General features: G+C 39.3%; 1 protein-coding gene across 1 annotated transcript; it reads right to left on the bottom strand.

The window, feature by feature from the left end:
* Nucleotides 1–40,137: 40,137 nt before the first annotated feature.
* Nucleotides 40,138–65,292, bottom strand: SLC5A7 (solute carrier family 5 member 7). Its single transcript, XM_066545265.1, has 9 exons — nt 65,173–65,292; nt 63,950–64,172; nt 56,786–56,899; nt 53,369–53,524; nt 50,645–50,793; nt 48,549–48,692; nt 46,575–46,728; nt 45,213–45,430; nt 40,138–44,479 (listed from the first exon to the last, which is right to left on the bottom strand). Exons 2-9 carry the CDS (start codon nt 64,125–64,127, stop codon nt 43,856–43,858), a joined length of 1,737 nt encoding a protein of 578 aa, XP_066401362.1. The 5' UTR covers nt 64,128–64,172; nt 65,173–65,292; the 3' UTR covers nt 40,138–43,855.
* Between the last annotated feature and the right edge of the window lie 6,797 nt (nt 65,293–72,089).

The raw sequence follows: 72,089 nt of genomic DNA, 5'->3' as shown, positions 1-72,089 counted from the left end.
AATATTCTGTCACAGGTTACCTTAGGCAATGAGGCTTTTATGATTTTAAATGCATATAGCCCTGTTCATAGCCTACATAATGCAGTGCTACCTTGACAATTATAATATTTTAACTAGTAAGTGTTGGGTTTTTTTTTTTTTAATGCTGTCTGAAAAGGCTTTGGAGATTTACTTGATTTAGAAATTAAACTGAAGCCCAGATTCTTATATATATTAAAGTCCAAGAACCTGATGAATTGCTGCTGTCAGCTACATGCAAATTAAGCCTTGAAACAGAGCTTTTGCCTTCACTTCCAAGACAGCATAAAGTTAATGAGCCAAACATATGAAATACTCTTACACAACCAAAATAGAAGGGAAAAGAAAATTATGGACTGGTAGTTGTTCAGAAATATTGAGTCTGCTTATAAATAGAACTCAAAAATGAACAAAAGCCATAGTCTATTGAAAAATGAGAATTTGTTTTCAGTGGGAGAACTTTATAGTGGTAACAAGTTAAGGGTAGCATTTGTGAAAGATGCTGTGTTTTTGATTTAATTTGCCATCCATCAGTTCACGTCACTAAAATTTCCTGTAGTGACTGAAACTACTTTGAAGGAAGCACAACTGAGAACTTGCTGGAGTTAGTTTAACTTGGCTAGAAATTTTCATGTTTCTTTGTATAATATGCTCTGTGACTGTGTCCTCTCAGATGTTCAAGAGCCCTACCTTGATCGCTCTGCAGAGTGAAAGCAGCATGTATTTCTCACTTATTTTGGCATCTTTGGGATACACTGGGGATATGTGGGAATAGAGCAGCAATTTACTTTTTTTTTCCTCAAGGGTTGTTTTGTTGAACAAAATAACTCTTTACAGGTCTACTCTCTCACTGTTTTCCTGATACAGAGCCTCCCAGCTACCACCTGCCCATGATCAGGACTTCTTACAAAGAAGAACATGAAAAGTGTCTATGGACGTGTTAAATAGTAAATAAAAACCACCAGTTCCATGAAGAATGTCATAAAGAAGGACATGGGAAGGACAAATTTTGGCTCATCTACTACAGTGGCAGCTCTAAGCAAAGGAGACCTCAAAGATGGGACAGCTATGGGATCTCCTAAAAGAAAAAGATACTCCTCCAGAAGGAGTATCTCTGCTTATGATACAGAAGGAGTGTTGGTATTTTTCCCTGCCAATGTTGAATTTTGCAAATGATGAATCCAAGCATAAGGACAGAAGAATAAGATAATTTAAGTCCAGATCTGGACTTTGATGGCAATGGAGAAAGAGTGGAGAGACTATAATTTTGAATTAGTAAGCTTGATCATCACTTGATAAGTGTCCAGAAAAGAAGAACCGTAGAGATAGAGTCATGTTATCTGTTTTCAAATGTGATCCTTTCACATTAGGGTTGTGGACAGCTCTTTTTAGAGTGGAAATGGTTTATTGTTGGTGGTGTTTCCTGTGCTATCCATAGTCCACAGGTAAATAACTCTGTTGCCAAGGCTGTCTATTTGTTACTTGTCATAAACAATAGATTATACTTGCTTGCTTGTTAATTCTATATAAGTCTAGTTTCTGAGGTCACCCTCTTAAAACATACACAGTCCCCAGGCTTTGTTGTGCTTATAAATGATACAGCTACAGCCTTGATGGTTTTTGCATCATTCTTTTCTAGCTTCTACTTGTCACATGGTATTTCTCCTGCTGAGTTTGGCAGTTCTAGTTATTGAATTAAAACTTTATATATTTATACTACCACCCCCTCAAAAAAAAAAAAATAAAAGAAAGCCCCTTCTTTGTTAATGTCTATCAAGATGAGGACCAATTTAAATCAGCCTGGAGCTTTTCTGCTTCAACATTAATCATGAACTGCAGAAAGCCTTGTGTATTAGCACTTTTTGCCATTTGTAAGCTTATGTTTTGATGGTGGTAAAATTCAGTGGTTTAGTAATTTATCCTGGAACTAAGCTGTGAGCACCAAAAATAATCAATCATGTGCCCTTTGCAACTTGCTGTTTTTTGCTTAAAGGATTAGAATTGAGTGCACAAGTACACATTTTCCAAACTGTGGCTATTGTTGACCAGACTTGTACTGCTCAGTATTCCTGTGTATCCTCATGATGTGGGGAAGGCAGGCACAATCTCTGAGGGCAAGGAGATGGCATCTAGCTCTCCTCCCAGAGTGATCTGAAAGCACTTCATCAAATAGGAAAATAACCATCCTGCATGCCTGATCTTGACTAAGAAAAAAATGGAGAATGAGCATTGCATGTAATCATGTCTCTATAATGCTTTGGTGGAACTCTCCCAAGATATACCAAGGATATAGAATGATCTTATGTTCATGTGGAAAAAACACACTTTTAATGGGTTTGAAAATGCATACTGAAGTCCTCAGCACTGTAGGTGGGATGCACTCTGACTTCAGACACAGGCAGCATAGAATCTGTATCCTAAAACCAGGATGTCACCTGGCAGCCAAAGGTCATCTGGACCCCAGATAGAAAGTCTACACTACATCTGCAAAGTAGCTTAGGTTAGTCTGCATTGTAGTGACCTTGTCAAATTAGGCTTTTCTAACTCTCCAAGCAGCTCTTAGGGAACTTGGCCCTCACTCTGCTTTAGCAACTCCTTCCAAGAGTGAAAATACAAGGGACTGGCCCAGGTTCACAGATGTCCTTCCCACTAACATCCAAGTTTCAGTGCACTCTGCTGCTCATTATCCCTGCATTATTTCCCTTTCTAAGGAAAAGAGGCCAAAACAAGGGGAAATGACCTGGATCTTGTAAGTTTTCTAGTCCCTGAGGCAACTTCACGATTACTTTTGTTTTGGTTAAAACAGGTGCATGTTTGATGACCTTGTCATGAAGACAACCTTTCCTGCCCACAGAGGAGGTAGCTTGTTGTCTGGGTCCATTTCTTTCAAATAGTGGAGGATTTCAGCCAAAAGCCTGCTATGAGACAATCTATACTGAGAAGCGTGGGAAGAGGCACCAGAGAAGGTCATGCTTTCAGTAAATGTAGCAGAACCTGAGCACTCCAAAGTTCTCTGCATCTGACTCAAAAGGGAAGAAGTTTCTGCGGGTATGAAGGCCTGGGTTAGATTCCCATCTTGGACCCCTGTGAAATCCTGTCTTTCAAAAAGCAACACTCACTTCATAGGCTCCCTAGAAATGGAACTCCTTTACTCTGGAGGAGCTTGCTGCTTCATTCCTGGCTCCCTGACTCCTGACTCCTCACCATGTTGGTCATTGCAGAGATGAGGGGACAAAAGAGGTGAAGTCACATGGGTCAGTGACAGAGCAGATTTCCATGGGAACATCCAGTTCAGTTGAATGTTTTGTCAACGTATTTCCTAGAACATTTCAGTTCCGATAAGTCTGGCATTTTCTGTCAGAGAAATACCAAGTCTAGAAAAACTTCTGCCATGTCAGCTGTATTTTCAAATACATGCCTATTTACATTAAAGCTTTGTCTTTGACACACTGTTGCTTTTCAGTTGGAATTTACTGAGATATTTGAAAAAGCTGCTTAGAGCAAGTAGCCTTGAAAGGCACACGTGTTCATGTCAACCATAACAAAAGGACTAGGGCTGGTGGGAGGGCAAGACTGTCATTAAATTGGTACTAAGCAGTGGCTGGGAGCACTTTTGAGTCCTGACAGCTGGGCACCATTTTGCAAGTGAACAGACTTACATGAGAAGAGGGGATTGGGAGGGTCCAGCAACTTAGCACTTCCCTGCTGAAGCTGCCAAGGCCTGAGGGGAGTGGGGCTGTCTGTGCCAGGACCCTCACCTTGGGCATGGTGAGTTGTGCCACTTCAGCAGGCCTAAAGTGAGCAAAATTGCACTGGAGGGATGGTGTGTGAGTAGTACAACAGCTGGCATGTATGGATCATTTAAATTGGTTTACTGCTGTGTAAAAATGCTGTGTACGATGACTGATGTGAAAACAGAAGAGGAGACTTAGGTATGAGCTATGATACTTGGGTTTCTCCAGAGAAAATTGGTTTATCTTCCACTGGTCCATAAATTCAATTTGCCTCTTTGACTTCCTGTATTGATACAAATGGAGTAAATCGGATGACGGCTTAAGCAGACATGTTGAGGTAAGCATTTTTCATTCCCTTTTTTCAATTAAATGAGCTGCAATTGCATTACGGGCAACTCTGCTCATCCAACTCATAAATATTCTTAATGCATTCTGTCTAGTGCAACCTATGGTGACGCAAACAACTGGCCCTCTGACCTGTCCTCTCCATTCTTTGGCATATGCTTGGAGAGCTACGTTTTGAATTGGAGCTTTTTCTAGCTGAGATATAGAAATACTGAGAGTTCTTTGTATATCTGCTTCTTTTCTTATGTGGTTATAGAGTGTCTAATTGCCAGATGGCCATTAGACCTCAGCAAATTGTAGCTGGAAGCAGGATTTTATAGTAAAGGCTTGCTTTTAAGAGCCATTCTGGTACTGGTTCAAAATTAACTTTCAAAACATTTTATAGGACATTTTCTTGCCTTAGAGAATAATGCACTGGAATGAAGAGGAGATCTAAGGAGCGCTGTTGCTTTTGTAAAGCCAGACAGGAAAAGATAAAAGAGCGTCCTGCATGATGCTGCTAATATGCACATCAAAAATCAATGATAGTTGCAGAGAAAACGAAAGCAATACTCATCATTATTTTTGTGGTTCTGAATTAATGCAAATTTACTTACACTGAAAAATTCTGCTTTATTATCCTCTGTAGAGGTAATTTAAAACATGTTCTACAGCCTATACAGGAAGCAGTTATTCATTGCAGTTGCAAACAAAGAGAACATTGGGTCTTTCAACAGTATAGTGCTTGTTTTTTTGTTTCTTTGTTTTTAATTTTTTAAGTGCTTTGGCTGAAAGCTTATCAAATGAGGAGGTTATAATTTAAACAGAACAGTCCTGCAATCTTGCTTACCAAAAGAATGCAACAGATTTAATCAAGGACTAATTTAACTGAAGAGTTTTGGAGCTTCTGTGAAAACCAGTTATTGCTTTCTAATTTTAGGTTTTCTTACTTGGCAGTATAATAAATTACCACTGTTCAAATATCCATCTTTCTCCTTACATCTGATAAGTGTGAGAGTAATATAGATATTTAATTTTTTTTACGTAATATTTCAAGCAAGTATTTAAGTTTTTAAAGCCTATTGCAGCACTGCTTTGGTAAAGAGATGTAGAGGAAAGATTTTTATGCAGCCTTAGCAACACACCATAATATTTGCACCATAATGATGAAGTTTACTTTTCCACAGTGGGATATCATTGAATTCTAAGGTATTTTCAGAGCACTGAGTGTTGCTTAGAGTTGCAGAAAACTTTCCTGCTGGTGTTGTGAAGATTCACAGAACACTTCTTTTTAATTTACTCTGTCCTACAAGATGTGTATAGTCCAGGCACTCTGAGATTACTTGGCAAGACCAGTAGGAATTAGTCACCCTGCAAACCAGAGCCCAAGCCTTCCATCCTTCAGGTTAATGTTATAATCTGCAGGCTACAAAGTAGGATATTGACATTTTTCTTCTCAGTCTTGAAAACTCTGATCTTGGCTGCTGAGCTGCAGGGAATTATTGGGTGTTTTTCTTATTCAGAACATTGTATAGTTATAGGGGGAGGACCTACTCCTGAAAAACATGTATTTTTAACACAGTTCAGGACCTAAATCTTCTTCCTGAGAGCATCTCAAGTTACTTTCTGCTAGGAGAGGGTACCTCATACAAGACTGAAAGGGCCCATGCCTAATCTCTAGGATGGAGGTTAAACTTTTAATTAACTAAAATTTCTTGGCTGCTTTCTGTATTGGGCATGTGATATTTTCATATTGCCCTTTGGAATTGTGCCTAATTCTCTCCATTAGTTATCTAAAGATGCCAGGATGTCTGACCTTGTTCTTCTGAGTTGCACTGCACAAGTTAGAAGTGCTTAAACGTGTACTGTGGATCTAACCTTCAACTTGTAACACAGAGTTTGTTGAAAATGTTGAAAGCCATCTTTTAAAATCAAACATAAATGAGGCTGACTTCAAGGCAAGTCCCACAGTGAGCTTTGTGCGCTATGTCCTCACTTCAAGAAATTCTTATTCAGATTGACATGACATCAACAAAATGTAGAGTAGCTGAAGAGTACAGAAAATGAAATACTGACACTGGAGAAGGCAAAGTCAAGTTTGGAGACACAGAGCAATCCACCTTCTAAAGAGAGGGCACTTCTGGAAACTTCTCATTGTATGGTACCACTGGGACAAGACCTTTGCTGCCTCTCAGGCTTCTGTAGCCCCTATCCCTGCTGAGAGGAGCTTGGCATGTTGAACTTTCCTGAGACTGCTCATCTGTGTTGGGAGATTCCAGTGGGTGGTCGAGCAGAAAGCTGCTGATATGACAGGATGATTTGCTGGAGCTGGACATAGAAGTGGCCTAGATGAGAAAAGCTTTATATCTGAGCTGAAGGTGTTGGTCCAGGATAATGGAAAGGAAATGCAGTCCACTCAAAATTGATTGCAGCAGTCTTGGCTAGTGTTTCTGCCACTTAGTGTTTTCTGAGGGAGTTTTTCTACTTTAAAAGGAATAAGGTGAGTGGTTTGGTTCCATCATTCCTATATAAAGATCACAAGAAAGTTTGCATTTACCAAATAATGCAGCTACCAACAGTAGCTGTTTAGTTGCAAATGGGACATGCAGTGGACAATGTACACAGTGTGCTGTGGGAATACTGAGCAGAGATTAATTGTCATTGCATTTCACTAAGATGCAGCCCAGGCTGTGAAGGAGAAAGTACATCCTGCAACTGTGAAGTTCTAGAAATCATCTGCTGAGTTGGATTAACAAATTATTTCTTTCTTCCAAAGACTGCAGATTCTAACAGTTCTTATAATGCTTTAACTCTGAAGAACTGTTTCAAAAATTTAAAATAACTTCACAGCTACTATTGAATACTTTTAATGTAAGTCATGACTGTAATAATAAACAGTTACTGTCTTGTTTTCTAGATAAAATATTAATGCATAATATTCAGCTAATCCATTTCAGCTCACTATAGTAAAAAAACCCACAAATCTTAGGACGTTTGACCAATAGTAAAAGTAAAGTTCCCAGAAAGCAATACCTAAATCACACTTGAAATTCCAGTTAGTCTCAGATTATTCACAGCCTGTAAGATTATGGCATGAGCTGCTTAAGAACACAGCTTGAGTTATGCTGCTGTGAGAAGAAGCACAGAGCAGCATGTGGTTTCCTTGGACTCTGTCCCCACACAGGGTGCAAGGAAAGCATTTACTGGTTTAAAGCATCCAAAGTAAACAAGTGTATTTTTAATAATGGTATGGGGCTGTATGATCTCCTTGCAAGGGGCAGGAGTGGCACTTGCAACCTCTGTGCTCAAAAGCCACATCCTTCTCAGATTTCAGCAGATAGCAAATGCTCTTTGCAGTTAAAAGCAAAGCTCATGGTCACACTGGCAGTGAGAATTCAGGGACTTTTCAGTGTGTTTCTGAAAAGCAACACAGCAGGATTTTTTTCTATAGCTTGAATATGAACACTGTCATTAGCAGCCATCTTGCACTTATGTCAAGTAGCTCAGTCCTTTATGGCTTCAACTAGCCAAGCTTTTGTCTGAAAAGAAAAGCTGAAATACATTGCCTTCCATTAGAATCAGAGCATGCCTTGGAACTTGACCAGAACCTAATTCAAGGTTCATCAAGAGTGTATTCTGGGAAGCTTGTATAGGAAGAAATCCAAGGTGTCTCCTTGGTTCCTACTTGAAATTCATCAGTGCAATAAGGGAGACACTCAGAGTTGTGTCTTTCATGTTCTGTACACTTTTTTTATTATTATGTTTGTCTGCCTAATCTCTTTATGATATGTTAATGGTCTAACATCAACCATATTTTTATTTGCTTCTATGTTTTTCTTCAGTCAGAGGCATTCTAATACCCTGTAGCATAGAGGAGTCCTTATGTATTCTTTGGATTAAAAGCAGGGGTAAATCCAGTTCATCAATGGCCAGATACTATATACTACATACAGAACATCCATCATACACTGAGACAAAGTTTTATTGCTATATTTTGATAGAATGTACTATTTTTCTTAATATCAGTCTGTAAAAAGCATTCACTGGATCATTGCAATATTTACTTCTTCATATACACGGGTATTAATTCCTTCTTTGTTGTACAGTATCTGGACATTGCTGTGAACATGCTGATGAGGTTTGCTAAGGCATCACACAGCACTCAACCAAAGACAACGAAAACTTCTTTTACACTTAAGGTGACATAAGGTAGCAGATGCCTTGATTTATATTCCACTCTCTGCTGGCTTGTTTAGAAGATTAATTATTCTTCCTAGGTGCATCCAATAGCTTTACCCACAATATTGCTGTGTATCTGACTGAAAAAGACATTAATAAATATACTTAACAAGTTAGGCTCATTTAGGATCACACATGTCAGACGTTCTGTGGATTTGCTAATTAGCAGTGCTGCACACTCCAAATAGGAACCTCCAGAACCTGTTACAGGCAGTCTGGTATTCAGGAAGATTAATCACCAGGCTGCAGAGCTCAGATGCTGAATGAGAATGTTCAGTGGAGAAATTAAATCCCTCCAGGCAAACTGTAACTTGCATACCCTTTTTCCACAGTCATCACTCAGCTACATGTTTATTTAAGATAGCAAATTACCACTCATGCCTCATCGTAAATGACTTACTGAGAGATGAAAGAGCCCCATCCAGCTCTATCCACAGGTGCTGAGCTTGGGTCCTAATAAAATGTATGCACGAGAAACCACTTATTTGGTGTTTTTTCCATAGTGAAGGGAATGAAAAATGTGTATGACTTAAAGCACCTACTAGATTTGTGAATATTATCAGAATCCTATGCCTTCTGTGTCAATTTTTCTCTTGTTTCTGTGTTGGTTTTCATGCATGTGTGGAGACAGAAGGTGCACAGTAGACAGTCATGTACATTTGCCTAAAATACCAGTTTTGCAGAGGAGGACCTGGAACTCCTGCACAGCAGAGAAGTTGGTTTTGATCCAGCAATGTACCCTTGTGGCAATGAAAGTTGATGGTACCCTGGGCTGCTTTAGGAAGAACATGGCCAGCAGGTGGGAGAGAGCATCTTTAGCATTAGCGAGAGCACACCTGGAGTGCTGTCTCCAGTATGAGAGAGACATGAACGTACTGAAATTAGTCCACCAAAGAGTCAAAAAGTGGTTTAAAGGATTGTGGCCTCATTTCCATGATAAGAGACTGAGAGACCTGGGAAAGTTCATCCTGGAGAAGACAAGGCAGAAGAGAGGGGAAAAAACCTTATTAGAGGAAGCAGCCTTTTCTGGTCTTCTGATAAGATTTACAGATTCAGGATGCAAGACAGTATCTCCTGTCAGCTTGTGTTATGCAGCAGAAAATATGTATACTTTATGATTTTGTTGGACAACTCTATAACTGATCTTTTGCCCTTTCCAGAAAGAAATACATCAGTGACTAATGACTTCAGTCACATTATATGGTAAAATTAAATACACAATAGTATTAGGAAAAGCTATTTTTCTTCTCTTCTTCTGTTGTTTATGACAAATGTTTCTGTGTCGAGCTGTAAATAGTTAATGAATAATTCACTAAATTAATGGTAGCAATTTAAGATGAACTAGAGCAATACCAAACGAGCAAAAGATACGCTTAAAAAAGAATTACAGCCGGTTCATCCCTCCTCTGTATTTTAAGGTTTTACCTAGGATCATATGTCTTTAGGATTTCCTTTAACAGCCTCATGTCCTTAAGCTTCTATATGCAAGAGCTATTGTGGAAAAAGGCAAGGCATCTGGACTCTGTCTGACATAATGCAATTTTGTTTTTCTTTTAAGGTCAGCCAAGTTCATTGCTGAAGGCCAGCCCAGCTGGGAAGATTATTCTGTGACTCTTATTCTTTCAGGAAAGCATGAAACCCGATTTCAGTTTCTGGAAATGTAATGGGTTAAAATACAGTAATAGCCTTTTTTCCCCTGATACTTTTTATAAAATAATAGAGCTTATAAGAAAAAAAAAAATCTACATTCTCAGAAAGGGCAGCAGCACTGTCAGATTTATCATGTCAGTTTTCTCTGAGATGTGTGGCTTCCAATAAATTTAATGTGCTGTCAGTGTGGAGGAAAATATGTCCCTGAAAGAATAGGTATTGTAGATAGAGCTGAAGAGATTCTCCTCCAAGAAGCATAAAAATCACACTGAGTTCAAGCTAATATGAAGTTTTTAAATGTACAAGTTTTCTGGAGGGAATTATTAGGCAGAAAAATAAAAAGGCCTCTAGTAATACCTTTTAAGTTACAAAACTTATTGAAATACAGAATTCTCTAGGCATAGAAAGTTAAGTTGTGGCTTGGGCAAAGTCAGCTTTAGAAGTAACACTGAACAGGCATTAAAGAGAGAGCTGGCAAAGAAAAATACACCTAATTTCACTCTAAGGCTTTAGATAAGTTTCTAACTCTGAACAGTAATACCTGGAAGAGATCTACTCGTTTCATCCCCAAAGGGAGTAAGTACAAAACTAGAATTTTCATGTTGTTTTTGGAGTAAAACCAAAGCACTACTCCAGCCAACCCAAAAGATCCCTTTTGCAATGATGGGACTAGATTCAACCTGATGAGATGGGAGTGGGCAAGAAAAGGGTGCATTTGATCATGAACCTTTGTGGCTGATTCCAAAAATCAGGGACAACTGAGATGCCTTCATCATGTCCTAATTCCTGCCATCCCCAAATTAAGGTGTTGACTCTTGCTTGTGCCTATTTGCAAGCTTTATGTTCCAACCATGTGTTTTTTCTTGTAGTCTTGCTGGTATGTGCCAGACCTCTGTGCCTGTGTTCTTATCACAAATTATTTGAACCAGCAAATAATTTTTTTATTCATGCCTTTGAAGGCCATGTGTTGATATTTAATAAACTGTATGAGACATTGTCAGGCAGTCTGCAACCTGACTGAACCAATAAAATTTTCTACATGTTTCCATACATGGGCTCTTATCTGTAAGTAAGCTAGCAACTGTAGGCAACCTATGACCTTTCAAATGTAAATCTGATTTGCATTTGGTGTAAATAAAAGCTACAGAGACAGCAAGGCATAAGATGGCCTGTGCAATTTTCATAAAGATCTGTCATCCTTCTAATTAAAAGAGATTAAAAGAGATTGAGAAGCACAGTGCTAGGTGATACTTAGGCAATCAGAATGAATAAATCAGTTCTCTCAATGTAATTTATATTTTCAGTTAATGTGATTGTCTGTGAACTGCCTGCAGTGTGTTTTTAAGGCATGATATTTGCATAGGCTCTTGCTGAAAAAAATATGCGGCCATTACTGCTGTGAGTAGAATCTGAAGTAGTGGGAACATGCTGAGCAGCAGGATGAGAAGACTGCAGATTTGAGACTTTTGGAGATCCTAGCTTCAGAGAAAAAAATTGCTGCACTTTGTTCATTATGAATAGTGTACAAAAATCAGAAACAAAGCAGTTGCCTCCTGTACTGGAAGGGAAGAGTGTCCCTGGAGAAGTCTAAGGAGGCTGTATTTTCAGTGTGTGCTGGTTTGGCTCAGGGTTTTTTGTGTTCAGTATGAATGACCTTTCCATGAAGCACACATTTCCAGACCAAAAAGTCATCATAAACCTTGCAAAACACTTGTGGCTCACTGATGGGCCACAAGTTGCTGACAAGTTGCTGCACCACACTACTCAGTACACCTGGTTAGTAGTCCTTGGACTACCAATCATCTGACCAGAGAACAGCCACTACTGTTCATCACTTTCAAGAGGCTTGAGAAAATTTTAGGTTAAATGGATGTTTTGGATGTTTCCACACATGCAAGGGTGAAAGGAACAATGATATCAACAGGTGTTGATGTTTGTTCTGTAATGTGCAAACTCAGAATGCATGGACTGTGTTTATGGGCTTATAACTATGTGATGGTAGTCATGAAATGCTACAGTTAGAGGTGATCAGTGTGTGCAGACAGGGTGAGAACATGCTTTTCCTTTTATATGCTTTCTATTTTAAGTAAACAGGTATTTATTTAAGTGAGAATAACTTTAGGATTTTTTTTATTCTTAGCAAAACCCACAAGAATTAAGAAGTTAATAATAGATTTTCTTATAGGAAGCTTAGCAATCAAAAAAATAACATTCCGTATACAGAGCACTTGTTCACATCATCAACCACGTAATTCTCTCCCAAAAGTCTGAACTGGAGTGGGTATAAATAATGGGTTGCAGCAGATAACTTGATGAACAATCAATAGCAATTTTTTGCAGGAAGCGAAATCTTAACAGCACAAAAAAATCACCACATTCAACTCTGCTGTTGTTACCATCATTATCTTCAAAAGCCCTGTTTCAGCTGAAGAAGTGGATAGCAAAAGGAATAAACAGAGGACAAGAAAATAAAAAACAGTCCCTAAGGATGATCAGAAAGAAGAAACAGAGGAAAACAGACAGCTCACACAGACACAAAGTATTTGCAGAAACTGTCTGAATCCTTTTGTAAGAATTTGTTTTGTTTGCTGGAAGAGGCACAAGTTGTCACAGTGACACCTGCACTTGGCTGGTTGCAGGGCCTGTTTGCTTATCGAGGTGGCTTTGCTTAAATACAGAATATTTAAGAATCAGACATTCTAGTGCTAACCAAAATCACTTGAATGTCTTTTACTTTGGTAACTGAGTTTGTCACAGTTTCCTCTGTGGGATACTTTCAGGAAAGGAATTTCAAAAAATACCTGCTTGGTATGGAGATTGTGTTAAATTTCCCTTGAGGATGATGAGAATTTTATTTTTTTTTTAATATAATCTGTATCTTATCAATTTCTTTACTTTTCATTTGGTTGTTTCAAATACAGCCCTGATTAAGAGGCAAATGAGGTCGTGGGATGGCAACAGAGAGATTTTATTCAACAACACGGATTTGATTGCACAAGGAGTGTGAGGTAGGGTGAGAGAAAGAAAGAGGAAACACCTGTCAGAGAGAGGGAGACACAGAGCAGGAGATCATCAGCTGGACTACATGAGCTGCAAGGTGCCTGCCAACCCCAACCATTCTGTTGGGTAGAAGTTGTATGGACTCCAGAAGTGACTCCACAGCTGCTTTCTCCTGAGCAGGCCCTGGGCAAGAGTAGGGGAGGAGAGAGTGCAAGGCTTTAGCCACAGGGTCAGCTGCAAGTTCCTTCTGGTGGATGTTTTGTGTATGAAATAGAAGTGAAAATGGGCAGTGTGGTGTTACATTTTAGTTAAATGGTATGCTCTATCTCACCCCTCGAAAATGTACGGTTTATTCCAAGCCTGTGATCCTCCCCTGAAGTACCATGTATCTGTAATCCATTGGCCCAAAGCTTATTCCATGCCCACTTTGAATCTCCCTGTCAAGCTGTGGGGGGACACCACAGATTCTCTCCTGGCCCATTCCTCCCTAGGCTCTCCCTCTCTCTCCCTTCCCCCTCAGAAACCATGCTGCTCCAGGGGGTGGGATCCCCAATAAACCCTCATCTAATTTCCACCCTCAGAAGCCATGTGGAGTCTCCTTGCCTGCCTGCTGCTACCAGTGAGCACACAGCATAGGGGGCCCCCTGGGACTCACCAGGGATCCCCCAAACAAACTGCTACAGGGGAGAAGAGCTTTGCAGCACATTTACCACCACAGCTGCCCAGGGAAGGGGCAGCTGTTGCTCCTTGCCCACACCAAACTCACGCTGCCTTTCTAACCCAGCTCGGCTCCCTGGCCTTGGGCAGTGTCACAGCAGGGCTGTGGTGGCTTCGCTGTCCAGGCTGCACAGCCCTGGTGCAGGGGGGGTTCCCAGCACAGTTCTCTCTCAGCTGGGCTCAATGTGTGCGCTTGGGAGATCAGGGACAGCCCTGCCCTGCAGGCCCGGCTGGGAACTCTCCCACTGGTGGTGCTGGGGGCTGAGCAGTCACTGCTCACAGGGGACTCATTGGCACTGAGTGTGAAAATACATCAGCTTGTGAGAAACAGCTGCTCACTTTGAAAATTTAAAGGGTTTATTAAACCTTAACAAAAATACAACAAAGGACTACATAAGGAAGAAGTTGCAGGGCTGGGAACTGCCCATGTGCATACTACATGGGCAGTTCATTTCTAGGATGGATGCTCAGTCTTGTACCCCTGGGGGTTGCATCAGCCAGCCCTGGCGCCTCCCAAAGTCTGTCAGTCAGCTCTTCTTTGCCATTTATCAGTGGAGACTGCTTTCTTGTACTGGAGGTCAGGTGTTGTCATGCCACACCCCCTAAGCACCAAGATTTTCCATTCCCAACTGCCCCAGGTAAGGGACACATGTGCAGCCTTCTCTCTACCAGTCCCAGACAACCCCAGCTGTCTGATGGTCACAATACAGGGGGGGGAAAGGGAACTATGGGGAGAACAGAGGACATCTAAACTGCAATAACATAACTATACATCACTAAAGCTTTTCTTAATATTCACACAATAGTTATCCCTTAATTGCGCCAGCCAATCATCTCTGCGCCATGACTACTGATTCTACACACGCCCCTGCTGTGCCCAGAGTCCTGAGAGGCTTTTGGCCATGCTCCCACATTGCAGAGCCCTGGGTTTGCAGGCTACCCTGCCCAGGGCACAAGGAATTGGCTGCATGGATGTGCCAGGGACTTGTGGGCAGTGGCTCCAGGTTCTGCAGGAGGCCAGGGACCAGGGGTGTCCCTCAGAGCTCTGCCTGAGCACCGGCGCTCGTCACTGCCTTTAGCAATGGCACCCAAGGGCATTGAGCACACCCTGGACACCTTTGCTGGGGACGGGAAGCTGAGTGGGGCAGGGGCACCACGCAAGGATGGGCCATCCACAGGCGCCTGGACAAGCTCTGCACGGTGGGGTTTTGCTGGGCTTGTTTGGCTTTGTTTGCCCATCAAAAAGCTTTTCCCTTCCCTGGCTTGGAGGAGCTGTAGCCCCAAGCCTCAGGGAGCCAAGCTGGGCAGAGAAAGCACAGCAAGAGACTCCAGCTGAACCAGAACTGGATATGAACTAGACATTGCCATAAAGAAAGCAGAAGGAAAATAAAAGCAAATCTCATAGTTACGCATAAATACATGTATATAGACCAAACATGTCTGTGAACACTCTCCAATGCAATGAAACCAGATCAGATAAATAACTAGCTGTTATCACAAACCACATAACACATGTACACATACATGTATATGTGTCTACATATCCATATAAATACAGAGTTTAGTTTGGAACCACATAACCTCAAATTAGATATGAAATAGCATGAGATAAAACATGCAGCTCCACACAAAAAATCAGCCCAGTGTAGACTTACTAAGGCATTCCTAGAAATAGGCAATGACTGATTGTCCTAGTTTTGGCCAGGACAGAGTTAATTTTTTACAGAGGTGGAGGAAAGCATGGCCAAGTGCTAATTTTATTCAATACCATGCCATGGCACTTGCCAGGGACAGGAGGAAAGGAGCCAGGAGTGGGAGTAAGGGACCCTCTCCTTTCCAGTCGAGGGAAAAAACCATGGTGGGTGAAATGGTCCAGTACTGCTTTACTTTTTATGTAAATTATTTCTTTGTCATATACCTTTTTTTAATAATCCTGTTGCTGTTTCTGCTCATTTTTCTTCCGTCATTGCTGTTTCCAGTGAATTATTTTTATCTCAACATGTCATTTTAAACTTTTTGTGGCTCCAGTTCTCAACTCTATCCCTGTAGTAGGAAGGGGAAAGCTCCTGTTATCATCTGTTAAAAAGTAGAATAGTACCTCTTTTATTTTGCTTGTCCATCTATATAATCCTTAGGTTTTTGCTGCTGTGGATTTGTAGAACAGGGCCAGCTGTTGGCTGTGCTCCATGCCTGGTGACAGCAGAGAGGTTGCCATGTGACACTGCCCTGTTCTCCTTGCTGTGGTGCCTGCACCTTGCACAGCTCTGTGCTCTCCCAGGCAGTGGAATCCCCAGCTAGTGCCCTAATTAAGCCAGAACTTGATCTACAGTGCAACTCCTTGTAACTTCAGGTGCCATGCAGGTAACAGCAGACCACTCCCTGTGCTGAAGTTTTTAAGCGAGAGCCTGAAATGTCAAAAGCAGGGAGCATCCAGCTAAATTTGCTCTTCAGGCATCAGCCCATCTGCTGACAGAGTCCCTCTGCTTGTTCTCACAGGACAGGGCCTTCACCATCTGAGAGGGATTAGTTTTGCTCCTCATCTTCACTGGAGTCACACTGTAAATACGGAACTGTGTAATGTGCATGTGTTGTACAAACAAGAGACAATAGCTGTAATGACAGACATGAATCCATGATTTAAGTACAGAATAAAGCCTCGTAGAAGCACAGGGCTTCTGTTCAAGACCATTAACTCTTACAAAAATGAACATTTTTCATTAGGCTCTATTAGCCTGCTGCAAAGTAGGGCAACTGCTGTGCAGTGTTTGTAGAAACAAATTGCTAATCAGTCAATAAGGATCTTTACTGTGCACTCTGCTACAGCCAGCTTTTACCCATTTTCTATGACACTGTATTATTTTAACTCCTTGAATTGTTACTTAGTGAAAAAGAAAATATGTTTTATTTATACAGCATTCACTGTGGCCATGCATAGTGAGTTTTGTGTCTTGAGTCCATTTTGTTAACATTTATACGGGTGATTTATTATCACTTGGATTTGCCTCATGACTTTTTTTTTTCTAAGGTTCAGAAAATTTTTATTGTATACTGAAAGCCGGTAATGAATTGAATCAATCATTCTTTTAGAAATAGATTTTATAATTCCATTACAAGTGCCCCATGCAACTTAAATCTTAATGACAGGAGCTGTTGCTACTGGAGCACAAAAGCCTGCTGATCAGTGTGGAGTGTATTATTCACACAGAGGAAAATTACAGGCCATATAACATATGTGTGTGTGTGCGTGTATATATATATGTATATATAAAATATATATGAAACCATAGAATTGATTTTTTTTACTGTTAAGAAATCAGCTTTAATAATTTGTTTTCTATATATGATGAAATTTATTCATGTTAATGGTACTAGGCATAAAACCCAGAAGTTTATTGTCCTTCTTGCAATCTAGAATATGCAAGAGTTGCCACATTCTTATAGCAATAAAATAGAGCAACTATAGTGGTCCTGGCTAGGTATGAATTGATGAAGTCCTGTGGTTTTATGACAAGTGAGAATATGATATAATATGAAATTGCATCTTGATTATGAATGGAATCTGAATAAATTCCTTATTTCTATAACTAGTGATAACATTAACATTTTGGATTGAAATGCTGAAAGTATTTTAGCAGAATTGAAGTTTTTAGTTGTGGACAGGAAGTACTGATTTTAAGGGAAAGCCAGAGAGTTAAACATTGGTAGCTTGGAAAATAGTGCTGGGACTTGGAGAAATGTAATAATTATCTGCAAATATTTAAATGTTATCAGGATTAAATATTAGTTTTATTTGTAATGTTTGACCTTCAGATAAGCTGACATGAGAGACAGATTGATAGTTGGAAATGGGGTAAATCACTAAATATGAAAAATAGCCCTGTAAGATGAATGCAAGAAATCTTAAGACATCTTTATTTTCAAGGAAAATCCCAGTTGGATCTCTGACATGTATTTGATCTGAAGGATGAAAGATTGCCTCACAAATATTTGGGAGATTTGTTTATGAAATAATTTCACTATTGCAACTGAACAGAAACCTGAATTTTAGCAGGATAAGCTTGAGAAGTATTGTATTCTCCATATTATGATAACGTTGGGTGTTGGATTGGGTTATTTATTGCGAAGATACATGTACATAGTTCTCTATAAACAAGGGTAGAAACCTTAGTGTAAAGGAGATGAAAAGTGGACTGCAAGAGCTAAAGGTAAAATACTTTTATGCATTTTCTCCTTGTGAGTTGTGACTGTATTCTGAAGTAATTTGGGAGGTTTGTACCACAGCATTATAAATGGCATTATTATACTGGCTGTGTGGATGTTATCAAATAAGTGTATCAAATCCCTTCTGCTCAGTCTGACAGAGCTACAAGACGCACATATATGCTGTTTCAGTAAGGTGGCTCAGTGAGGTTTTTGGAAAAGCATTTTGCTTTTGTACACTGACAATGAAGTTAATCCTAGTATTCTGAGAAGCACATATGCCAAAAGGAGCTGTGAAATACCTTGCTTGTTTTGAAGTGAGTGGTTGAAGTCAATGCAGGATACTTAATGTTTCAGGAGCTTAAGCCTGGGGGGTAACAAGATAGGATAATGTGAAAGCCTGGTAGTTGATGCCTCATTATATTAAGGAGTCTGGAAACGAGTTACTAACACAGTCTTTATAAACTAATCCCTTTTCCTTTCATTCATCCTCTCATACATTCAAGAGTGGACCCAGTAATAGAAAACCCATCCAAGGAGCAACAAATCTAAGATTACTCAGACACTTGTTGTGCCCCATTTGTGGTGTTTCAGAAGAGTGTCTGTCTGAAGCACATATTGGACCCTCTCAGGGATGTATTCCTTTCACTCAGCTGCGTGTGTCCATAGCAATGGTGCTATCCGTTAGGTCTGTAAATGAATTTAGTGTGATGAACTGCAGATACCGTGTGAGCGTGGTAGCAGCCATAGTCCGTTGAAGCATAAATATTCCCACTGATTGAATGATCATAATTGAAACTTTCTATGTTTTCAAATAGATTTGTTCTACTTTAAACATTGAGTTTTATCATAATGTTCTTTTTATAAGGGCTATTTTTTTAAAAGGGCTATTTTTTTCTTTTTATAAGGACTAATTAAACAACTTTAATGTTTCCATCCTTCAGGGTTTTTACTCTGAGCTGATGATGCTGAGGTGGTTGCACTAGGTCAGTGAAATGAGTGATGCATTCTGTCCAACAGAGTGAATAACAGAGACAATAACATTTAGAATTCCAACCTTTGGGAGATGAGCTTTAGTGAGTTGACGTTAACCCTCAGTTTAATAAAACAGCCTATTCCTCAACTGGTTTTGAAAGAAATCCAAGGGACTAGATACAAGGAAGGAATTTTTTATGATGAGGATGGTGAAACCCTAGAAGAGGTTATCCACAGGGTTGGTGGTTGCCCTATCCCTGGCAACATTTAAGGTCAGACTGGACGAGGCTTTGAGCAACCTGATTGAGTTGAAGATGTCCCTGCTCATTGCAGGGGTTTGGATTTGATGGTCTTTAAAGGTCCCTGCCAACCCAGCCCATTCTATGATTCTATGGTGTTATGACCTGTCTAATATGTCTTCATCTTACGTCTCAGTATTGCAGAGAAACACTTGGAGCTCTCATGAGATATTTTTTTTTGTCTGCATGAGTGCAAGCTCTACTGCTCCACTCAACCATCTGGCCATCCCACTGTTTCTTCTGTGGGTTCCTGTCCACTGCCTAGTCTTGCTTCTTGGTTAACAGCACTTGGTTTACATCTAGGGATAACAGAGGGGTATTAGATTTAGAGGTAGCAAGGCTGCTGGAAGCAACCTTAACCCAGCATCAGGTTAAGTTAGCTTAGGCTATGATTGTGAAGGTACATCTGCATTGCTTCTGTTGTCATACCTGTTTGTTTAGACTATCTGAAATATTTCTGTGTATCATCGCATTATCCAAAATAGGCTTATTCAAAGTTGGTGAAGCTTTGTTAGAGCTCGGAACACATGAAGATGACCTCATATTTGCAGCAATACAGTACAAATGAAGGGCTATTTCCAGACTCATGTCTGGACTCCTTCTTGGGAGTAATGCTAACACTTTGGAAGGCAGATGAGTTGAAAAATTTTGCCCAAGAATATAATTCTGTGTTTATTTGTTACAAATACTAAAGCATTTTAAGGCTCTTCTAGTTTGTGATTATCTGACAAACATAAATCTTGGCATAGAAATGTAAGCAAAAAGAAGAGGAGCACTTCTGTTGCTCATTCTTTTCAGGTATTTCACCTAATGGAGCTGCACCAAGGGGTGACTGCTTTCCTTGAAGCAAATTGTGTTCCTCTTTGAGAGCTGAGGCAAAACAAGTACCTGCTGTAGTGACACTGCTATGCTTTGGAAACCTGTTGTGGTCAGTGCAGCATCCATCACTTTTCTGGTTATCTAGGGTGAGTTACTGGGATGCTCTTTTCTGCTGGCTCTGCTTCAATGTGATCTCACACTGACCCTAAGCCTCCCAGGGCAGCATTTATATTCTAACTGTACAGAAGCTATGCTGATTCCTCTGACATTGAAACAGCCTCTGGGTTGCTTTATTTCTGCTTCACAATGGAAAATAACAGCCTCTCTAAGCTGCTCTCTTCATATATACAGAGTCCCTCTGGAACTTCATGCCACAGAGACCCAAACCTCAGACCACTCCCCCCTCAGGTGCTTTCTCTTCTTCAGGACACACAACAGGGACAACAAACTTGTGTTCCTTGAAGAGCCCTTTATACCTCTAAATAGACTTGGACCTATTTAATTGCAAAAAATTGTACATGACAGCTCATAGGGACACTGTCATCTTCTGCTGACAGTTCTGCATTGTGGTAGAATACTGTCCCTGTCAGGTTTGACATGCCTAACAAAAAACAGAGCCCCTCAGCACTGCTAGGCCCAAATCACATCTGCAAATTTCTGTGAAAATCCTGGAAAGAATTCCAGTCTGCAGAATTCCAGATATCTAGAGAGATATTTGCCCAGCCAATGATTTTTCATATTTTCTGTGTGAAACTCACAGACAAACTGTTAAACCAATTAGTGAATGAACACATATTAGAATATATTAGGCCTTTTTTTTTTCTTTTTGTGGTAGAAAACAGATTTTGAATTGGTAACCTTGGATTCCAGCTGAATCCCACTAATTTGGACAGAAATACACCAATGATTTGCTGCTCACCACACTGCTTGACTGGTTGGAAAGCTACCAAGTAGTTTTGGTATGGAGTGAAACTTGTGGTTACAATGGTCAAGGAGCCACAGCTGGCAGGGGCCAAGCCAAACAAGTGCAATGTTCTTTTATGTGGAGGATAGAATGTAAGAAAATAGTGCAGAAGGTAGTCTCACCCCTGAGGAGTTGCAGCTGTGCTAATCACCAAAGATTAGGAGCAGGCCTGCCCTTAACAGGCCACAGCTGTGTCCAATAAGAAGAGAGTGCTACAAAAGAGTGGGTTAGCTGGGTGGGGAGAGAGATGGAGTTTGTTGGCTGTGCAGAAGAAGGAGTTGGTGCTGTGAGGAGATGCTCATGAGAAATCACTAAGATGGTATGGGAACTTTGCAGTATGATGATGACACTTTTATCCTTCAGTTTTCTGAGAGTGGTTTTGCTAAGATCTGAGAGTTAGAGAGGTACTGGACGCACCTGGCACTTGCAGTTGAGTAAGAAGAAATTATTCAAAGCAAATGGAAGGCCTGGAATATCACCAGCTGACCCTCCAAAAGCTTTGGGCAGATGTAGAATGGCTGCAGATTCTTAAGAAAAACAAATCCCCTGCAATTCAAAGGACAGATTGTTTAAAAATGTTCTGTTTGCATCAAAGGCAATGGACATATCCCTTTTCTCATCACAGCTAAGGGGTGGCTGTGTGCTGAAGTACATTCCACAGTACAGGGTGCTCAGCCATCAGGAATGGGACTAGGACAAGGGTATGTCATCCTTGTCTATCCTGAGAAATTTGCTTTTCTCTCTGTGGAAACTGTGCACAGTGGAGGGCAGGAAGGTTGTGTGCTTGAGTCTTGCTTTTACAGGTACTCAGGAGTCAATGAGGGCATGGGCAGCAGAGTACAGATGCTTGGAAGAGTTCCCAAGTCCATTTGGTAAGACATGACCAGAAGCTTAAATATTAAGAGTAATATGTTTTAATGCCTTATTAGAGTATTAGTGATACATAGTAAAACACAGAACAAAAAGACAAATGTAAGTTGCACACTTTTATAGTAAATGCTATTTACAAAGGGGAAAAAGGAGCAAGAGGAAACAACACAGTGGAATAAAGCTATCCAGATACTGCCTGCCTAGAGGCTCAGCCCTGGATTTTTGATGGAAATATGTATGCATACTTTCATGCCAAAGGAACCTGTAAACCAATGAAAATACAGATTATTGCTTCTGTCCTCTCCCAATTTCATGTGCTTTGAGCAATAAAGATTGCTAATAAAGCCAGAGCAATTCCTTTTGCTTTTTCAGTCTGACTGGCATTAAGAGCCAGTAAAATCTTAGGTGTTACTTTTTGAATTTTTCCAAGTAAACAGGTAATCAAAACTGTCTTCCAAGCAATTTATTGCTGAGGTAATGTTTTTGCTGTGAGGGGGAAAAAAGATATCCATCTACATCATGCAACTTAAGATTACAACTCTTTTATTAAACTCAGTAGCACAGGGAAAACAAAACAATTTACTGCCATAAAATGCTGTAAATGTTCTAGGAAGTAATCTGTCACCACAGATCGGAGAGGTATCTAAAGTCTTGCAGACCCAGTTTACCTATGCTTTCACTATTGCATACTCTTGTATTAGACAAAGCTCAAAGCAGACTCAAATCACCCAATTCTTTTTACTCAGATGCAATTGCCAATTCAGACAAAGCCTTACTTCTTGCTTGATCTTTCAGCACTTGGGAATGCAAAAGATCTCTATACTATTAGTGTTCTCTTGGGTTTCTTAGTCAAAGCTGGCTCTGGCAAACTCTATCTCTTATGTTTTAGAATAAGTGTTGCTGGGACCCCTCTTTCTGTGGTCTTGCTCAATGGCTGCTCAGCATTTTTCTGGGACATGAAGATACCTCAAGAGCCTCTGTGCCTAAAATGGCATCTCTCCAAAAGGAAAGCATGATGGAAGAGGATGGATTCATAGTTTTATTCCTGTTTCCACAACAAAGAGTAGTAGTGGTTGAGCATCACATTATTTTTCTTATTTTTCCTTCATACCATTCCTAGAAATAGTGAATTTGTACTATGCCATCAGCCTGAGCTGGGATCATTTGAGCTGTACACACTGATAACTTACTGCAGTAAGCAGCACTGTCATTCACCTGCTTCAGTGTTTGCCCAAGGTCCCTTTTAGAAACTGAGATATGCTGACTTGAACTGTTAATTAAATTTGGGACACTGCAATTTGCCCAGCAATATTTTAGGAAGGGTCTGTAAGCACTGGTTGTTGAGGGAAGAGGCATCTTTATAGAACATAAAGCAGAGATGAAATCAGAAGTAATCCGAGGTCTCTGGGGTATTATATCATGGTATATTGGATCAGCAAACAGATACCAAGAACTCATTCTGGAAAAAACAGCTGCAATTGCAAAGTAATGGTCGCATATTTCTCAAAACTAGGAGAGTGTGACAGAACTGTTATTCCTGTATCAGAAATGCAAAAGAGGGAAAGCAGGACAGCCCTCAGGTTTGTTTCATGGACCCACTTTGAGAGCTGTGATTTCTCTCTCCTGAAAAGTCTCTATTTAAATGCTCATTGTAATACCCTTCCAATGAAAGGCAGAAAAAGAGAGAAGGAAACTAATGCTTTCCTCTTAGATAAGAAAGATGCTACTCATACTTTTTGTACAACTTCCTGCTGAAATGATCTGAAACCTGCAGGCTGATGGAGACTTTGTACTACCAAGGTCTCTTTGTACTGAGAGGATTTGCTTTTGTGATAGCTGTGATGTTCCCTGTCTCTGCAGCCAGGATTTTTGCCTTTAAAAGGGGGCACTAGCATTGATAAAAAGCTGTGGAAAACCTTTAGGTGCACCCTTGTTGTTCAGAACTTCCAAAACTGGTGAAAATGTGGGTTTCTGTTCTGGTGTATAGATAGTGTTTCTTGTGACAATAGGCTGATGCATTAGATACCTTCAAATCAAGCACCTTTAATAAAATAAATTTAAGCTATAATTGCAATCTCAGTCACACTTTTCCCTAATACTTGTGAGACATGGATTTTGTTTATTCATGGCATACTTTAACTTTGCATTAACACTCTTCCATTATGATGTTAGGAGAATGGTTTTTTAAAAAAACCCCTAGAATAAATACTATAAAAAACATCCAGAAGTACTTTAAATCAACTACTCACTGTTAGCTAAATTAAATAAAAGCAAGCCAAATTAAACCAAAACTCTCTGTTTTGGTAAGAATAAAAGACCTCCAAAGAACCCAAAGGCAAATATTTTTGCATACTTGAATAGGGAGAGTGTTTAACTGAATGGTGACAAAAGAAAATTCATCCCCAGATTGTAGTATGTAGAAAGCTGAACCATTCTAGCTGGATCACTGGAGAGAATCTGGCATGTTCAGCTCAGTGGCTGAACATAATATGTTGCTATCTTGAAAGTGATATCTACACAAAGCCAAGAATTGCTTAATCTGCTTTCCCAGAAGTTCAGCACATTAAATGATTCCAAGAAGACTTCCTCTACTGCATGTTAAATCAATCTTTGCTCTGCTTATACTATTTTGCTTTTTCTTCCAGTGCTGGGAACCCTTCCATGCTATGCTGCAGCCAGCATAGGTATGCTTGGCATCAGCACAGTGGGATTTTAACTCTGGGTACACACAAGAGAGGAGAGGAAGAACACAAATCACACTCTAGCTTTCTCAGAGCTAACTTTGGAGAATGTGAAGACATAAGATACTGTTTCTAATAAAATATCCAGGTTTTTCCCATGGGTGTTCTTCCATCACAGCCCTGATAATAGGGCAGGAATACTAAGGTTTCTTAGGCTCTGAATTTATTTGCCTGATTTGAGCAACCTGGACTTGGATGATTTCATTGAGGAAGTCATCTGTGTATTTGCATCATATGTTTTGTGAAATACATTATTTAACAGTTTGTTTAGGAAGAGTTATTATTAAGGAATATAGGTAGAGTATCCTTGTTTTTCACTGGTAACATAAGTCTTTAAAAAGTCTTGCTGGTCCTATTTCATCACCAGAAGATTAAAGCAAACATTCATATTTAGGAAAATCTGGCCCTGAATTGTCACTTATGTCCAAGTGTGAACGTTGACAGCCCTGCATGCATAGTAATCCTCTGTGTTTCCCTTTTATCTTTATTGGTATTGGTGTTAAATGGGTAGTTTGGGGATATGAAACTGCAGAACAGATTCATTAGAGTGACCTCCTACCTCAGGCAGCAGCAGCTTGAATTTAAAGGCTATCTCCCCTCCCCCAAAGCAGAATGCAAAAATGAAGACAGATCAATGTCCACATCTCCCATTTGCAATAATTCATTTAGTTATGTTAATAAAACTATCTATTTGATTTGTCAAATTGCATTACAAAGCCTGCTGGAGCTGACTGGAATTATCTTGTCTCCTGCCCCAGTCCCTGGCTGCCAAATCAAGGGGGTGGAGGTTAAGATCAGTTTTGCTATGGCTCATTTACTCCAGCTCTGCTGGTTTATTCCATTTAGCTCTAAGTAGGATGAAGGGAGACAAGCTTCAGCCTATTTGCCCTGTGCTGGAGCACAGCCTTCAGCCCTCTAATGACTGCAGTGCTGTAGGTACAAGTGGTGCAGCCACAGAGAGCTCCTGCAGGTCATGAACTCTGATAGAATGACTGCTTCTGAGTCACATGCTGGACTTCTGCCTAGTTTATGTGGAATCAGCTCCTATGGTTGTTAGTCATTGAGAGCTCATGTCTGCAGCTGGAGCACATAATTGAAATTGTAAAAGGAGTTTGAAGGCTAAGAGAATAGGAAAGATGGGGGGGGGGGTAAAAAAACCCCTCAAAAAAAGGCTGCATGCAACATTAGTGTAGTCACAAGAAGTCACAAAGAAAGCAGCTGGAGAAACAGACAACAGCACTAATATAACACAAATATTTTTATTCTCTTGGGTTTTTTTTTGTTTCTCTGAAATTCATGTTTGTGCCTACAGTGGTGCTCATGTGCCCATTTGGTAGATTGCTCTATCCTGTGTATTTTTTTCTTTCCTCTCTTTTTTGATCTGCAGATATGGTTCTTTTTGCAGACAGTCCAATTTAAAATTATACCATATAACCCTACGGAAATGTTGTGGAAACCCCAGACTGTTTATGTCTCTGCATGACACTTGACCATAGTCATGAAGTCCAGCCCAGCCATGCCTAGAGTGTTCCTGCAGCACCCAGCACAAAGCTGGGTGAGCCTGGGGAGCCAGTGACCATCTGTTTGCTCCTAGATGCCTGAAGTGTCTGCAGGATGCTGACTGTATGGTGATTTAAATTTAGCTGTGGGACATCTGCTTTTCTGGCTGATGTCAGCCCCCAGGGAGGGCAGGTATCACACAGTGAGGCTGAGCAGTGGGGAGATGCCTAACTAGTGTTTTACTGTCATAAGAGGCCAGTAGCCAGCAGGAGAATGTGTGGCCTGAAAATGAAAATTATTTTGGTCTCTGAATCCTGAGCTGAGGGTCTGTTGTGGTTTTGTTGTTACCCACAGATAAGTGATGCTGGAGAAGGAAAAAAGCCAGGCATACACTTAGGCTGCAATTTTACCATGCTGCTGGCCAGAAGAGGTTTCTCCAAGGCACATTCTGTGCTGCCACCTTTCTTTTCTTAATGCATAGGAGCTTGGGCAAGGGTGAATCCCCTTTTAGGGGGAGGCTGGCTTAGAGGCTGAACACAGCTGGGAATTGGTATTGAATTCATGAGCCCTTTATCTGCTTTCTGTAGGAGACAGCCTTCTCTTTCCTGAGTCTATTTACTAGGAAAAGAAGATTCCTTCCCTCACATCTCAATTTTGACTGCACTCTCCTGAACATCTCCTGAAGAAAGGGACTTATTGAGTCACTGGATAGCTGAGCAGAAATTAAAAATAAAGGAAAATAAAACCAATTCACATCATGCAGCCTAAACTGGCCCTTAGAGGAATGTCTATCAAAGTGCTTGAAAGATTTAGTTTGATGCTCACAGAAAAGCTGCAAAATAAATCCCATATGTAAGGACAAATGGATTTGTAAGGAAGACTGGAGGACATCTGAAATATTCCACAATAAAACAATGTTTGCCACAGACATTTATTAAGTTGTTTAACAGGGAAACACACATGAATATTTTTAGTTTTTTATGTGTAAGGGCTTATAAATACTTTCCAGAAGCCACTAAGAAAAGAATAACCTGATTTTAGTGAAGAATCAAACTCCAAACTGACAGTATTCTGCATTTATAGGTTTTGAGAGGTAATAAAAGTCAGTGTTTTAGTGGACATTATATTTCTGACCAGGCATGGTTAAATGTTACAAACCAAACACTACCCACTCACTTAGCTCCTGCAGGAGCACTAAAGGTTTCTAAAAACCATATTGGCAGTTAAAGACTAAATAGAATAAACAACTGCAAAAGAAGAAGGGAACCTGTTTTGTTTGAGAAGGGTTCATTCTCATCCTTTACAGAATGACTAGAAAACAAAATATCACCTTGGGTTAATATAACCCATCTAGCTCAGTCTTGCTTCAGTGCACGTTGCATTGTGTGAGAGCAGACACAAGATGAGCTTAGCTGGATGCTAACCTTGAAGAGAAATAGAACCACGTGATTCCTCTACCATTCACATTGTCTGTCCCCAGGCAGGTACTCAGTTTTTGTAAGTGATGAGCTCATTAAGATTTCTGCTTCTTAAAAGCCCCTCAGGGACATTTGTCTGTTTGCCATTCTGTATTTAAAGTCTGTATCTGCAAAAAATTTATTGCAATGTCGTCACTCAGCTATCAGAATGATACCAATACCTTGGAATTATAACACAAATATCCTCCCAAGGATGGTTAATATATCTTAGCCAATCAGCTTTGGAAATCAAACAAATAGTTCCAGAACTTTTAACACTATTACCACTTTTGCTTGTGTGACAGTTTATTTGCTTTAACATAATTGTACTTTCAGCTGTCTGCTTGTGAAATTTTCTTGCAAGCAACACAAATGTTGAGGCCCATGTTTGCATGGGCAGATCACCCATGAGGAGCAGTTTTTAGGAGGGATGGAGAGTGGCTTAGAAAATTGGACTCATGAGAATAAAATAACCTAAATCAGAAACTGCCTTGGAAAATGTCAGCAACACAAGTATTTGGCATGGTGCTTTTTAGGAGGAAATCAAAACTTTTGTCTGCAATAGAAGTTCTGGACACAAGTCTGCCATCATTTTAAACTGGTGCACAAGGCTTATAAATGCTTATATAAATGTGTCCTGAATGATGTGCATTCTAATAGTTAAGCTCCCTAATTAGGGCAGTTCCCTGTATCAGATGATATTTTCATTCAGAGAATATACATTTTTCTAACAAGCACAGAAAGCTAACTAACTTAGAAAAAAGACAACTTTATACAAGAAGCATTCCATCTTCCTATTATTAATAGTAGAGGATGTGTCCAGGTCTTTTTTCTGTTAAGGGATTTAAAAAGCACAAAAAAAAAAAAGGATTTTAAAACATCTTGATACGGGCTTGGAATAGAGCAGCTGTTTAAAGTGAGCAATATATCCAGGCTTGGAGCTTGTAGAGCTCCAGAAGACACAGATGCAGGGACCTGTATTAAAGAAGGTTGTGAAAGTGTAGTTATCCTGAATGTGAATGAAGGCTTTAACTAATGTTAAAATAGCCACGGCAAAGTTTTAGGCAGCTTGCTTTTGTTCCCTACAGGACTTTCCTAGGAAGCTATCTCTGAGGCATTCAGTGATGGGGAAAACTAAGCTGCAATAAATACATGCTACAAATAATAACGTTCCTTTTTGTTTGGTTTTTTTTTTTTTTTTTTTAATGCAACTTGATGGCCCTAATCTAATCACTGAATTCCTGGTACCACACCATACCATATTTTGTAGTTCTGCAGTTGTGCTTCAGAGTGTCTTCTTTACTGAGCATTCCAACAGCTCACTTTTGCAGCTCTGTCTGTAGCAAGATGATGAATCATTTCGTTCCATTCTCCCTAATAAATAAGTCTTTTGAAACAGAGCTTTACTGTTTATATTATTCTGTGTTTAAATTTAGACTCATTCAGAAGCCATTTTTCAGATGTGAGATGAAACTGTGCAAGCTATCTAAATACCAGCATATGCAAAGAAGGATGGATCTATACATTGCTTTATTTATGTACTGATATCTATGCATTGCCTCAGGGTCTTGTTAGTTCCTTAAAAAAAAAAGAGATATTAAATATCTTTTCAGCTTCAGCTAACAAGCCATTTGTGGTGCCTGCTGAGAAGCTGTCATAGCTGTACCTTGGCTCAGGCAGCCTGCCAAATGGCAAAGTTTTTGCAGCATTAAATGATTTTTCTTTTTTTAAAACAACAACAACACCAAAGTCACTTTACAATATACTATCAGCTTTAGACTGGGAAAAGCTGAAGCAACAATGACAACTCTTTTTTTTCTCTTCTGATTTATTACTATTTAACTATATGAATGTGATGTGATCTTATATCTGTTTTGGTGTCCTACACAAATACTGACCTCACAGTACTTCTGTAGTCTAGGACCAAAAAGGTACAGGGCAATATGACATCTGTGCCAAGACAAGCCTTAACCTTGAAAGCCTTCATTCTCTTTATCCATTCAGTACAGGGCAGCTCCAGAGCTTACAGCTTCACCTTTCCTCAGTGCTTTATTCAAACATACAATCCCATCTTAATTAAATATTAGATCGCTGTATTGTTTTAACTTCCTTCTCATCCATTTCACAAAGTCATGGGATCATTAAGCATAAGGTTGTAGAGTCCAGCTGTTAACATGGCACCATGAAATCCACTACCAAAGTATGTCCTCAGGTAACACAGCTACCTTCAGGGATGGTATCCTTCACCACTTCCCTGGGCAGCCTGTTCCAATGCTTAGCCACCCTTTCACTGAAGGATTTTTTCCAATGTCCAATCCAAACCTCCCCTGGTGCAACTGGAAACCATTTCCTCTCATCCTGTCACTTTAGAGAGGAGGCTGACCACCACCTGGCTACAGCCTCTTTTAAGGTAGGAGTAGAGAGTAGTAATGCCCCTTCCTGAGCCTCCTTTTCTCCAGGCTAAACAACCACAGCTCCCTCAGCTGCTCCTCAGATTTGTGCTCTATATTCTTCATGAGCTTTGCTGTCCTTTTCTGGACACTCTCCAGCATTTTAGCATCCTTCTTGCAGTGGGGGCCCAGAAGTGAGCACAGGATTTGAGGTGTGGCCTCAAACCAGTGCTGAGTATAGGGGAACAATCACTGCTCTGGTCCTGTTGGACACACTGTGTCTGATACAGATGCCATTGGCTTCTTGGCCACCTGGGCACTGCTGGCTCATGTTCAGCTGCTGTTCACCAGGGTCCCCAGGTCCTTTTCCAGGAGGCAGCTTTCCAGGCATTCTGCCCCCAGCCTGTAACTCTGCATCACTAAACAGGTGCCTTTATTATAGAAGCAGATCAGGTTGGTGCAGCAGGACCTGCCTTTGACAAACCCATGTTTGTGCTGGCTGGGCCTGAGCCCCTGGCTGTCCTGTACCTCTGCATGACAGCACTCAAGATGATCTGCTCCATGACCTTTTCCAGCACTGAGGTGAGGCTGACAGGCCTCTAGTCACCCAGATCCTCCTTCCAGCCCTTCTTCTTGTAGATGGACAGCATATTTGCCAACTCCAAACACCTGGAATCTCCCTGGTTAGCCAGGACTGCTGATAAATGAGGGAGACTGTCTCAGTCAGCATTTCCACCAGCTCCCTAAGTATCCATGTGTGGATCCCATCTGGTCCCATAGGCCTGTGTATGTGTAAGTGGTGTATCAGGTCCTTGACCACTTCCTCTTGGATTATGGATGCTTCATTCTGCTCCCCATCACTTTTTTTCCAGGATAGAGTGCTGGGTACCTGGACAACTATTAAAGCCTGAGGCACAATGAAAGCATTACATACCTCATCCTTTTCTTCATCCTTTGTCATTATGGTTCCAATAAGGGATGAAGATTCTCCTTAGGCCTCCTTTTGTTGTTGATGTATTTATAGACATATTTTTGTCATCTTTTCTGGCAGTAGCCAGACTAAATTCTAATTGGGCTTTGGCCCTTCTAATTCTCTCTCTGCATTAAAATTACAAGGGTGTAATTTCATTACACCCTTGCAGTCCTCTTGAGTTGTCTGATGCTTCTTCCAAAGGTTGTAAAGTTTCTTCTTGTTTCCCAAGATCCAGTCAAAGCTCTCTGTTCAGCCAGGCTGGTTTTCCTTTCTGGCTTGCCTTCCAGCCCATGGGGGTGGGCTCCACTGGTGCCTAGAAGATTTTCTTGAAGAATGTCTAGCCTTCCTGGACTCCTTTACTCTTCAGGACTGCCTCCCAAGGCAGGGACTCACCCAACCAGCATCTTAAGCAGGCCAAAGTTTTCCTGTGCTAGTCACAGGTAGCCTTTCTGCTGACACCCCTCCTTACTTCAGTGGTCCTTTCAATGGTCACTGTTTTGCTCAGAATGATTTTGAGATTTCTTTGCTTAACTTTACCCGCCCAAGAGGCTATAGTTTGGCAGAGTTAGTTGATATTAGTATGGTCAGACAAAAGCACTGCAGAAACTAAAATATCCCTCAAAATCTTTCATGGACTGCTGGTGGCAGCCCCCTAATATGCCAGTCATTGCATGTTCAAGTGGAAAGGGACCAATATGCATGTGGGAATTCCATGTAATGGAAGCAAGACCTTCAGTATCTAAAGTTTTTTCATTTCCCCCAGTAATGCCCTTGTATTGGAGGCTTTCACTGCAACAAGATCAGAATTGATGGTGGTGATTTACACTTCACTCTACTTCTTGATTTCACTTTGGTGTCTGCACAAATGATTGACTTGCAAAGTATTTCTTCTTCAGCTGGCCCTTGGAGAGGGAAGACACATAATTACTCTTTTTGCTCTAAGATTTAATTTAAGAGCTTTTGCTTTAAAAAGACTATCTGCATATGATCCATATAATTTCTGAGGAAGAAACTACTGCAACAATGAAATAAAAAGTTTAAAGTGAGCAATATATCCTATATATAACTATATATGTGTGTGTGTGTGTGTGTATTTGAACACAGCACATTTACTATGGAATTCCTGACAGTTGTCATGATGGTCCCCCTGAAGTTTCATGTACACTTACACTGCTCTTTAGATAATTAAAAAAATCTACAAGAAATGGAACTGTGGTGTGAAAGGACTGTGAATGAAATATTTTTCTTTGTTATTGCAAGTCCATGTATTTCAAAGATTCCTTGCTTCAGGTCTCTTAAATATGACATAATATATATAAGTTCTAGAAAGACTTAATTAAGGTCTTTCCCTGTATATGTACTTGCAAAATTACATGTATGTATACAGTTAATCTTTACCACTCTCTCTGCACTTTTATTAAAATTACTTCAGTGTTTTCGATATTATATTGCCATCCATCTGCAAAACTCAAGCAAAGTCTGCCAAGGGGAGACAGTAAAGCTTAGCTAGTCAGATAACTAATATGTCAACCATGCAAAAAATGGTATTGTGTTAAGGGTTTGGGGTATTTTAAAAATATTTGGCCAAGAACAGGAGACGAGTATAAACATAAGTCCTGGCTTAAAGAGCTTATAGGTTAAAGCCCTTCAGAAAATTACCTACATAGGGACAAAAAATTCATTTACCATTAGAATTATGTGCTATGAAATCCAAGGAATGGTTGTTTTCTAACACAGGATTAGTATGATTATATAATATTGGCAGTATATGTTTGATAGGCTGTCTAGGGCATGTGCTATTACTCTGGGATTTCTTTAGTAATTGGCTTCAAAGAGATATTTCAGTATTTGAAAGAGCAGGCAGTTATTTATTCTGAAAGTGCCAGCTATGGAACTCAAATATCTACTGGATCAGGTGTAAAACCTTGAGCCTTAGATAATAAAAGTACAAATAAATTATAAAAGCCATAGGGCAGACTTTAAAAACAGGCTGGAAAAATGAACAACTACGAAGTTCATTACCTTCTAGTCCTTCAGGATTCACATTTCATTAAAGAGGGGATCATTTCAGGCATTGAGACAGAGCACTGAATTTGTAAGCCTCTAAGGTGTTTCTAATTTTCCCATCAACTACAGGAATGTTGTAAATGGGTAGGCAGCTGTGTGAAATGAAATGCCTCTTTCAACAATAATATTGTTGTAACCAATTAGCAATTGCTAATTTAGCAGTAAATACTGTGCCAAACACTGTGTTTGACTGGAAGAGAGTGTCTTTGCACAGCAACATGACAGTTTTATAAAGCCTCTACTACAGGAAATAGTTCTGCACGTCAAATTGTTAACACCACACTGCATGCACAAGGTCATAGAAAACCTGCCAGACATTACTCAGAGCAATGTGAGTCAAAGAACAGCCAACTTTTGAATTAATTTTGCTAATAATGTACTGGGGAAATGGCTGTCGAAGCAGAAGGCTAGGGATGTATTCATTATTTCTATCATTATTTATATTATAACAGCACATAGATATTCTGGACAACTTTAAGCCTTCTTGGGCACATTGCAGACACATAGGAAGAGTTGCTGCCTTAGAGACCTTAAAGCAAAATAAAATAAACAAGTGGAGGACAAGCAAAAGCAAAGAGGTGCAGTGACTTCTTACTGGGTAAGATGTAAGAGAGAGAAGGACACCTTACTTCACCTCCTCTGCTCTGCTGCTTGCCCAGCTGGCCTGAACTACAACAGTAACATCAAATACCCATTTTGTAAAAGTGCCCAAGATGGTCTGAGACACCTAAGAAGACATTTTGGATGGATTTGCCACCCTTCCAACTCCCTGATTCTACAGGCATTTCCTTCCTAGTCCCACTACTCAGGTTATAAGACAGGACACTTAAGAGGCATGTAGCCTAATTTGGCATTTATTATTTTATTTTTAATAGCAAAACTATAAGCTGGACCGCAGGAGTTGTGTTCTCAGTCAGTTTGTATGAATGGTTGTCCTCCCATTTAATCCCTGGTAGTTTTATATATGTCCTCTTTTGCAGCTGTATGGGAATAACTCTCCGGAACATGGACTGTCTCCCAATATATTTGTGGTTTTCTTCAGTGCAATGAAACTGCAGCCATTTTTGACCTTTGCAATGATTGTAAAAATCAACAGAAAGGACAAATTCTATAAGGAGAAATTATACAAACCCAGAGGAATAGTCTGGTGCAAACCTTTGTTATGGTAGAACAAATAAATATAGCAAACGGATACAAACATTTTCATTATCTCCTGCCCTTAGTGACAAATTTGGGAAGAAAAAGATGGGAAAGAAGCAGTACAAAGACTTTGAAGAGGTCACATGCTTCCAAGGCCTGCTTCAGCTTCCTCTAATGCATCATCTAGTGAAATCCAAATTATACCACCTATGTGAGCCCTATTCTTGTTCTCCTTGTCATAGACCCTCCATTCCAGCTGCATATATATGGCGTGGTGTACCTGCATTTAGAAAAGCAATTTCTTGGTGCCTTAAATATTTTTAATTACAAAGACTCTGCTACTTATCTAGAAGTTTAGTACCTCTCCGTACAAAATATTTGTACACAGGTTATTGCTGACTAGAGCACAGGTGTGATGAGGGGCAGGACAAACACATAGAGTCTATCCATTCCCATCCTAATTTGCTGGTGGTGCCTTGATTTAGAAGCAAAAGTTAGCTTGCTATCAGGAGCTACCATTATTCCCAACTTGCTTTGTCTCCATACATAAATTGTTTAGGTAAGCACCATATTTTTTACTTGGTCTTGTTACCCTACAGTGTTCTGTGTGGCTGAAAACCATCTCAGACCATGCATTTTGAGTAGGTCTGTAAACAAGAAGTTGCTCACTGATAATGCCTGTCACAACGGCTCATTGTGTGATTAACAAGAATCTATTACTAATGTAAAGTTTACTTTTGAATATTCAATTATAGTTGGTAACTCTTCAATTGCATCCCCACTGCTTGTTTCCAGGATTACTCTGGCATACAGTGACAGCAGAGACAGGACCATTAACCTTCATTACTAACCTGAGTAATGGAAATGCTCTGCATTGTCCTGGTATTGCTATTCAGTGTCATATTGCCAAACGCCTATTTTCTCTTGACATTTCTTCTCATGACTGTAGATACTGTAATTGCTGTGAGACCTCTGCATTTTTATGTCCCTATTTTTAAATTAGAAACATGTTGTTAAATAAATCTTTTTGCTGACAGTTTCTCTAGATTCATTAAAAACGTCTGCAGTATTCCTTAGGTTGTTGGAAAGAGACATAAATCTAGAGAAGATATTGAGAAGGAAATGGATGAGCAGTGCAGCTGTAAATGCTTCACTAGGTTAAGCAAAAGGGAATGACATGAGAAATCCCTCAGACAAAGCCTTTCTTTCTGAACATATGGTCTACAAGACAACTAATTTCTGGTTTTCCCTTGATCTGGTGCATGTATTTTTCTCATAGTACTCCTGAATAGAAACTGCTTGTGCATGAAAATTAGTTATAAAAAGGCAGTGTCAAGTTTCCCAAATTTTGATGCAAGCCTTCATGCAAGATAAGCTAAACATGTATTTTAGTCAGTTCATCAGGCATGGGACTGAACTGTTTCTACAATCCAGGTTTTCTTAAGTTTGTATTTCTGCTTTGACCTGATTTAGTATTCAGGGAGCAAACGTTTAACTTTTTCTAAAAATGAGGTTCCCTTAAAATGTTAGCATTGAAATCCTGTGAGAGGGCCTGTTCAGGAATGAAGGCTTCATCTTCCTTTTTTTAAGAAGGGAAATAAGTTCCTTATGAAGGTATAACTAGTTTATTTTCCTTATTTGAATATTATGTTAAGCTGCTAAAATGACATTTCCCCTATGTTTCAAGTGGTTTTGATTAAGTGAAATCCTCAAGGACACTTCACCAGAAACAGAAAACTTGATTTTAAACTGATGGAAAACACAATTTTATTTTTAGTCCTAAAACTGGGTAACTGTGCTTGTTCCTCAACATGGACACCTTATGTGCATAGCTGCTGCATATGAGGGCATGCACAAATATCAGACAATATGCAAATATCATTTTAACTTACATAGTAGAATACCAATCAGTCTCTGTCAGCAACCTCTGCATGATTGCTGGATAATTAGAGTTTTAACTCATTGAGTCCAAATCTTTCTTTCCTTGTCTCCTGCAAAAGGTGTTTCTACTCCTTCTGGCTCCACACAGCTGATCCTGCTCAACAGCATGTTCCCACATGTGACACCAGGAAGGTGTCATTACTGTCCAATGGCTACAGTTCAGAGGCTGTATAAGATGACTTCCCAGACATTTACATTTTTATTGTCAGTTTTTTTGGTGTTATTTTAAATAAAAAAAAATCTCTCAACTAGGAACCACAGTTATTTTTCCTTTCCTGTTTTCATAAACCAGAGCCCAGTGTTCTATATAGTTCTTTACAGATGAAATAATTAAGTTTAATAGCCTACCTTAAAACTTAAGGAGTAGAGCTGTCCTTTTTAGTTTGGCTGTCTTACCTTTAGTTATTGAAGTTTATCATTAATCTACAATTAGTATATGGTTTTGAGTGCATAATAATTAAAATGTACACTTAACAATATCCAGCAGAACAGATAACTGACGTAAAAGAATATCATGTCTTCAAATATTTCTTTCATGTTGGGCAGGAAACGAGAATGAAGCAGAAGTTATTAGTTCATTTCTTTGCTGGAGCATAATATTTTCTAACACTCACAGAATAATAAAGTTTACATAGCTCTCTGATACACAAGCCCTGAGAAATTTTATTACTTCTGGTGTTCAGTTAACTTCACTGTCATATTTCTTTCACCTCATCTTCGTGGGTATGAAAAAACCTGTACAGGCTAGAAATCTTTTTTTATTGCTCACTACTTACATCCCTCTTACTTGATGAGCAACGAGGCTTGCACTTCATGTGCTGGCAAAAGTAGCTGTTGATCATTACTGGAATGGGAGCACATTGTGGAGGAAGTCAAATCAAGATACTCTAGATTCCTAAGATGCTGTTATATAGGAAAGAAAAGAAGGAAACCTTAACATTGTTAAAGGAGCAATTGCATATTATGCTGGGCTGTTCCATGAGCAAAGTGGAATTGCTCAGCATAACATGCAGTCAAACCCAGCACAACTTCATTGATGGTATTTTTTTGTGTGTGATTCTGTGGGATGATGTGGTTTTTAAAGATGGCTCTCTCCTATTTTTGACTGACTGTTAGTAGGCTATGTGCAAGTTCATAGCCAGACAACTCATGTGATGCTGAGGACAGACTTAGTCACTATGCTTGACCATAGACCAGAACAATGCAAGTACCAAAGGATGGAGAGACAGCAAAAAGACCTAGAGCCTGGTGGGCAGCAGGCATCTCTCATTCCTCTCACCATGGCCACGCTCCTGCCCAGCCTCACAGGAGGACAAGCCTTACCCAGTAATGGCTCTGCAGTGCTTAGTGGCGTAACATAAAAATTGACTCTGCTGTCAAAATAGCACTGATCAAAGATAATCTGTGTTTTATCTAAACATGCTGAAACCACATGAAACCAGATAAATGGAGCTGCCCATGCCTTGACTGCCATGCCCACAGTGACAGATAAGTTTTGGGAACATCTTTCCTTCTCAGTCTTTTTGAAAATTGTGTCTGATGTTTTGATGGATGTGAACTGCTGAATAACACAAAGTGCAGTTCAGCATTCTAACCTCCGTTATTAATACATAAATAAAAATTATATTCCATTGGCAAATTGGCCGGATATATTCAACTCCTTTTGCCTGCAGTGAATTCACCAGCTTGGCAAAAAAAATGACCTTTTCCATTTCGAAAGGACTAAGTCAATTTTAGTGCTTCAGTCATAATTGTGGAAAACTCTCATTTGGGAGAATTAACAAGTGGCTAGGTGCCATTATACGTTACAGGATGCCACTCAAATTTACTTCAAGTGTGCTTAGACTCCTAGAATGATGCACATTAGGACCAGGAGCAACATGAGATGCAGGTCTGTGACCTGCAGGACCTGACCATCATTCCTGTTTCATCCACACATAATCTATTTTAGCACTACTTCTGCTTTTTGTCTACAATATCCCAATTATTTCAGAAATTCAGTCATATAATAAGGAATTTGTTTCTAATTGCCATGGCAGATCTACTCTATAGTATTGTATACTCATATGTCTTTTAATGAATATATTTTAATAATTAATATTGTGTATTTCCACTTAATTAATGTATTTCCGTCTTAAATATGTCCTTTAATTAATCCTTGTATATTATCTTATCACTCTTAGCTTCCAATACAGAGTGATTTTCTACCACCAGATATTTTTCAATGGTTTTGCACTAAGTACAAAGTTGAAATACCAGCACTGTTTTTCTGTGCTTTGACTGTTTGAGGCAGAAATCTATTACCCACAGGACTAAACCTGCTAATTTTTGGGCACTGCAAGAGTCTTTCTTTCCTAGTTTCTGTCAGATTTCAAATGTTTACAGGATCATACAGTTTGAAGTAGGATTTCTTTCACTGAAATACTAATGTGTGTTTTTCCACATTCATCTTAAATTCTTTAGGCCTGTATAACCTCAGAAAATGGTCTTTTCAAATCCTTTTCCATCTTGAGAGCCATTCTATCGTCATTCCTCTACTCTGCATGAGAGGTTTCCACATCTTGCTTGCAGTTCTAGTTCTTCCATCTCATTACCCACATTTCCTGCATTAGTCCACAAACAACTTCATTGTTTCCTTTTGACCTCACAGAGTTTCCTAAGTCAATTGAATATAGCCAACCTGATCAATTCTTTCATTCACAGAAATACTTCTTTTCCCCCTGTGCTCTCCAGTACTTTATTCTGTAGCATAATAGCCTTATACCTGACTACATCCTCATTTCCATTGACTTTACCTTTTATTTATTAACACCACTTGTTCACATAGACCATGTCTCTCTCAATCGCAGCATGTGATCAGATCCTGCAACCGAGATGGATGTTTTTCTTTATCTGTTTTTATAGTCTTGGTTGCTGAAGGTCAGTGCTCCAGACATTCAGGTGCAAACTCACCCCTGGGAACTATGCTCTTTCTGGGAAAGCTTCCTGAAGGTTAAAAGCCCCAGAATCCCAATCCTAGGAAGCAGAGCTTCCTAGGCTGGGTTTTGTTGTGCTTTTGGCCAGAGCTGGCCTGCACGTGACATTTTACCTATCATGTAATGTGGTGAAACCATTCATTATGTTTCCAATGCAACCTTCAGCGCAACATTACTTAAAGATTTTTCTTCTTTTTTTTGAATCTGTAGAATTATGGACTTGCTTTTTTTCTAGGTTACAAACTACAGGATATCAGGGGTCTTGTCTTAAAGCATGCTTCAGTGTTTCAAAGATGCAGGTGGGAATTAAACTACTAATTGCAAAAGAGACTAGAGCCTTACAGCCTCAGGGAAAAGTCTACACTGTTCAACACTCTTTGAAAACCTCAGACTGTGCTTGTTCCATAAGGGAACACCTTAGTGCTCTGTAAAACAAACCAGTGTGCCTTATTTTCCCCACCCATGAGTGGACAGTATTGTTAATGTATTTTTTCAAAGCATTTGGGGGATAAATACTCTGCATATTTGGCATGTGGCATTATTTGGCAATGCCATTAGCATTTGGAAAGCCATGCATTTGCATCTTTCCTGTGATGATCAAACTCGTAATAGGTCTATAAAAGCACATATTTAGTTTTCAATCCACTAATTTTTGTATTTCTAAATAATGATATTTATAACATATTCAATGCCCAGGATGACTTCATGTCCCTCTACAAAGGGAAAATCTATCAGACCCATTCTCCAGTGAGTTCACACAGAAGTGGATCACAGCTGCAGTCCCTAGGTGTGGGCGTTCCTGACTCATAGTGCATTTTGTGCTCCTTACCAAGCTCACAGCCCCTGTCCCAGTGTGGCACCCCCAAGCAAAAGGTCCTTGGCAAGGGGTCTGCAGGAGGGAATTCTATTGGATGTAGATTATCCTGGAACTCAGGGCCTTCTCTTCTTCTTTGTGACTGTGAGAACAAGGGGGACATTACTGAAATGAGATCTCTATTTCCAACACTGAGGCCAGGTTTTGGGGTAGAGCTGTAAACATTGTGACCATGCTGATGGCTGGAGTGTGGGCCAGATCCCATTTTGCCAGGACCACCTCATCTCTGTGGGGCTCTGCTTGTGAGACAGAATATCAGGTGATGCTGAGTGATAATAAAATAAATGTCTTTATTTTTAATAGATGGACAAAACAGACCCAAAACCAGACAGTGTTTTCCTGAAATGCATGGACGCTATTGAATACAATACAAATGAAGCTAAAACATAGATATCTATATTATGCTTCCTATCTGCTTTGTTAAGTATAGTCTTAATATAGCATTTCTGACACAGACAAAAATATACTTTTTTTTTTAACTACATCCACAAATACTGTCCTGATTAGTAGCAGACTTACAAAAACTTACTAACTGCACATGGAACTTGACCAATACACTTGAAGGGCAGAAGGAAAATGAATAACAGTTTTTTCCTATGATACTTCTATTTGAACTCCTAAATTCTTGTACTATATGAAAATAAAACACTACATGTGACTTTATTTGATCCACTTAATGTTTACATTCAGTTCAGGTTCACAAAAGTATGGTTTGTTTATAATACGTATACCATCCCATTTGGACAAGTAGAGATGAAATAACTTTTTTGACATGTCAGCTATGTTATCAACTTTGATTTTATGAACACATCTCATGCAAAGGAGGAAAAAACCCCCTGTCAAATAAATGTTATTCACAAATGTGAAGAATATGAAAGTAAAATGTATGATTGTGTCATGAATATTTTATCTTAAAATTGTAGGCTCAGAAACAATAAACTCAGTGTCTGAAAATGAGCTGTTTGCTTCACTGATTATAAATCCAATTTACTGTATAGTACTACTGTCCACAAATTGCAGAAGGGGAGAAAAACTTATAATTCCTCTGCAAATAAAATCTGCTTAAAGAATCACATCCTGTTGACATTTTGCTTGTGGAAGTAACATAGTTTTTGTTTGTTTGTTTGTTTTGGTTTTTTGTTTTTTGCTTTTTTTTTTCCCCATGGCTATCAATCACAGATATGGCCTTTGGTTAAATGAACAGCTCTGTACAAATTTTAATGGTAGGACAGCTGAGCTAAGGCAATAAAACCTGTAAACAGACTTTACATGGGGCTGTTTGGTTTGGCTTTTGTAATCCATCCAAGCAGCAATACTGGATAAAATAGCATCAATTAAAAAAAAATATATATATAGGATAGAAATTGCAAAATATTCTGATAATATTGAAAGTGTCTGGTTTGAAATTTTTGGACTAACACTTATATTTTCCACCTACCCTTTTTGAGCATTTTAAAGCCATTTACGTTTTTATGGCTACAATAAAAGAAAAATATTTTTATTTTTTAATCAAAATGTCTTAAATTATTCCAGCTCAATCCCCTTCTCTTTTCCTTTTTTCCCTTCCCATAACTGGGCATTTTGAAATAAATAATACCAAAATGTTGCTGTATTCAAAGCATCTGGTCACTATGCAGCATCTCATAGTGAAATTCTAGGAATTCCTGGACAAAACTGAGGTAAGAAAAAAGTTTTTAGGAAGGCCTACAGGTGACTGTAAAATGGGATCCTCTAACTTAATTTGGAACAGCAGCATAAGGCATTGGCTATGTAAGCAGGTAAAACTGTGACTTGATATTTTCCCATAAGAAGGGATTCAGACTAGTGGATTTGGGCTGAAAATGGAGAATAATCCAGCAGTGCCTCTGTTCTTCCCCTCTTTCCTCTATAAAGTCTATTTCCTTATCTCTCTTCTGTGGTTCATGGGGGAATTAAGACTGCTAGGCTCGTGTTTGGTTTGTGACACTCAGCACCCTGAATTTCACGGGTGGCCTATTAACTCATCTCACAGGAGTTTTTAATTTCTTTGCTATATTGGCTCTTCTGAGTTTTTACTGCATATCCTGGTTTGATTCCCTCAACCCAGAGCACACTTCATATTGGTAAGCACAGTAGTACTGCAGGTCACAGTGCATATTCAGAAATGAGCTGCAATGTTACTTTTAAATGCAGTGTAAGGAGAAAAAAAATTAACCTCTCTGAAATGAATATTCCCTACATACATGTGTTTGCTGTTAAGTCTCCACAAAAGGAGCAAAACATATCTAAGGATTCAACCTTGTGAAAGCTTATGTCAACATTGAATGCACAAGTTGATGGCTTCTTCCTTTAGCAGCAAAACCTATTCTTACATCTTCTATCCTCCACTATAACTCCTCGTGCTGTGAGTGTTAAAAAAAGAAATTTCACTGGTGACCAGCAACAGGAGGATATCTGGATTTCTACCGAACATTTTGCGTCATACACAGATTTTAAAAAGAATTATTGGAGCATAACCCTTAATTGTAGAGAAATGTAGCTACTGGAGCTCGCGCTGAGAAAGGCACATACCAATGGGGACAGACACAATCATCCTGGCCCTGGGCAAGTGGAAACAGCACTGCCTGTTCCTGCTGGCCTGGGCAAAGTCAGCAGGGGCCTCATCTCCCCACTTTGCTGCTTCTGGCCAGCATTGCCATTTGTGAGCCACGTCTTGTCTGCACCTGGCCACTGCTGCTGCTCTGCAGGCTCACTGAGACGGCCAGGAGGGCAGGGGTCAGTGGAGGAGTCTGGCACTTAGTGGAAGACACCACTGTGCCTCTCACTGTGTGTGTGGGTTCAGCATTCCTTTCAGTTCCTCTCCAAGCTGCTTTCAGAGTCAAACACTTAGAGGTGTGGAAAGCTGTACAGCAAGCCTGGGTTTTTGAGAAATTTTTGAAGAAATGTTATTTTCTATGGAAAATCTGGATTTTTCAGAGTAATTCCAGCATGACCAAGCCAAAAGACTTTTCAGCATCTTTAAGAATAGCTTTTTTAAGTAAGTGAAAATTGGGAATTTTCTGCAAGGAAAACCCTCTCTCTTTCAAAGATTCTTGATTGTCTTTACTTTTCAATATTTATTCCATTGGTGAAGTTGCTTGGTGTCAGACTGCTTTGCTTGTGTTCATTTTGATGATGTCAAGATAAGTCGTCTTCACCCAACACCAAAAAAATCTATTTAGTTTGAGTTTTTCTATAAGAGCATTTTTCACAAGCTGAATTTCAACTCCAGTTATTGCTCTAAGAATTTTGGTGACAGTCAGTAACCACAGAAAAAGAAAGAGAACACCCATATTAACATATTTTGCTTTAGGTTGCCTTATATCAGCTTTAACATAATTTTAAACTGGTGATTTAATTTTAACTTTTAAAAAATAATATATCATGTTTAGCACTCCTATAAGGAATTTATTACTATTTGTGCATTTTGCTGTCTCATACAAATAATAAATTACTAGATAGTATTATTTAAATTTCTTTATGAGGAAAAAAATTACCAGGCCAAAACCCCAGGGAATTTATCTATCTGTCTTTGCTCAAGCAACTAACTCTTTAGAAATAAATCACTTATAGCTGTGGCAATATATTTTCACTTAATGCCAATAAAATGCTGAGTGATAATATTTCAGACTTACTGTATTATAATCTCTTCATATGATATCCTAGCTAAGAACTGTTGCACATTTTGTTCTACATATATTTTAAATATTTTTTTAATGGTACAGTATATAGCTCTGGATGGAAGGAATGGGATTGAGTGTATACTTTAGTAAACACTCTGTGATCTAATCCAACATATTAGATAATAGCAGAAAAGAGTTCCTCCCATGAGATGCTCCTGCTCCTAGAAACAACTTAAAGAATGTGCAGCGGCATTTTATTCCCAATTCTTGCTTTTCTTCTGATAAAATGGTTCTTACTATTCTTTGTAGAATATCCTGCTTCTCATTGTTTTGACTGTTTTGATTTTTTAATTATCTTCCGTGTTGGACAGTTCTGGACTTGAATCAACGTAGTTGAAGGCTTCCTTGTTTGTGAAAGTTGAGCTCAAAGTTAGACTGTGTCGTGGATTCACAGGTGCAAGTTCATTTAATACAATATTGTCACTTTTTACAAGAGTCGCTTTGTCCATGTGTTCTCTACTGTATCTGGCAACAACTGCATCAAGAAAGTCAAGCTTTGGTGGCAAAGTCCCACTTTCAAATAAGTACTTGGCTAAGTAGGAGACTATGACATTAGTAAAGAAGGAGGTGAGCATAGCAAGTGTTTTAAATGGGAATCTCTGGATATAGAGGTTGTTATCATCTTGGTACCAGCCAGGGTAGAAGATCAAGGGCTGAAGGTAGAGGTATGGCTCTCCTCCGGTTATTCTGAGAACCAGGCCAAACAGGTATCCTGCAATGGCACCGTAGGTGTTGGTTCCTTTAATAAATAACACACACAGGAGCTGGGGGAATATGATGATATAAATGAGGTCAGAGCTGAGGTACCAGAGGCCATACACTGATGAAGCCAGCAGTGCCATCGCTGTTGCTGATGCTCCAAACAGAAGAACAGTGATTCTGATGACCCACACAATTTCCCTGTCTGAAGCCTGCAAAAAAAGGGAAGTGTTAGGTGGTTTTTTCATGCCTATACATGTATGCCTACACTTACATACAGTCAATATAAAATACTGAATTGTAAAAGAAAGCTTTGCATGATTAATTCAATAATAATTACAAACTAATAACTCTATCTCAATCTCAAGCTCAGAGATAAAACCTTAGGGGTTATGGTTGCCATTCCCAAAGCCATTACTCTTTGAACACAGCAAAAAGCTTGATGATGAATCAAAGAGAAAAAACAGCAGTGTAAAAAATAGCTTTTAAATAGAATCACAATATGACACAACTTGAAAAAACCTGTTAGCATCAGAATTTCTTCTCTGTTTCATAAGAAAAACTCCAACTCATTAGACTATTATGTTGCCAAATGATTTCCCAGTAAATGAAAGATTAGAAAAATGTCTCATTTTGTGAAGAATTTATGTGGAACTTACACTTGTAGCAACACTAATTAGCTCTTTGGATAAATTGCATGTCCATGAGAACTCTTGACAGCTGCCCTCTCCAAGCCAGCTTTTTCACTTTTGTCATCAGTCACAACCACAATTATTTTTATGATTTTCAGTTTGTTCAACATACTGTTAGCAATTAAATTCTTTTTCTAGTTACAGGCAGGAACATGAAAGAGGTGTTTCATTATGAAATTATAGTCTGTGTATCACCTAGTGAAGATGTCACCTAAAATGTTCTCTAAAAGTAAAAATGAAAACATTGTCTCACATTTTGCCGAAAGGCAAGCTGGTAAATGTTCCGAGCAAACATAGAACTTGCTGATAAAATTGAGGAATCAGCTGAGGACATCACAGCAGCAGACACGGCACCAAGGCCAAAGAACGAGATGTAGACCGGGCAAAGGTACTGCAGCACGATTGGTAAAATCATATCTGCTTCTTTTTTGCTCTTGGGGTCAGGGACACCGTATTCAGTCTGGTTCCAAGCTGCAATATGGACACCAGTATGTTATCAGTAACATTAGCAGCCACAGCACCTCTTGACTTCATGAGTAGCAAGCTATTCATATTACCACATTTTCATGCACATTCAAGAACAAACTGCTACTAGGGCCAGACCAATGGCATTTCAGAGAGGCAGTGTCACACCAGTTTCTGTTAGGCAGATTTAATTCTGCTCAGCATTTTTCTTTGTCTCTAAAATAAACTTTAAATTGCTCATAAATGTAGTTTTATTCAATAAAATAAGTCTGGGATCCATGTTTTTTTCTGGTGTGTTTAACTACTCTTTTGGATTACAAATGGGTCTCAAAGCAATGCAAACATTTCTAACAGAATATTTTTAGCAGTTTAGCTACACAGTCACTGTGATTGGGATCACTCTCACTATGACAAAAAAACCTTGGCAAGGATATATTGGTCAAGCTAAGAAATTTCTGATAAATTAAAGAATCATTTAGGTTGGAAAACACCTTTATGATCAACGAGTTGAACTATTAGCCCAGCACTACCAAGCCCATCAATAAACCACATCCCCAAGAGCCACATCTACACCTATTTTAAATAGCTCCAAGGATGAAGAATCCACCACTTCCCTGGGCAGCCTGTTCCAGTGCTTGACAAACCCTTTGGTAAACACATTTTTCCTAATATCTAAACCTCCCCTGCTGCAACGTGAGGCAATTTCCTCTCATCCTGTTGCTTGTTATGTGGGAGATGCACCTTGCTACAAACTCCTTTCAGGTAGTTGTAGAGCGCAAGTCTTCCCTCAGTCTCTTTTTCTCCAGGCTAAATAACCACAGCTCCTTTGGCCATTCCCCATTATTACTTTAACAACAAATAAAAGTACCAGAATCTAACACAAAGATTGAAGTATTGTGTCTGTAGATATCTAGAATGTACAAAATTATTTAATTTCATTGACTGTGGTAGGAGCAATTTCCTTTGGGAGAAATATTCTATAACATTATTTTTCTGTCTAGCCTTCTGTTGAAGCAGTCATGAGTTGAAAAATGATGCCACCTGATTATCTGACCTATATGTCATCTATATCTAACACAAGATTTATTTTTACACACTTGTTGCAGTATTCATTTTACATTTATTGTACTACTGATTTTTAATCATTTACCTGTAGATGCTCCAATTGCACCAATGAGCACTGCAGGAATAGCCATCACAAGACAGCCAAAAGCAGCCAGGAATGACAGAACTTGAGCATATGTGGCAGAAGATGAGGAAAGAACTCTCTGGAAATATGCTTGCCATGGAATTCCTCCTAATGTCTGCAAACACAACAGCATGCTGTGACTGGGGGGTAGCTGAATTGTTTTACTATCACCATACAGAGAACATGCATATGGATCACTTGAATGCTGAAAGCCATATTGCTACTTTTTCATTTATTTATTGAATATCAGCCAGTCAGTAATAACTGCAACTTTCATTCTCACAAGCAATGTCAAAACTGTGTAAGTCCACTTAAATCCCATTCTTTTAGATAAGTTATTTTTTATACAATTAGCATCAACACTTGCACTTTCATAGTCTCTGTAGTCCCCAAGTCTCTTGACTTGATAAAAGTTTATGGAAAGTAATACTTTCATATTTCATATTTGAAGAATTTACTCTCCAATACTCCTCCTCCACTAAAATTAGATTAGACTCTGACATGATATCAGAGCAAGATTTTATCTTCCTTTGTGAATGCGTGTAGTCATTCAAAGAAGATGAGACATTCTGTATACACTGAACTCAGGAATCTGAGAAATTATTCTCCTACTGCCTTAAGCAAATAAAATACCAATAGAAATTGGTAGAAGACACAGGTGAAATAAGGGAAAAATTTTGATTTATGGTGAAAACCCTTCTCTTTTATTTGGATATGTAACTGAAGATCCTGATTGGACTTAAAATTATTTCTGCAAAATATAACACAAAATAATATTACCAAAGGTTGAAAACTCGAGTGCTAACAATTCTGTCTTGAGAGCAGGATTTGAATAGTCTCCACTAAGTAACCAAGTGTCTGTCTCTAAACAGCATGGAAAAAAAGTCAAGCAAATTTTATAGCCTAGTTCTATACACTAAATGAGGCAGGAGGCATTTGGACCAGAAAGTGTGTATACAGGTGTTTCATATAGCTTCATGCACACATAGGGAATAAATTAATATTTCACAGACAAGTTTGGTTTTGACTTGCTATTTATGACTGTTTTTCTTTGCCACCTTGATAATAATGTTACTTTATCAAAGCTTTCCAAGAATGTATAACTTTCTTGAGCTATAATGAAACAGACAAGATGACAAGAAATTGTGTCATAATTTGGCAATATCAGAACTTTCCTTTGGTCAACAGCAGAAATGAGATCTTCAGGCTTACAGGAGAGAATACAGCCACTTGAGTTAATGTCATACTTTAGGTCTCTGAGACAATGCTGAATAAAATAACATGTTTTAATAGACCAATTATAAAAAAAACCCTGAAGATTTTTGGCTGTGAGGATTTGAAAAAAAGCCAGAAAATGTAATCCCAAAATAAAACATGATAATAAAACCAGTGTAAATTTGCATTGGGACACTGAGAATGGAAAATATTAGCATGTGTTTCTAGATCCTCTAATGGAAAGTACTTAATAGCCACCAATCCCATGTGTTTTATAGGTATTAAATAATGAAAGACCATGGTTCATTCTGGCATGTGTGCATGTATGAATTTATCCATCCTGCCATCCATCTCTGCACAGCTTTTTATTTCCCTATACCAAAGGCATATTTAATCATTTGTATAATGTATTTATTGCCTTCTGCAATATATGAATTCCTCTGCCAACAATTACATCAGTTAAGCATTAGCTGCACACTTTTATTTAATTTTAACATGTCAGCTCTTTCAGCCTGATGTTATTTAAATTGCATTCCTGGCAATGCTGGCTGATATGTCACTGAAATCATTCAAATGTGCAGAAATATCAAGCAGGAGTCAAGAGGGTAAAAGTTTTCAGTGTGATAGAAACTCTTAACTAGACTCCATCATTTTCAGCTGTCACAGTAACATGGTGTAAGTGCTTAAATGCTTTACTTCTTCGTACAAATCACCACTTACCAGTAAAAAGAAATTGTCCAACCATGTGTAAATGTCAAGGGAGTTGATAGATCCAAGCCAAGGTGCTTGGTACACGTGGTGCACAGCCGTGAGCCCAATGTCTGTTACTGCAGGATGGGACATGGCAAAGGGGACACTGATCCACTGGAACCAAAGAGAAACAATGTGCTCAGGTCTAAAGAAGATATTCTAAATCTGTGAAATTTTAATATTAACACCTTCTAGTTTTATTATTCTTGCTTGTTTGAATAAGATTGAATACCAAACTATCAAGATGATTTGCAAAAAGTCAGATTATGTGCAGGTGGAACATTTCTGAAATCCAGAGGGCTTGGTAGTGAATAGCTCACGTGTCCTTGAGAGTGTGAGCAAAGAATAAATGGAAACTGCAAAAGCAGAAGCAAATACACATTTATGCAATTTTGTTCTGTTTTACCTAACCTCCTCATACATTGTTTACACTCTTTCCTGGACCACCAGACACTAGAGGAAGGAGCAGCAAAGCTCTGTGACAGTGGGAGTAAAAACTGCTCCAGAGTCTGGAGGAGAAGCTGGGATAACTGAATCTGTGCTCTCCTCTACTATGACATCTACTGTGAGAGGGTCCCATCTGATCTAAACCTGCCTTCCTAGAGCATGACCATTTAGATACTGACTCTTCAGCCTCACTGATGACACTCTTGACTTCATGAATATGAGTTCTTCAGCACTACATTATTGCTGTTTATTTCAAATGGGAAATTACTTAAAGAGCCCAACCTGAATTAAACAAAACACTAAAGAGCTATAGATCTAATAATTTAGAAAACTTCTGTAAAACCTTCATTTGCTTCCCACCCCCCCCATCAGGTTCACACTAATTTTTATGCTATTCCTGCAGGTTCAGGCTCTCTAGTGGTTCATGAATGGATCACGCTGGAAGACAATTTCTGTACTTTGATTTATCTCCAGTTTTGGGAATTTCTGTAATGCATGCCATCTGTAGAAACTTAATGTCTCACAAATATTAACATTTATGTTAGGGAAAGAGTATTTTCCCCACTGTTGAGATGAAGAAAAAAGATATGAGGGAAGAAAGTCTGGAATAACTTTTCATTTGAGGTGGCCAGCTGGAACTTGGATTTACTTTTTCAGGCTATTTAGCACCATTTCCATTAAATCACTTAAAGTCCATAGTCCTCACAGTAAGATGCCACAAAGTAAGCACACAGAGAGCTGGTTAGTGACCACCTGTGTAAGCAATGGCTGAAGCAATTTTCCTAGAGCTGCACAAGAACTCTGTTGAAAGCAGAGACAGAACACCAGGCCTCCAAGGTTCCCTTGATTCCTCCGTCTTGAGCCACTCCATTTATTTTAGCATATCTCACTTCTCTGCACACCTTTGACTGTCAGTTTCTGCCACTGGCAGACAAAGCCAGCAGCTTCTTTGATTTCACCCTTGTGATTAGTATCACACTGATGTTTTTCAATATGGGGCTTAAAGAACAGCAGAAAATAAAAGGCTACCCACTGGCATATCATTGATTGCTGATGAGGGATATTCACTTCCACACTAAAACAGCCAAGACATCTGGTGAGACTTCACATATTACAGTCTCCAAGGGTGGTCGAGGGAAATGAGGGAAAAACCAGGAAGGTTAACTAAGTTAACAGGAGGTTAAGTAAGCTGTCTAGGTGACAACCACAGAAAAGAGAAACAGTAGAGTATCAATACTGCAGGTCCAGTGACAGAATTTTTCTACCAACAGCTTCGTATGTCTGATGCCTCCTGCCAGTGTCGCAGTCCTAAAGACTGACAGGGAAGGAGTCAGCACCAGTTCTATTCTGAGTTAGATGTATACTCAAGAGGAAAATTGTAAGAGTGGTTGGACTGCCAGACTGGCTGGAAAAAAGCCAAAGAATCAGACCTCTTGGATAGCACTATTTCCCAAGTACAGGCTGTACATTGATGCAAATGCAAACTCTTTTAAAGTCAGCACTCTGTGAGTCTGACTGGTTAGCAATGCTGTGCCTGGTACAGCCCAGGACACACTTGGCCCTTGTAGCTGCTCAGGACAAAATCCTTGACAAAATAGGGCAAAAAAAGCCAAACTTACCAGTCCCAGGAAGATGCAGAAGAGCTGAACTACGTCGGTGTAGGCCACAGAATAAACCCCACCCACAAGTGTGTACAAAGTGGCAATCAGGGCAGAAATAATGACTGAAATATTGACATTAATGTCAATGATCACACTTATAGTTGCACCTAAGGGGAAAACCAGAGCGCTGTGTGTTAGTGTGTGTATCACAGCATGTGTGATGAGAACCCCACCTTTGTTAAGTTGCATATATGGGTTCTGGACTGACACTTAGTAACAGCATTAAGAATTACCCTCTATATTCTGCACACCCTTTCTGCACCTTTAAAGGGAATGGGAAAAGAGATGCTCCTGTTGGTCTAAGCTTAGCATCTGTCATTTCGCAGGTTCTTAGGAAATTGAGAAGTGTCCCAACAGCACTTCTTACGTTGCTCAAGGTCTGTAAGGACTACACTCTCTTCTGTCTGTGAAAACCAGCTATGCCCATCCCTGATTGCCACAGTCTTCAGAAGGATACTGAGAATGTTCCTGCAATGCTGCCAGCCAGCTGCCACAGCACTTGCAGGATGCATCCCCTGAGGTCCCATGAAACTGTGTCTGTCCAGTGTATTTTAAAGTTTCCTCACTTGGTTCTCTTCCAGCAAGTCTTCCTTGCACTGGACTTTCCCAGGCTTCTCAGGGTCCTGGGATTCCTAAAAACTGATCTTGCCAGCAAAGAATTAAGCAGAAAAAGCAGTGAATACATTAGTCTTTTCCACATCTTTTACCACCAGGTGCCCCATCCCATTCAGCAGTCCACACCTGCTTTTGAGCATTGAGGAGGTGATTCCTGAATATGAACCAGTTCTGCTGGACTCCAGGACAGTCTCCCATGGGATTCTTCCCAGCAGAATGCTGGAGAGGCCCAGCTCTACTCTTCTAAAGTCTGTGGTTGCAGTTGTGATATTTGCCTTGTTCCCCACTCTCAGGACCATGAGCTCCCCCATCTCACGAATATTGCTGCCAAATCTGCCTTTGACCTTTATACCTCTGACTTGTTCTTCCTTGTGTCTAAGGAACAGCTTCAACAGAGCACCTCCCTACAACAGCTCCCTGATCATTTGTGTCAAGAAGTTGCTGCCAGTGCACTCAAGAAACCTCCTGAACAGCTTGTGTCCTCCTGCTTGGCCCCTCCAGCAGCTATCAGGATGGTTATACATTTCCCTTTGATGTATCAACTATTTCAAACCATTGTGATGTTTTAAGACCATGTTTAAAAAATTCCTCTCCTCCTAATTAGGATGATTTCAATGAAACATCTTGCAACTACTTTTAGTGCTTGCAGTTATAGTAGATGGATATTCTGGAGAACATATTTGGAAGAGTTTTGGACTTAGAAGACAACATGATGTGTGATATATAAGAGCTTCTGGGAGCTGACAGATCTTTTGTGGCTTTTGCTGCACAATGAACCTTCAAAGTTCATGTGCTTAAGAATTACAAGCTCAGACCTCTTCCACAGCTTAATGATCAGTGTTTCCCATCTACAACCCTGCCAAGCAAGGAGTATGGATGAAGAGCAAGCAGTGAAGAATACTGGGATTAAACATTAATCAGTGAGGATAGGTGTGAAAAATGAACTAGATTAATCACAGAATAGTTAAAATAAAAATCTTCAATGACCTTTATAATCACGGACAGTCTTTAACTGTTGGCTGTTATATAAATCTAGAAAGGTATTCACACCACTTGTGTTGAAATAAAAGAGAATGGCTTGTCCTTAATCAAAAATATAGCAAATACTCTGAGTGTTTTCAAGTTATTCAACTCCTATCACCTCAGCATGCAGTTTTTTCATAGTCTTTTAAGGATTTTGTGATGAAATTGTGGTAAACAAGCTCCCCATTGCTTTGCAGTCCATCAGAGCGCAGTTGGAGAGTACCTTCAAAGTTTATTTTTGTTTAAAATAGCTTATGCTAGAAGGCATTACCACATGCATGTGCATTATTAGTATGATTAGTTGGTAAAAGTCAATTACTGGTGCTTCAACTCAAGGGCTTTCTCTATTCTTAAAGGGGTTGCTAAATGAAGGCCTGAAATATAATTAGAAACCCTGGAAGCTGATTTTTTTCAGGACTGGATGAGTAGTTGAGTGATTTTCTATTGAGTCATAGTTTCACTAATTCTCCAAATCCTTTCTTGAGTATTTTCTTCATTTTGTCAAGAAGAAAGCCATTTAGAATTGAAGAATTCTTCAATTTATTGATCAGCGTCTGGTTTATTTCTATTATTTGTGTTATGGAATGGTCTGTACAAGGAGATCACCTATATTCAAAGGATTATTTTGATAAGATGCATTGGAAATGCTGTTACATATCATTAAGGGAAATTTTGACTGGCTTCTCTCATCCCAGAGATGTAAAAGAAAAGCTGGGTCAGATTTGACACAAAAGGGGCCCTTGCAATCACTTACGACACCCTCACTATTAACAGAAATTTGCTTCTAAATCCTTTCATGCTCTTTGAAGAGCTTAAAGGTATGTGAAAATTAATAGATACTTTGCATGTCTTTCCCTTATCGAAATAATTAAAGGGGTAGCATTACTGGATTTACTTGCTAGTTAGCATGGGTCTGAGAAATATCACAGTCTGAATCACTTGCCTTAAATAGTTACCATTTGGAGCCAGAATTTTAATGCATTTCTGATATTCTTGATAGTTTCTACCTGTAATAAATTAATATTTATACTGCTTATTCCTTACCTAAGGCAGAGAAGATGGCAGCAGCCCAAAACATTTCTCCCATTAAAGCTGGAATGAACAGTAGTCCTCCCATCCTTTTTCCATAAAGCTGCTGAAAGGGGTCCAGCATTGTTACATAGCCTTTGGATCGCATGGGTTTTGCAAAAAAAAGGCCACCTACAAAGAAAAAGCCACGTAAGACACCAGCTGCAGTTCAGAAATACATTACCATTAAGGGACAAAACATTCATGGTCAGTTAAGGGTACAAAATATCATCAATAGTATTTGTTTGTTTGTTTGTTTGTAAGTAAAAAGTACAGTAAAAATATTCTCTGGAAACTCTTATGTATGTCTACAGAATTACTTAAACACACACACTCCATTAGTTTCTATAGTCTGATGATTTAAAAAAAAAAAGTTTTTTTCTTATTTTTTCTGGCTCAGTTTATGTAATCTCCCATTATGGATGCTGTCAGAGTTTTGTCTAATTTTGGATTAGCCTAAGAGAATGGCTTTTCTACCTAATCCTGTTGATTCTTAGACTGGAATCCAGCATGAATTTTCACATACTCCTACTCTAAAAATAAAACCGTCTGAGATTCCCGAATCAGAAATAGAATTTCACATGTGGTTTAGTGCACACACAGCAAATCTGATTATTTCAGGATAATTCAGATTTATTTTGTATGTTTGGAACAACTTTACTACACCTGCAGGATATGTCAGAGGTCTTCTGAGTTCTGCCGGTGTCAGATTCCATTAATATTTCTTATACAGTTATTTCACTTATGTATGTCCAGGAATTTTGATATATCACTATTCTGCTCTGCCTGGCTGGTATATGGGCTGGATATGTACATAAATGTGCAAAGGCCTCCCCTCCTCAAATTCTTTCTGTCTTGGGGAAATTCTTTCTGTCTTTCTATCTATCTGAGGAAAGCTGAAAGAGCCCTTGTATGGAAACCTGTGTAGTTGAGATCTGCACATGACTATAACCCAGTCACCACAGTAAAACTCTATATAAGGTATAATTATGAACTGGAAACCCTGTCAGTTCCCAGTAAGATATACTGTATGGCATTTGGCAATCCTTAATTAGGTTCCTCATGACAAGACATGTCATTTATTCATCATAATGTGCAGAAGATTTTTCCAAATTTCTATGTATTGCTTTTTATAACTCATATTTTTTCATTTCATCAAGTTCCCTGAACAGAAGGTACTGGGCCATACACTGTCATCCCAATTTATAGTGCTTATGTGAATGCTGTGTTTAGGCAGGTAGATGCAGAAACACTTCAGTTTTTTTTTTTCTTTTTTGTGATTCTTGGTTTGGTAATAGATCCTTTTCCTAATCTACTTGTTATGCCATCATTGCAAAAGACAATTGAAGAAGAAAAAATCATAATCTATTAGGATGTTCAAACACCTGTTAAAGGAAATAGGAGGTATCCAAACTTTTAAAACTAAATTGCTTGAAATACTAAGGAAAATAAATTGTATGGATAACAAACAGGGAGATTGATTTAATCTTAAATACTTCTTGTCTGAAGCAGTAATATTTCTCTCAGCCTGGTATTTATAATTTTGATTATTTATTTTTTAAAAGAAGGATAAAGAATTCCTCCCCTCAAACCTTCATGTACACATCATGCCTAGAGAAATTCTCTCCATGCTCTGCAGAGAGATACATGGTTACGCATACAGACTGCTTTTCTCTGCAGTAGACATTGTAATTTTCAGGAAAACAAGTCTGGGTATCTCTAAACAGTTGGAAAACAAGCAGAGAGGTTAACTCTTTTGGACTATTGTTAATTTGTGTCAATTCTGCAGGGGCTGAGCGTCAACACATTTCTCCTCACAGAGAAAAGCAAGACACAATACTTCCCAAGAATACTTCTGGGTTTCACATTCTCTGAACTTCAGAGAAAGAAAAAACAATTCTTATCTCATTTGCTGCTTCTGTGCTGTTCACAAGTGGAATGCATAGTGGAAGATTGTTTACCTGAAGGGAACTGATAATTGGATTCTGGTGTGTTTTGATTCACTGGTCAATTGGATCCAGGTGTGTGTGTGTGTCAGGACTGTTGGCTGACAGTCATGAGATTCCATGCAGTGGAGAGCAGTGCTTGGCAGATTCAGTTTAGATATAATGTAATATGGATGTAATATAGTATAATAAAGTCATTAATTAGCCTTCTGATAAGATGGAGTCCTCCTCATCATTCCTCCTTCATTGGGGGCAAAAATATCTACTAGAGCTGGGGGCGAAGAGGATGCTTGTGACTCCAATCCTAACAGCCGGTCAACGACACCGATGGATCTCCTCGTGAGATCGTGACCCTCGTGACCTCCTAAAGACACCAACTCATCTCCAGGCAGACATCCACAGTCACTGTTTTCCTTACAGCACACAGAGCTGCTCTCAGGGGTGGCAACCACTGCCAGAACTGGAGCTGGCCTGCACATGCCAGGGAGCATCATCTGCAGGGGGGGAAGTTTCTGCCTGGGAAGTCAGGATAACTAGGGCAGGCCATTGGAAAGCATTTTCAAGGGGAAAAAAGAAAGAGGAAGGAAAACAAGTTGTATAGGAAGAAATAAATTGTGAGAGAGGATCTGGATAAACAACCAAAGGAAAGAAAGGGACAGATTAGGTAGGAGGACCCTGAGAATAGACTGAGAATAGACTGAGAGGTCAAGTAATATTAGAAAAGTGAGTATGTTAAGGAAATATGAAAAACACAGGATTTTTTTTTCTGTAACAACATGCTTTTTAAACAGTTGCATCATTATTTCAGCATTAGAACTTATAATGCTGTCTGTATTTTACACTCTGTCCCTGCATATATCAGGATTCTCCATTAGCATTCTGGCATGTGATTTAGAGTTTTGTACATTTAAGAGGTTGCATGTTTCAGTTTTAAGAAAACAGTTTCCAATCTGAGGAAGTATGTGCTACATGCTTCCTACACAAAATCAGAAAAGTTACCTAGATTCTTGGTGGAGATCTATAAAGTATAAGCACTGTCCTAACCCAAAAGGATAGTTGTCTAATTCCAAGATTTATAGGTGTACTGATACTTGGGCACCTGGGTCATGTTCCAGATCACATAGGTAATGAAAGAAAACTTGAATATATAAAACTTGGTATTGACAACTTAAACACATCACTGCCCCCCTCTGCCCACCCCCAAAGAATATGGTTGTCATAATCAAATAGGTCTTGGCAAGCAATTTGAGAGACTTGAGATATCAAACTATTTATAGTTTTTTTGTCTTGTTTTGTTTTGTTTTTTTTCAATAGCCAAATGTACCAGAAGAAGGGATCCAGTTTACCTCAGCAATCTTTTATTAGACCATAGTTTTTTATTTCAAAGAATGAACCTGACATCAGAACTCTTTAAAATGAGGGACTATTATTTTTGATATTTGCTTACCTAAAACCAGGCTAAGGGAATATCCAATAGGAGCCTGAGCCCAAGCTAGACCATAGTCTGGGACATACACAGCTTCTGCTGTCCCATTGATGTAACCTCCTCCAACCCATGTGGCTGAAAAGGAAGAGATGGAAAAGTCTTTAATGTCCACAAAGAAAGAAAAGATCACACTGTACAATAAAATCGTCATTATGTAGGCAATCATCAAAGTGTCTAAGTCTCTATACAGTCAGTGAAGATGTGAAGGTTGAGTCCCCCACTACTTATTTACTATTACTATTTTGTTTGTGTTAGTACAAATGAAGGAGAGGTATAAGGCAGAGTCTAAAGAAGAATGTGTAAATTAGACAAAAGTTTGATGAACACATTATTTACCAGGACCTTCATGAAAAAAAAACCCAACCATTTAAACCTTGTTAAATATTTTTTGTTACATGAAGTATACTAATAAACTCTGAGCTCTCAAAATATTTCTGCATAGAGTTATGGTGCTTTTTTTGTCACCATATAAGTTATAAACTTTAATTAATTTAATTTATTCTTCCTTGAGCCATATTCAATAAAGGATATGTGCTATCTCCAATATTTCTGATTTTATCTCTCTCTCCAAAAAGCAGTATTTTTAATATACTGTCCTCTGACACTTAATGAGTTGATTCTCTGCCTTTAAAGGAAGTTTCTACATTTGAGAATTTGGGATCAACAGTATATATGAGAGAAAAACTCCAACACATAAATGTGTTGTGATTACATCTGCAAAAATATTTCATAACAAATCAAGTAATAAAGTTCATCTCTTCCTGTTTGCAGATTCCATGCAAAAAAAAATAATTATTATCTCTGATGTATAATGAGCAAGTTTTAGAAATCCAAGTTTGCAGTTTGAACAAGGGCAGACAGACCACTACAAGTCCTAGATTTCTGTAATGATATTTTGGTTTGTGTCAGAAGCCTTTACTTTTTCATGTAAGAGTAGTTAGGGTTTCTGTGTAAAAAGTCACAGTAATTGGAAATGTATTTTTCTTAGACATTCTTCAGAATTTTCCCATCATCCACCATCGTGCACGCAAACTTGATTTTGTGTTTAAGACAAACAATTGGAGAGAAAAACAAATTAGGAAATTTAATAAAATTCTTTAAGAAATTTCATTAAGAGCTAAATAACTACTCTCTTCCGCTTGACTGTGATATCTCTCAAGTACTACTAGAGGGTATTTTGCTGAATTTCACTATGGCTTTAGAATCAAAGATCTCCAGCAAGAAGAGAATTACAATTGCCTCCTTTCAGCAATTTGAAGCACAGGAATGAGCCATTCTGTTGTTGGAAATGGTATAATGGACTTTTATGAGGGTGTGTATGCAGAGAGAGGCTGAGACAAAAGAAGTGACCCAAGGAGACCTGTTACAAGTAGAATTTTGGTTATCAAGAACTATTGTGTACTACAGAGATAAGGGGTGAGTGATGCCCATACAGGGCCACGTGGGGAAGATGGGTTAAGGCTGATTCTTAACAAGAAGAGCAAGGATACATAATCTACATAAAAAGTTGTCAAACATTTGGGATTTTGTGACTCTTTACAGTGTGAATTAAGATAAAGGAGAATATCATACTTTGTTTACCGGATTTCTAGAATTATGGAATTGTTTGGATTGAAAGGAACCTTAAAAATCTTCTATTTATAACCCCTCTGTGATGGGCAGGGATGCCACCCACAAGGCCAGGTTGCTCAAAGCCCTGTCAAACCTGCCCTTAAACACTTCCAGGGATGGGCAACCACATCATCTCTGGGCAATCTGTTCCAGTGCATCACCATCCTCACAGCAAAGAATTTCTTCCTAATATATAATCTAAATTTACCCTTCAATTCCCTACCTCTACATCTCATCCTTTCACTACATGCCCTGATCCCCATCTTTTCTATAAACCCCCTTTAGGTACCGTAAGGCTGCTATCAGGTCTGCACAGATCTTTCTCCTCTCCAGGCTAAACAACCCCAACTCTTCCAGCCTGTCCCAGAGATCAGTGTTGGGCCCAGTCCTGTTTAATATCTTTCCTGATTATCTGGATGAGGGGACTAAATCTACCATTAGCAAATTTGCAGATCACACAAAGTTGGGTCAGAGTGTTGATCTGCAGGAGTGTAAGATATGGACAGGCTGGAGACATGGGCTGAGGCCAACTGCATGAGGTTCAACAAGACCAAGTGATGAGTCTTGGGTTTCGGTCACAACAACCCCAGGCAGTGCTACAGGCTGGGGACAGTGTCTGGAAAACAGTCCAGCACAAAAGAACTTGGGGATGCTGGTCAACAGCAGATGAACATGAGCAAATGTGTGCCCAGGTGGCCAAGAAGGCCAATGGCAGCCTGGCCTGCATCTGCAATAGTGCAGCCAGCAGGACCAGGAAAGACATTATCCCCTTGTATTCAGCACCTCTAATACTGTGCCCAGTTCTGGGACCCTCGCTTTTAAAAGGGCTGAAGTGTGTCTGGCAAAGGGTGACAAGGCTTGTGAAAGGTCTAGAAAAGATGTCTGATCAGGAACAACTGGGGCAGCTGGATATGCTTAGTCTTGAGAAGAGTAGGACCTCATTGCTCTCTACAACTGCCTGAGAGGACATGGTGATGTGGGACCAGTCTCTTCTACCATGCCTGCAGTAAAAGCACAAGAGAAAACAGTCTTAAGCTGAGGCAGGTGAGATTCAGATTAGATATTAGAAAACAGTTTTGACTGTTAGGGTAGTCAGACATTGGAATATCTTTTCCAGGGAGGTGGTGGAGTTACTGTCCCTGGCAGTGTTTATGAGGGTCTGCATCTGGCATTGGGTGATGTGGTTTAGGGGCTACAGTGGTAGTGCTGGCTTCACAGCTGGACTCTATGATCTTGAAGGTGTCTTCCAATCCCCATGATTCTACAATTCTGTGATTCTAAGTTTTTCTCAACAGGGCTGCTCTTAATCCACTCATCACCCATCCATGTTTGGGTTTGCCCAGATCCAGGTGGAGGATCTTACACTTGGCCTCTTTCACTGGGCCAGGTATCTTTGTATGGGATCACTTCCCTCTAGAGCATTAACCACAGCACTCATCTTGGTGTCATCTGCAACCTTGTTGAGAGTGCCCTCATTCCCCTTGTTCATGGCCCCAACAAGGCTGTTGAACAGTACTGGTCCCAGCATGGACCCCTGAGGAACACCACTCTCTACAGAAAAATCCGTGACTACCTGGGATGTGTGTTGCTTATTGTGTCTTAAGCAGCATAATCTTGTGGAATAAGCACCTGTATCCAATAGCAAAAAGTAAATATTTACAAAGGGAAGCTTATTTGTCTCTTTCCCCAGAAAATGCCTAAGCATGAATTCTATATTAATTATATACTTGGTTACAGGTAGGAATAATATCCCATAGTCGGGGGCAGATGTCCAACACTGCTGCAGCTGTGGTGAATGGAGCTTCCAGCTCCAGCATTGATTTGCCAACAGTTGCTACAGAGATATCAGATGTCCTCCAAGGGGCACTTGGATGACATGCCTAGCTCCCTTATTTTCTTCTGGAGGAGATCAAGTCAATTCCCTTCTGCGTGATCTTGTAGGGGTCATTACCTGCCACTGTCTGCCCTGCAGACAGATACTGCTGTGTAAGGTGGCATGAAGGATTTAGCCCTTATTTTTAATTTTATTTCTTGATTTCTGGATTGGCGTTTGAAAAATTGCTGCTAATCAATTTTTCTGTGCACATGACTGTTCTGGAACACCTGTCAAGGACCACAGAGCTCTAGGAAGGTGTTATATGTCTTTTTTCTGAGGGGGTGAATGGATAGTCAGCACGTACACTGACACAGGTAAACACATTAGAAATGAAATAAAGGGATTAGATAGGATGGGATTTCAACCTTAGATATTAATTTTCTGATCCTCATTTGCTAAACCACAATTTAAAGTTAGTTTAATACCATTATTTTTGGTGAAATTCTTTTTGTTTTTACCTAAATCAGCCAAAAGGAATACAAATTTAATAATCTATGGAAGCATTCATGTGGTAATCTATTTTAATCTTCTCTTTGCCTGCCATCTGAAGAACAAAAAAATGCAGCAAATACCAACATCCATTTAAAACATGCACTGGAAAAAATGATCAGACAAATACTGATGGTAAGGAGTGAAATTTTTCTTCTAGTTCCTGTAAGACATACAGAAGTTGATCTTGGAGTTCTTTATATATAGTGATATATACTAGGAAACCAAATTTTTTGCCACTTCTTCAGGAAGAATTCCTTGTCTGAGCACTCAAATTACTTAATAAACTCATCAAGTTCTGTAAAATGAAAATACTGATCCAAGGATCAGAATAAAATAGAATCGTGTAATTTTTTTTTTCATGTGGAAGAGTTATGTAGCTCTATCCAACTAAAATGCAAAAAATTACATCAATAGATTATTACCTTTTGGGTCATGTTTGTGAGCATTTAGTTATGTAATCTCAACTATTTCCTTTGGGGTTTAGACTCAATCACTAAAATCAAATTAGATTAAATTTTGTTGCAGATATCACTCCTTAAAAAAATCATTCACAAAAATAAGGAATACTAGTATTTAATGCAGCATTTTATCTATAATTATATAAAAATTATACACAGATTAAATGCGTCTACTGTGGTACAATGTTATTTCATTTCAATATAAGCTGCTGTGATCCATCCACAATGCAACCTTTTCACTCCTTCCATTTTCTTATTTGCAGACACACTCAACCTTCAACAGGCTTTGTGTTCAGCATTTCAATAGCTGGTTGATACAGCTTTTTCTTCTTCAGGATCATAGCATATATCCAAAAATATCTACAGCTGTTATTTATAGGTAGTGCTTTAAGATTTTTCAATGTTGTTTAGAAAATCAGCTATAATTACTCTGGAATATTGACTTTGGTGCTTATATCCTGAATTTTATTTCAAATTTATAGGCTACGCGCTGTCATCCTCTCCACTAAGTAACCCTAGAAACTTCTACCACTTTCATGGCCAATACCCGTGGAACATTGTAGCGTTTGTCACAGGCAAAAAAGAGAAAATAAGGCCTTATCTCATAACCCGAAGTGCTTCATGTACATAAAAACAATGTCCTTTCTGGAGATCTTTAAAACAATTCTTGTTTTCCTGTTGTGGGGAAGCTTTGCTTTCTAATTTATATTTAGACAATAAAACCTGGAAAACATAAAAATGATGTTGGAATAGTCATGTATTGCGAATAGTCAGGGTCGCGATGTGCGAAATCAGCATCAACCATTTTTTGAAAAGCAAGTATGCCCTTGAAATGTATGTCCCTTTTGTAAAAATTATCAAGCTGTAAAAATTATTGTCGATTTTCATCAGCTTACTTTCATAACTGTTTTGTTATGATTTTAGAAATCGAGTGTCCCAAACACCCTGAGACAAAGCTCGGACGAATCTCTGGCTCAGCAGATTTGTGCCCAGATCTCGCTTTATGCACCAGCCATGGTTCACTACAACTGAAAGGTAGGTTAGTTGCCATATCATGCTTTAATTGCCAGACTTAAGGAAGGCATAGGGGAAAAAGAGTGTCAGCCTTGACAGTATAAAATCCACGCTAGTTTGAGCTACCCAAAGGCTTTGGGATCAGTCTGATATTCTGCTGCAAAGATGAGACACTGAGCCATCTCTAGAGCTTGCACAACAGAGGATGAACATGTGCAGGTGTGAATTGTGGGCTACAGAACATGCCTGAGATACAGGAAATCCCAGTTCAGGTCTCATCTGTGTTTCAGCTGTTACACAAAATATTCCTGCAAAATAGGATTGAGGAGACCAGAATCTGTATCTTCTATATGCAAAGCCATTAGTCGTAGCCACTTCTGTGGGAAATGCTTTTTTATCTCGACTCCCCTGATTTAATGTTTATTATTTTGTGGCAACCAATATTTCTGCAAAATATTCTGTTTTCAATGCCCTTGAAAACATTTCATTCAGCAGAAAGCAGTCTAACCAGCTCTCACTAGGAGCAGACTCTTGTCATACCCTATGCACCAGTAGCTGATGGATGCGTGATACAGTAAATTACAGCACAGTGCAAAAAGTAGAACATCTGACTGTATTCAAACTTTATTGACTTTTACAAACATTCTTTACTCAATATCTAAACATTCAGTCTTTGAATGAGCAAAATGCCCCTGCAAAAGAAAGTGAAGTTATCTCAAATAAAGAATGCAGATTTTTGGCCCAAGTTTTACCTGGCTCTTCCTTATTAGATAATTGTGAAAGCAGAGCAGGGCAAAACAGCAAAATATAAATATAGTCAGATAAATTTAATTTGACAATTGAAAGGGCTTTGCCTGAATAGGATTTAGATTAAATTAGGAATGAAAAAAAAACCCATGCCTAAACATTAATTTGCCTTAATATAATGGTGGGCAAATTCACTCTTCCTATAATGCATTTTTGTTTCAATACCATAATATAAGTTTTGAGATTTTGGACAGTATTGTGAATATTTTATTTACCCAGGTAAAACAGCTGGTTTGACTGGCTCTGGGAGTCAGAGAGCACCGTTTACAAAATCAGTGAAGAACTCTTCCTTCACCCAGCCTTTTCTTACTGATACTACTATTGAGAGTAAAGCATTATTTTGTCCAATTGCTGAAAAAGAAGCTAAAGAATCCACAAAATAAGTTTGCTGAAATCTGTACAGTTACAAGTCTGGAGTTATGTCAATTTTCTTTTAAAAAGTTAATTTATGTTTTACACCCTCCCCTTCCCAACAATCTTTTTCCCTATAAACTTTGTTTTACTCAGATTAAACAAACCCAATAACACACAAATATGGATGGTTTTAAAAACTATAACAATTATTTTAAGACTTTCTAATTAATCTATATTAATTCCATACTTTTGTCCCAAACATATCTGATCTACAGATGAATATGGATTGAAAATATATGTAAACTACTTAAAATATATTCTTTCTGTAAGTTTTACAAATATTTGTTGTTTCTATACAGATGCTACATTTGGCTGTTCATTAAACAATTGGAATAAAAAGTATATCTACTTTCCCCACTTTGCATTACTCAACATGCAGATTGCAATTCATTCAGATGGAAAACTGACAAGTTTTACACTGACTAGGAAACAGTAAGGTGTTTTTTTACATACCTGTCATTGTAAATCCACCAACTAACAAACCAATGTCTCTTCCACCGACTATAATGGCTTCGCTGCGATCTCCTTCGCTGCCGGTGTTCTTGGTTTTCCAAGCAGCCCATATCCCTACTGCCAGGATTGCCAGGTAGAAGACAACTATGGCCACCAGTCCCTCCACATGGAAAGCCATGTTGAAATCCCAACTGTTTCTTTTATTGCTATTTCATTAAGACCTCTGGAGAGAATGCAATAATAGGTCTGCTTTTAGCATGCCTACTTTTTAGAATCAGTGTACAAAAACCCTCAGATGGTTTTTAAAGAGACTATTCCGATGAATTTATGAAATGAGAATTTCAGATGTAATTGAGATTAATGTCGCATGCCAATTAAAACGCCTGCGGAGCAACAACCAGTGGTTACAGTCTCCGAACACAAAAGGGAATGAATGACACGGCTGAAAGCTAAACTATCCTTAGAAGTCAGTTATTGAGCACTGAATTATTTTGGTATCACCAAGTCCTCAATGTCTGGGAACTTTTCAGTCACAGACTAGTATGGTACAAAAGATAGAAAAATCTTGGCCATGTGGACTATTACAAAAATCTCTATTTTGAAGACAAAATTGCTTTAAGTAATACTAGAACTATGTATAAGTAATAGCTACAACAGCAAAACACATCTTTTACGTGTTTGTATTGGAATGCTGAGTCTGGTCCCCCTTGCAACATCTCCCGTACTTTAAAGTCTGCGATTTGTTTTTTGCAACATTTAATTGTCCAGCATGAAGCATATGAATCTGTTCTCTCACGATACGGGAAGCAAACGGAAAGCTTAAAAGCTGTCGGAAGGCAGAAATGTTGAAGTGTACGAACCACAGGGGGGAAAACTCCCGAGCGGCGCGGATAGCGGCAGCCCCGTACCCAGCCTCTCCCGGAGCCCCCTCCCCACGCTGGCCCCGCCGCTCCGCGCTCGCTCTGGCACCGCCGCGCCGGCGAGCCCCGTCCGCGCTCCTCCCGACGGCTCCGCGGCGGGGCCAGCCGCCCGAGCCAGCCCTACCTCCGGGGCTCCGGGGGCTCCGCGCTCCGCCGAGCGCCGAGCGCGGCCGCGCCCCCGCCCCGCGCCCGCGGCAGCAGCGCCCGCTCGTCCGCCCGCCCGCCCGGAGCGCCGTCGGGCCGGGAGAGGAGCCCGCCGCCCGCCGCCCGCCGCCCGCCGCCCGCCTGCGCTCCGCCGCCCACCTGCGCTCCGCCGCCGCGCTGCCCCGCAGCCCGCGGGGCACGGCCGCCCATCCCGCGGGGCGGTGTCGGGGCCGAGCCGCCGGGGCCTTTGTCCCCGCCCGGGGCTTTCCCGCTGGAAGGAGCGAAGGAAGAAGGATCGTCTCTTGCCCCGCGGTGCCGACGGTGCGCCGAGTGCTGAGGCTGCGACGGGGGTCTCGTGGATTAAAAAGAGGAAAATCTCTTTATAAAGGAGGAGGGTTCAGTGGGGTGAGAGGACCGCGTCCGTCAGAGCTGGGGGGAGGAAGGGGGAAAGACGTCAGAGTGATAGGGGACGTTGGGGGGAAGTAAGGATGACTCAAGGGAGACTGATTGTCGTGTCATGGCAGGGAAGCAGGGTTAGGAAGTGAAATTGAGGTGAGAAGACAAAAGGGAATGAGGGGAAACAGGAAGGAATAGGATCATATTGAACCAACGGGGAAGAGGAAGAAATGAAAGGGCCGATCTAAAAAGACATACTGAGAAGAGCAATGGAGAAAGGGAAGAGAGCAGAGGTAGGGGGAGGGCAGGTGACCCCTGTGCTCCCCTTGCCCTCCCTAGCAGCCTTTCCTTGCCACCCCTGGGCCTGGCACTGGTTGAGAACCAAGCCAAGGTATGTCTATGAGAGGCTGGTCAGGACTACCTTTTGCCACACCTCCCTTCCAAACCTGGCTGAAAATGCATTGGCCTTTCCCAGATCTGGGACAGTTAGTTCTTTGGGAGACTCCTTTTTTTTTTTTTTTTTTTTTTTTTGCCGTGTCTCTTCTAAACCTCACCTGCAGAACTAGGGTCATACCAGCTTTCCTGTGCTTGCACTTTTGCTCTCTGTCTCCAAATGATGCTGGACAGTGAGTTTGTAAGTTCTGAGAATAAGAGTACATGTGCAAAGAGGACCTACATATGCCCTTGCCCCAGATTTGAGAAAGGGAAGATCCTGCTGAAATGTGGCATTCTCTGTCAGCTCTTGAGAGGCAGTTAACATGGGCCATTGGCTCATGTAAGTTGAAAAGTAGAAATAAAAAGCCCACAGGAGTGCAGAACTGCTACTGGCAAAAGAACTAACTTGAAGCAGAAAATCTGAAATCATCCTCGATTCAAGAGGAAAACTGCAATATGGGAAGATGTAAAGTCAGAGAGGAGAAAGGTGGCAATTCATAAAAGCTCAGTCTACTGCAAAGAACGACCCAAGGGCTGGTGCTTTCGTGCATATTTGCCAGCTTGGCTACAGAGCAGCTTTGTCTGCCTGCTCACGAACTGCTGAGCACATCACACCCCGTTAGCCCCAGCCATTGATGTGCCTCACGAGCAATAAATTATGATTGTGCACTCATAACTTGATTGTGTGCATAAGACTGCTTTCAGGTCTGGCCTCACTTGAGAAACCCACAGAAAGGTGGCCAAAGAATAAAAGGTTAGGAATGTTACTATTTTTGTCAGCCAGACTCATGGGTTGTTCAGTGATTCTGTTGGTGCAATGTTTGCCTTTTGCAGTAAACACCTCCTCCCAGTAGTAGGCAGCTAAGACATATCTTAGGCACAGGTGAGCATCAAGGCACCACCTAAACAGAAATACTGCCATGGAAGAAACACAAATAGGTATTTAAAGGTATTTTATATATATATATATATACATGTGGTTTATATATAAGTAGTAGGTAGAAGTCATACACCTCCTTGGAAACAATGAGGGTGTCTCTGTTAGGAAGAAAATTCAAGCAATTAAAATATGATAGAAAATTCTTGGATGCTAAAACGGATGTTGAACTAAATTCACACAAAGCTTTAATTACATTTTAGTCTGGTTTTGTTCAGCTTACTACAAAAAACAATATAGTCATGACCATGCAATGCATGGCTCAAGCCTGTCTTAGGAAAATTAAAAAATATATTAACCAATGGAAAAAAAAATCCTTTCTGAAATTAAATCCCAACTCTGATCTTCAATGAAGCCTGTAAAATGGTTTTTTTTGTACTTAGGTTATATTTCTTATAATTTCTTTTGTACTTGGGCTATATTAACTTAGGTTATAATTCTTATAATTTCTTTTGTACTTGGGCTATATTAACACTTTTTATGGAAGTGGAATGGGAAAACTGTTTTTCATTATAATTATTACTAGAAAATATTTAATTTTAAATAAATTATATTTTAATGAAATTCACTAAAACAAATCCTGAACACCTACTATTTTTAATTTACGTAGACTCTTGTGACAAGTTTTGTCTCTTTGGTGCTCTAGAATGATTTGCAACTGTCCACCCCATGAATCAACTTTGTCCAAGTTTTGCCTTACATTTTACTCCTGTAGTTACTTAACTATAAATAAGTTAAATTGCACATCCTCTCCTGAGATTTCCATTGAAGCTCTAGGTTCCTTTAGTTGGTGTGGCTTTGGGCTTTGAAATTTTCTTCACTTGGATGTAGCTGAGAAGGACTGAGACAATTATTTTAGTGAATATTAGTGGATTTACTATGCCTTCTTTTCTCATCTACTACTGCTATATCAGGTAGATTTCTAGTGCTTTCCTTTGGGAAGGGACTGTGCTATGCTGGATCCCTGTGTGCATTTTTGCAGCTGCACCCAACAGCATCCATCTGCCACACCCCACAGAGCTCAGCTCTCATGACAGCCGAGGGTGTGTGCAAATGAGTACAGCAAATTTTATGCCCCTTGGGAAAAGATGTGCTTTGGTGCTAGAGATATTTCAAGCAACTGGAGGACTGATTCCACATGAGACCTGACCACATTTCCAGAGAGAATAACTTCTGCTGTCGAGACACTTCGAACTGAGGTCATCTCTTCCAGGAAAAGAGAAAATACATTGGTAGTTTTTGTCTTCTAAAGCAATTGCACTGCATCTAAACATAATTTTCTTTTTTAAAAGAACATAGCTAGAAAATATGCTGTTTGAAAAGAAATCCTTAAGGTTAGCTTTACTTGTATTTAAGAAAGGACACACTTTCTAGTGAAAGGTGTCCCTGCTCATGGCAGGAGGATTAGAACTAAATGATCTTTGAGGTCCATTCCAGCCCAAACCATTCTATGATTTTATGAAAGTTGACATGGACTCCTGCTTTTAATCACATTTTTTGATACAGGTATTAAGGAGTGTTTTGGAGAAACAATGGAAGTTAGCTTTCATGTACAATACCTGCCTTTTAAGCAAAGGTGTTACAATATTTACAAAGAGTTATTGAGCCCACATATGGTTATTTGGACTCCCTCTTAGTAATGGCAGATTTTTGCATTTTTAAATGTATGTCCATCACCAAGACTTTTTTTGGGAAAAGGTCACTCTGGATACAACTAACTGAGATTATAAAAATAAAAAAAATTTTTTTCAGGGAAAATCAGGCTAAACAGTCACCCAGTTTTGTTTTGTTTTTTAATGCTTCCTGCTACTTGGTCTCTCAGAGGAGTTTGAATAATAGGAAAGTGAGGGAGAAAAACTGAAGTCTACTGCCAGTAAACATTTACACAGAGGGCTGTAATTCCCAATATTAAAGAAGTCACAGGTTTAAATCATGATGTAGGACATTTAAGCAATAAATATTTATATGGCTATATAAACTTCTGAGGCAAAATTCTAAATTTTCATAAATTTCTATGTTTAAAAATTTCATGGTTTAATTATGCATTTTATGATTTTGGATTACAGAATTACTTAAAAACATTATCATTATTAAGAAAAAACAATCAGCACCAACAACAACTAAGAAATCCCAGGGTTTTGAGGTGTGTTCCCTTAATAAAAGAGGCTGTTACTACAGCTTAGTTTAAGGCCTGCATTTAGAGTTTTCCTGACACTTACAGATAGGTTTATTTACAATTATTCCCAAAAAAGGGCCTCACTCTCCTGTGGTTTTTGGGGCAGTATGCATCTTAGATTCCTTCCACAGTGTCTTGATTAACCGTGGAGTTCCCAAAGAAATTATCCATCCATTTGCTCTACAGCTCACAAAAGCCCCTCCTGGATGAGAGCGCTTTTGGAAGATATATTTGATGGTTATTTGCAGTCTCTGGTTACCTTGTTGGGAAGATACAGCTGCAGTTCTGAGCTTTTAGGATTCCAGACAGTGTAGATCACTGATGTGACTCTTTTGATAGTAAACTGGATAAGTGTCAAAGAAACAGCCTTTTTGTCTACTGGAACAAATGCTGTGTGATGCATTTTTTAATTCTGTGCTATAGTTCCAGACAGTATTTTTAGTATAAAACAAAGAAGCAAAACAAACCAAAGAATTGTAAGAATCTAAAGTTTAGTACTTAAAAATATAAGAGAAGCAGAGTTAGAACTGTGTGTGAAATCTTAATGTCCTCTTGTCCGTGTACTTTTTGAGTCTTCACATACTAATTTTTCTTTGAGATGCCTTTCTCTTCCAATAAGAGTTGATCTTCACTATTTCTTTTTATATTTCTTATTAACCATGTGGCCTTACAAGTACACTTCATTCAAACTTTACAATGAAAATAAAACTGGTGATTTTGTCCAGGTTTCTGTGGTGCAAAGAATTAGTGCTTCAGAAATACAGATAATTTTATCTACAGAGCACACTAAGGGAATATGTGACACCTTTGTATAGATGGACATATTTAAGAGATAGGTCCAGTCAGTTTCTGTAGCTGATTCATGCAAATCTCAGAAGCAACCAATGTTTTGTTTTGCTTTGGTTTTTTTTTCTGAAGTTCTGAAGAAAAGAAAATCAATATCCAATCTAAGTCAGACATCTGGCATGAAAAATTTCAGCTTGTAGCCTGGTGCCTGGCAAAGTTGTATGCAATTAAAAATGAGCCTTTTATTGTGAGAAATTTTGGGCAACCTAAACTGAATTAGATTTTGAATACCTGTTGTAAGAAAGCTGTGATTAAAAAAAAGTTGAAATTAAGGGATTGAAAGAGAAAATAGAGCATGTTCTAGTTTTTATTTCTCTGACACTATCTGTATTGCATTTTTCCTGTTTTACTTTGTAAATAAGAGCAAATCAGATCAAAGATAAACTGCTTAATGGTGAACTCCTGTATTTGAATTATACTGATTGAATTTAAGAAAGTAAGGAAGTTTTGCATTATTATAATTATTGAATACTGATATTCCCAGTTGTTTCCAGAAGCCAGTGACATCCATTGTAATAAGTGCTAAGCAAATGTATTGTAAAGTGAAGACCGTGATGCAGAAGCTGCATATTTTCCCTTATTCTTTCCTGCATTGCTGATCAGCATCACTGAACAACATGAGAAAGAACCAAAATGGTGTAACAAAATTAAACTAAAATACAAACTATGGGTTCTTAATAGAAGACTTAATGCTAGATATCTGTTTGGCAAGTTATTCAAAAGTAATGCACGTCATTGTTTTGGTTTTTTTTTAACTACAGCAAGTTAGGATCAATAAAGGGGAATAGATAAACCAGAGATCCACCTTTCTTTGAATACCATGAACTAAATGAGATCAAGTTGATTGAAATGCTTATTGGATTTCTGGAGAAATCTGTCCCTGAGCAACAAATCTGTCTGAATGGAGACCCACCATTTATCAAGCTCACAGCAAAGGGCCTTTGAACTCGTGGACAGTTGGCATAGGAACACCCTCAGCTACAGGGCAGCATTTCTTCCATTTATAATTCACCTTGTATGGCAACTTACAGTGTGTCAGTGACCAATCACCAACCCAAGGAAGAAGGAACATGCCTACACGAGCATTATGATCTTGAAACCATCTAAATAATTTTCATCCATGCAGGAAACAGAAAACCAAGTAAACCCCAAAGCAGAAAGAGAAGTGGAGGCTGCCAGTGCTTCACCCCAGCAAATAAAGTCACACAGTCTTGGGCAGACTGATGCACAAGTGGGCCACAGGGCTGTTTGCACATCTTGGAGACAATCAAGTCTCATATCCCAAGAGATCCCAGAGGAAAAGGAGAAACCAAAGGAGGGAGAAAAGTTTCTGAACCACTTTTGGAGCTATTATTGACTATATGAACATTCTGAAACCGTGGTGAAGATGGCTTGTAGTGAGTTTGGGTTTGAACTGAAAAGGATGCAAGAAAAAACTAAGATGAGTTTAATCCATGCTGAGCTGATTTTGACATTTTGATACTTGTCCCTGCAGTACCAGTCACGAGGGCTTGATGTTAACCAGTCAGCATTCAGATGGTGCACTATTTATTAGAAAATTTTCTGTTGTGGTATTGGGAAAAAAAGAGTAGAAATTGAGAAAGCATTCAGGAACTTTAAGTTTTCAAACTTAGTTTAGGAAGGATTTTTGGTTTTTGGTGACAGCGTGTAAGAGACCTTTACAACAGCAGTTTCAGGAGAGTTTAGGAAAAGGTGCTTCTGTACCTTCAGCAGAAAACCTGCACCACCCAGCATTAAGTTGCTTTGAACTTTGTTCTGATAGGACTTCTGTCTTTAGAAGAAGCCTTTAAAGAATTTTGGTAAAGGCTCTGATGACCTGTTCTTTCTCATGGTGAACTTCAGATGAGTAATATAATATTTATAGACCCATGGATACCACCATCTACTGAGAAATTAGAAAGCAAATTGAATTAAAACCAAACAAAAATAAAACAAATAGTAAAAATCCTAAGCACTAAACTAAACCTTACAGAAACTAAATTTTGTTAACTATGATCCAAAGGCACTATATGATCTTTACTTTAGATGTTATTATTATTAGTAGGTATGGTGCTCATGTTCTTATGACAAACATGATTTTCTGTGCATAATTTTGGCCAAGTAGGAACTGACAAAAATAAGATTGAAGAAAATCTCATGGTGATTAAACCATGGCAATTTCCCTGGAAATATCTAGTGAGAACAATGAGAAAAACTGACTACCAGTAACTGATCTCAAGCATTAAAAATTCATTTTCTCTGTGGCCCTGGGTAAATTGCTTTATC

This window comes from Molothrus aeneus, chromosome 2, assembly GCF_037042795.1.
Source record: "Molothrus aeneus isolate 106 chromosome 2, BPBGC_Maene_1.0, whole genome shotgun sequence".
In the NCBI taxonomy this organism is placed as follows: Eukaryota; Metazoa; Chordata; class Aves; order Passeriformes; family Icteridae; genus Molothrus; species Molothrus aeneus.
The sequence above is the reverse complement of the archived record's forward strand: the minus strand, read 5'-3'. Positions and strand labels throughout refer to the sequence as shown.

Excerpts from the sequence above, each read along its gene's own strand:
- SLC5A7 (XM_066545265.1), bottom strand. The coding sequence starts at position 64,127 with ATGGCTTTCCATGTGGAGGGACTGGTGGCCATAGTTGTCTTCTACCTG. Across the intron at positions 56,900-63,949 it reads TGGTGGATTTACAATGACAG|CCACATGGGTTGGAGGAGGT; the intron begins GTATGTAAAAAA and ends CTTCCTTTTCAG. Across the intron at positions 50,794-53,368 it reads TGCCATCTTCTCTGCCTTAG|GTGCAACTATAAGTGTGATC; the intron begins GTAAGGAATAAG and ends TTTTCCCCTTAG.